Genomic DNA, 72,089 nt, shown 5'->3' with positions numbered 1-72,089 from the left:
CCACTCCTTTGATTCCTCTTCCGTCGAGACTACCGATATCCACTAATGATCTTCTTTTAATAGGCGAAGATCAATCTCCTTCTTACACCCCTCTTCTCCTTTTCGCGGGTTTAGGAGACAACCCTTACAAGCACTCACTCCTTCTTACATAATTCTAACACTTAGACTAGAGGAGGATTCTCACAAGAGATTTCTACAGCATTTATTCACTTTTAAACTCTCTATGCTTGTATATGTTAACCAGGGATGAGATGAGTATTTATAGGCTTCAAGTTAATTCAAACTTGGAGCCTAAAAACATCTCATCCCGGGTTTCCCGAGCACGGGCGGTACCATCGCCTACGCTGGCACTATTTGGGCCTCTCATTGGGCCCAACACAATCCTTACATGGGCCTAATCGGCCCCTAATTGGTTTGGCTTAAATCCAAACCCAATTATGTGCTAACTACGATTCCTAAGACATTTGCTAAATTAAATAAGTCCCTATGTCTTGGTTTCTTCCGGCGATCTTCCGGTGAACTTCCGATGATCTCTCGGCAATGTTCCGGCAGACTCTCGACAAGCTCCTAGACTTCACGACGATCTTCTTGGTGAGTTCCGATGAGCTTCTCTGGCAAACTTCGAGACTTCTCAACTAGTTCCGCCAAAACTTCCGACGAACGTCCGAACTTCTGACGAACTCTCGAACTCCCAACGAAATCGCGTCCTTGACTAAGGGACTTTATTTGGCTTTTGCCTTGCTATCATAGTTAATCCTGCAAATGTAAAAATATATTTCGATCTAGATAATTAATACTAAGTATTAATCATGTTGTCCGGCATGTCATTGGTCCCTCAATGCTTCGTCTGATTCTTCGACGTATCATACTCTCTTGCGGCCTATTGCCCAATCGGCCAGTTGACTCCGCAACTCTGATATCCTCGGTGCAATAACCGCTCTTCTTGGCCTGATGCCCGATCCATGGCCCGAAGCCTTCTGTCGATACGTCGACCGATCCTCCGGCCCGACGTCCAATCTTCTAACATATTTTCCCTCGGCACAACATGATTCCTCCTGCTTTAATTGTCTCATCCTGATCGAAACATCCTGCATCACTCAAAACACAGATTAAATCATAAATACTATCAATTGGTTTCATTATTAAAATATGAGATTCAACAATCTCCCCCTTTTTTATGATGACAACTAATTGATGACAGAGTTAACCTTAACTCCCAGAGTTTAAACAAACTCCTCCTTTCAATATGTCATATTGATAGAATATTGAATTCAAACATAATTCAAGTTATTATAATATTCATCATGAATATTTGCAACATGTCATTATGCATAACATGATCATACTTCTCCCCCTTTGTCATCAACAAAAAAGAGAAGTCTAACTATTCACGTGTTTGGAATACAAGTTCAATATATTGCATCATAAATCTCCAGTTTTATAATCATGCAAGCTAGCAAAATTTGAGTTTTGCAAGTTTGTAAATTTTGCTAGATATGCAAGTTCAGCATGTTTGTTTTGCAATGTTCAAGCCAGTAAGTGTTTGAAAAAGAAATCAAGTTTTGCAATATACAAGCTAGCAATAATTTAGAGTTGTGTAAGTTTGTAAATTTACTTTTCTTTGCGATGTGCAAGAAAGTATATTTTTGCATCTTCTTGAGATTTCAAGCTAGCAATTCTTGATGATGTTCAAGATATTAATTTCTTATCTTTTGAGAAGTACGATTATTTTTTCTTCCTTTGCAAAAACGTAAGCTAACAAAATGTTACATTATTTTACAACATAGAAGCTAATAATTTGATATGTTCAAGAAGCAAGTTCTTTCTTCTCTTTTGAGAAGTGTAATTTTTGCTTTCTTCTTGAATTGTATAAGCTAGCATATTTTATCTCCCCCTTTGTCATTATCAAAAAGAAGGGAATACCCTTTATATCAATTTTCATATTATGACAAAGGCAACCTTATTTCAATATGTTTGTGGATCATTATGGTTTCAACTTGAAATATGCATAATTTCAAAACCTTACATTTGTATCCTTACTTCATGAATGATACAAATAAATCAATCATCACTATGGACATATCATACATGATATTCAAGCATTCATGATATATCATTTTGGCAACATGATCATAGCTTTTCAAATGATGGTATCTAAATGTCAAAATTCATTTGTATTTCATGCATAATTTCATTTCATCACATTCAAAATATCAAGAGAATTTTGATGATGAGATAAACATTTCATAAATACAAGTAATTTTACATAACAAAATTTAAGTCATAAATTATCAAGATGTCAAGTAGCATATCATGGTTAATTTGAATACATCATTTTTAGTAAATCCCAAGAAGAATCATAGTATGAAAAAAATTTTGATTCATAGAAAAATTTCATGTATCGAATATCGAGAAATCAAGATGATGATTCATAAAAAATATCGTAAGTTATAATCAAGAGAAAAATATCATTCATTTTTAATTTATTTAATTTATCAAATCAATATTTCTTGGATATGCATGATATCAAAACATGGTTTCAAATCTCCAACATATAACATGCATAATTTCAAAATTTGAAAGGAAAAGAGAAGAATTCAAAGGTACAAAGATTTCAACTATCTCATAAACAAAAAAAAGATCAAGTCATGAATCCAAAATTTCATGAATCAAAATAATCAATATGATCATCAAAGGTAATCTCATGTTATTCCAAGAAATCAAGATCATGATTTTGTTAAAACTTATTTTAAATTTAACATTACTTTCAAGAGATTAAAAAAGACACAAACAACTTTATCAATTTTTTAGTGAAAATTTGATAAGATAGAGAAAAAGAATTTTTCAAAAAATACTTTTCTCTTTTTAGTTTGTTTCATACAAGCATATATTTATCTTTTTTATGCCAAATCAAAATATATATATCATCATTTAAAATGAAAGTGCAAGATTTATCATAAAAATCATTAAGATCAATAAATCATAAAAATCATCATGTATAACTTTGAAATCTCATGCATAAAATCGTGAATCATGGTATCAAAACATTTAATATTTTTATTATATCATTATGCATCATTAAATATACAATCGTTAACAATTACACTATTTCATATAAACATGTCTTTTTCATTTATGCGAAATCAAAACATGCATTATTTTTAAAACCGAAAAAGCCACTTTCATTATGGAAAAAATCGATAATCCATAAATCGTAAGAATCATCGTACATAATTTTGAAATATAAATTTATTAGGTATGATATCATCAAACATGATTTCATAAGGTATTTTTAATCAAAATCATTTTGTTTATTATAAACATGTAATTTTCATGATTATTTTTAAAATTATTAGAATGATAAGCATGATTCCTAATTTTTATATTTTTATTATTAAACATATAATTTTCAAGAAAATTAATTATAAACTAAACTAAAAATAACTTATGAAAATTATTATGTAATTTTAAAATAAATTAAGGGCATTTTGATAACCTCATCGTCGAAAGTCGTTAAGGCATAGTTTGTCATCTCACCTTTGTTGATTTTGTCATCGTCTTCGGAGGAGCTCGATTCGTCTTTTGGCAACTTTTTCTTGCATTCATAATAAGTAGTTTTATTCATTTTATTCTTTAATTTTTGTTTAATGAGCTTTTTAAATTTCATAACGATGAGTTTAAGTTCACCACTTGAGCTTATGCTCGAGTGATCTTCATGTGTTCTAAGTCTGAAATCATTCTTATTCTTTGGAAGGTGGTTTTGTTCATCATATTCATCATGTTCATCATATGCATTGTGCACTATTTCATATGTCATTAATGAATCGATAAGTTTTTTAAGTGAAAAAATATTTAAATCTTTTGTTTCTTGTATTACCGTTACTTTCGATTCCCAAGTTTTAGAAAGTGATATTAAGATCTTATTAATAAGTTCAAAATCCAAAAAACTTTTACCAAGTGCTTTTAAACTATTGACGACATCCGTATAATGGGTGTACATGCCAACAATGGTTTTGCTTAGCTTCATTCGAAAAAGTTTAAAATTATGCATTAAAAAGTTGATTTTTGAATCTTTAATTTTGCTAGTGTCTTTATATGTGATTTCGAGAGTGCCAAATTTCGAAAGTTGTTTTGCACATAGAAATTCGATTAAACTCGTTTTTGTCTAAGACGCAAAATAAGGCATTCATAGCCTTTGTATTTAAAGAAAATGTTTTCTTCTCCAAATCATTCTAATGATTCATTGGAAGAGAAGATATTTAAAACCAAATTCGACTATGTGCCATAAATCGAGATTTAATGAAAGCAAAAAAACTCTTATTCGAGTTTTCCAATAAGTGCAGTCCGTCCCATTGAAAAATGAAGGACGAATGAGAGAGTGACCCTCTTGAAAGCCAAAAAGAGTCATTTCTCTTTGAGTGTTAAACCAAATAAGAAAACGAGGCTTTGATACCAATTGTTAAGAACATGGTTGACACTAAGAGGTGGGTTGAATTAGTACAGCGGTAAAATCACATCTTTAAACACATTTCATTTTGATAAAACTGATTTCGTAATGATAGCTTGAAAGCATATGAAAAAGTACCGAAGGTAGTAAGCTATTAAATATTAAAGAGGTTTGTAGTAAGGATAAATTGCTCAAAGTAAAATGTAAACCGATTTATAATGGTTTGATCGTCGTGACCTATATCTACTCCTCTTATTCCTCTTTCATCGAGGTTACCGGTATCTACTAACAATCTTCCTTTAATAGGTAAAGATCAACCTTTTTCTTATACCCCTCTTCTCCTTTTCACGGGTTTAGGAGATAACCCTTACAAGCACTCACTCCTTACAAAATTCTTATAGAAGTCTGACACTAACACTAGGCGGTACCACCACCTAGTCTAGCAGTACTACCGCCTGGGGGGCTGTGCTGGGCGGTACCACCGCCTGACATAGTCTCGAAGACTGTGACACGATGGTACCACTTCTTGGGGTACTATTTGGGCCTCTCATTGGGCCCAACACAGTCCTTACATGGGCCTAACTGGCCCCTAATTGGGTTGGCTCAAATCCAAGCCCAATTACGTGCTAACTACGATTCCTAAAATATTTGCTAAGCTAAATAAGTCCCTATATCTTGGTTCCTTCCGGTGAGCTTCTGGTGATCTTCCAATGAACTTCCAATGATCTCTCGGTAATGTTCCGGCTAACTCTCGGCAAGCTCTTGGACTTCACGACGATCTTCTTAGTGAGTTCCGATGAGCTTCTCTGGCAAGCTCCTAGACTTCTCGGCTGATTCTGCCATAACTTCCGACGAAAGTCCGGACTTCCGACGAACTCTCGAACTCCCAACGAAATCGCATCCTTGACTCCAGGACTTTATTTTGCTTTATGCCTTGCTATCGTAGTTAATCCTGCATATGTAAAAACATACTTCGATCTAGACAATTAATACTAAGCATTAATCATGTTGTCCGGCATGTCATTGGTCCCTTGACGCTTCGTCTGATTCTTCGGTGCATCGTCCTCTCTTGCGACCTATTGCCCTATCGGTCAGTTGACTCCACAACTCCGATATCCTTGGCGCAACAACCGCTCTTCTTGGCTCGATGCCCGAATCCATAGCCCAAAACTTTCTGTCGATACATCGACCGATCCTCTGACCCAATGTCCAATCTTCTGACATGTTTTCCCCCAACACAACATGATTCTTCCTGCTTTAATTGTCTCATCCTGATCGAAGCATCCTGAGTCACTCAAAATATAAATTAAATCATAAATACTATCAATTGGTTTCATCATCAAAATACGAGATTCAATAACTTCGATGAAGGTCTCATCCCCGGGACAATCCTAAACATCGACAATCGATCTAAGCCATACAGGCTCCTCGACCACGGCATAAAGGTTCACTAACAACTGCTATATATATTCTTAGAGAAAAGTAATACCAAATGAGTTTTAGGTAAATACAGTGAGTACAGTAGTATATTTGTTAAACAGCCTTCCTAACCAAGGCAGTAAAAAAAAAAAAAAGGTTTTAGAATTTGTAATCCTATAACCAAGAAATTGATCATACGCCATCATATTATTTTTAACTTAGAAGAAGCTTGGAACTCTAAAGCAATTGAAATTTCAAATATTATAGGAGAATAAGTTGATAAGGCACGTGATACATTGTCTATTGTTAATACCTGAGTCGAATCTTCTCATATTTTGAATTATTCTAATTTAAGTAATTATATTGATACTGAAACCTCTCTAAGAAAATTTTGTAGTCATTCACAGATATAGCAGTTTTTGCTTTGGAACATACTTATTTTGAAGTTGCAACTTAGAATAAAGAATGGGTACGAGCAATGAATAGAAACCTAAGCTATTGAGAAAAAAAAAATCCCTTAGAAGTTGATAGATTTGCCTATAAAAAAAGAAGCAATTGGACTCAAATGGGTATAAAGTCAAAATTTAATGCTGATGACACGCTACTAAAATATAAAGCCCATTTAGTTGCCAAATGGTATGCTCAAATTTCATGTATCGGCTTTTCAAAAAAAAATTCTTCAATTGCTAAAATTGATATAATTATAATAGTATTAGCATTGGCAGGAAAAAAAATAAAGGTTTATCAATTTGAAGTTAAATTAGCCTTCTTGAAGATTGCAAGAGACTGTTTATATAAAGCAAGGACTAAAGATTAAAGGGCTAGAAGAAAAAGTGTACAAATTAAATAAAACATTATATGGCTTCAAAAAAGTACCGAGTGTATAGTATAGCAAAATTGACAAGTATTTTGTTTAACATATTTTTAAAAAATTTAAATGAGTCAATTTTATATATAAAAGCCTAAAATTATTATTGTTTGTTTATATGTGGACGATATGATTTATATTGAAATTTCATCACTTGCTAAATTTAAAAAATTATAATGTTAGAATTTGAAATGATTGATTTAGGAATAAAAACTATTCAAGATGCAATTGAAATATTTTTGTGTCAAAAAAAATATGCTAAAAATTTGTTTAAAAAATTTATATAACAACTTATAAGCCAGTGAATACTCGAATGAATACAAATGATAAATTTATATTAGATTATGGAGTTAAAAATAAAAATAAAAAATAATATAAAACTTTAATTGAAGGGTTAATTTATCTCACACATACAAGGTCAGATATTATGTGTGTAGTTAATTTGTTATACATGTTCATGCACTGTACTAGCAAGCATCACTTTCGAGTAGCTAAAAATATTCTTAGATATATCAAAAGAACTATCAATTATGATATCCATTATAAGTAGGTAAAATATTTTAAGTTGTATTCTAATAGTGATTGAGTTAGTTATGTAGATAATAGAAAAAACATTTCAGAATTTATATTCAGCCTTACCTTAGCTCATGAGTGATTTGATGGACAATAAAAAAATAAGAATGTATTTCTCTCGAAATATATGACGATTATAAATACGTCATATCAAACAATTTAGTTTCAAAGAATTCTAGTAGATCTTTAAGAAAAGAAAAATAAATCAACTAAAATCTACTGCAATAATAAATCTACTATTACAATATCGAAGAATTCTATCTTTACCAAACACATCGAAATTCAACATTATTTCATTCGTGAAGTGAACTGATTGAAAAAGAAAAAATTCAAATGAACTACTAAAAACCTACTTGCTGACATCTTTACAAAAGCCTTGATAATTTTTTTTATTTTTTATTTAAATAATTTTAAGTTACAACTATTTTGAATTAAGAATGTGTAATAAAATAAATTAAAATAGTTAAATTAAAATAAATAGATAAGAATAAAGAGATTTATTAGGTTATGATTAATTTCTTCATTACTTAAAAAAATTATATTTTATTTTTTTTAATTAATATAAATAGATTTTTTGGATGAATACAAAATATTATATATTAAAAATGCTTCTTGCTATTTATACTCTCTTCTCTACGATCTTCTTGAAATTCTACAGAAAACCAACTGTGTTTTTCATCCATTGACCACGATATACCCGCCCATGCTACGTCAATCAGTCGGCTCCTTTTTGCAAGGTGTCACGCCGGGTTCTCTCTCATTCTCCTTGCACCATCACCTTTGCGAGGAAGGTGGAAGCATGGATGTGATACCAGTGAAGAGTGAGACTAATGGCACTGGAAGGCGATTGCATGGTGCTGCAGTACTGGTTCCATCCAATGGGAATCAAGTGGTAAAGGTCATAAAGAGGAGAAAAAGGGAGCCTCCGTTACCACAGATCGGAAGTGATGCCAACAGGGAGATGATCGATCAATCTTCTACTTGCAGCACGATGAAAAGAAGTTCAAGGTTTCGAGGTGTTAGCAGGTACACGAATATTGTGGGAACATCTAGCGACCTTCATTTATATTCTCCATGTTGGATTTAGCTTGTCCGGATGATACCATAGGTGATCATATCATCGAAAAATAAATAAATAAATAAAATTCTCAATTTTAGCTCGAGTACATGCTAAAGTAAAATGATATTATGGCAAACTTGAATCTTAGGTTTAGAAAGTTGGATCATGCTTTCTTGCAATGAATTTAATGTAGAGAAGAGAGTCACCATCCAGTTTTTGATATGGAAAGACACCACAATCATTTCTTTCTGATTACCTACTTTCAATTATGCTCTCCACGTTGGATTCAACTAGCTTGGATCACAACTGCGATGATTAAATCACCAAAAACTATATAAAAAAAAAATCAAATAAAACAAAAGAACTTACCATGAAAAAAGGAAAAGAAAACTTCAGTTGTAAAGAGTATAGATAATCAAAATAAAATAAAAATGACAAGATATCATTCCTTATAAGAGCTTCCATGAAATGGTTTTATGACACAAATCATGTTTATTAGAAACCGAAGTTATCGATTGTGATGTGCCATCCAATAAGAATTTTTTTTTATGTGATTGAAATTATATCAGGTTATTAAGCACATTTTTTTGAAAGAGAAATACGATCTTGATTGGCTACGTTTTCAGAAATCCGCAACATTGTTTTCCTTTGGTATGTAGACCAGACATCACGTACATCACTCTCTTGCAATTGACCGTTTGCCCCCACAGGATGGGATATTTGGAAAGAAGAATAGGAAGGAAAAGCTTGTTTATTATGTAAGGACTACAAGGGACTCTTACTGTCAGTCTATCTATCATACGCGTGCATTTCCAATTGCTTGGCAACAAGTTGCATGACTCTGAGAATCTCATTTCATTAATGTCATCATTTCGTTTCATTTAAACATGAAAAGATTTGCTTGTAGATCTTTCCGTTTGGTTCGACATCATAGATTCATATATCTGTTGAACTTTCGGCATATCTAATCTTAAGTACCCACGAGATTTGTAGATAGAAGAGGGGAAGAAGCAAAAAAAGAAATGGACCGCGAACTGTTCGAGGCAGCAACCTCAGGAGACGTAAAGTATGTGCAAGATGCAAGGGGCACTCTTGTTAGCAAGGTCACGGTCAACGGGAATTCAGTGCTCCACATCGCAGCAAAGCTCGGTCTCTTGGAGCTTGCAGAAGCTGTATGCCGTAAGGAGTTCTCCCTCCTGAGGTTGTCCAACTCTCGAGGAGACACCCCCACTGCACCGTCCGACAGCAGCTGGCCGTGTAGACATTGTGAGACTCTTTGTGGATCACGCAAGGCTTTTTACCTTTGCAAGCGAACGACGAAGAGCTGGGAGCAGGCCTGCCGTGGATGGCGAATATATCCAGTGGGGCAACCACTCTGGGAGCTCATTGACGCCATGTGTGCATTGCAAATCCAGCTACTGACATATATAAATCTTGAAGCATTCAAACAAGAGTTCAAAATGGAAAGAGAAAATTGTTATTTTTGTACTTCATGCTTTTAACCTGACAGATATAACAAAAATGAACATGAAGATGCCACCAAAAGCACTCCTTTCCACTTTGCAGCGGCCCACGGTGATACGAGGATGGTACAGCTGCTACTTCGATCCAAACCCTCCGCCGCTTACGTCCAGGATGAAGATGGATTCTCAGCTATCCATGTTGCAGCAAGTGCAAGACATCCGAAAATAATTCAAGAACTACTGAAACACTATCCTGATTTCATGGAACACAAGCATAACAAAGGCCGGAACTTTCTACACGTGACAATCGAGAAGAAAAAGTTAGAGGTGGCAAAGTATGTGCTCAAATCCCTATCGCTCGGGGAACTTGTGAACGAACAAGATGATGAAGGAAACACACCCTTACATTTAGCAGCCACCTCACGGAACGAGGACATCATTCGATGTTTATTGTCCAGTGGAAGTGCAGACGCTAACGTCACCAATGACTTGGGATATACTCCTCTCGGCGTTGCTTCGTCCCGTATCACAACCGTGTCACAACACGCATCGGTTGAGCATTGGAACTACAAAGGAGTCGAATTAGCTATCGTTTGTGCATCTTATCAATGTTTGTATGGTTCGTATGTAGGATTTATGTTGAAAACAAGTTCAAATGCTCATTTACATATGTCAGTTTCTTTTGAGGAAGCATATCTACTCCATTTATATAGGTTATACTAACATATATATACATATATATATATATACATACATATATATATATATACATATATATATATATATATATATACATATATATATATATATATATATATATTATTTATCTTTTTCGGAGTCATTGTCTTCTTTAACTGTAAATAACCTTTCCGCACGTCAAATCCCGCAATGATGCAGGAATCAGATCCAAAACTCCAGCGGAGGTAATTCACAGAAAAGACCCTAAAAGAGCTGCTTCGCCCTTATTCTTAGTAATTTGTCCCTACGTAATCCATCTAATTAGCTGATACTAACATATTTCATCTTGTTCTTCGACTCTTCTTTTTTCTCTTCATTTTTCATCCTTTATTTTCCTCCTTTTTGAATGCTACCCAAAGCGTGTTGTCCATGATTTTTCATCTCTTCTTGATCATTTTTAAAGCCTACAAAGTGTACGTTGCAGGCAATATGAAATTGGAATGAGTTCTGATCAGGTTTGATTGAGCTACAAGTTATAGAACGTTAAGATTAACGTAGGTTAAGAATTAAGATGTTCAAATTTCCTTTGATCGATTTAACCTTGTGTTTCAGATATATTTTGGATTAGAAATGTTGGGTTAGTTTATAAGAGTATCTTGTCCAACATTAATAATAATAATAATAATAATAGTAATAATAATAATAATAATAAAGTAATAATAATAATAATAATAATAATAATAATAATAAAAATAAAATATGGTTTACTAATTTTGAGCCAAATTTGATTATCAAAAAAGGAATATAGATGTTAGGCTAAGTGGGGAAGACAGGATTCGAAAACAATAAAAATTGATCGTATTACATGTACATTAAAAATTGGATCGAACTGTTAAATTATTCTAAGCAAAATATGGAACCGTTAAATCAAGCCGAAGTATGAGACATGATTTGATTTAGTTTTATGATGCAACCTTATTTGTAATGTTTCAACAATAATCTGGTTGTATTTTACTTATAATCTTACAATCATTCTATGGTCCGCTTAATGAGTGTATCCTAAGTTAAATTCTGAAGTCGAGTACTTGTGGGATTTAGTTTGTCCTTGGAAAGCTTACTTGGCTGTCGATGAAATTAAATGTCCACTTCGTGAGACGTCACGTACCAAAACCAACCCCATAATTTTTTCGTACGATCCGAGTCTTTCTCACGTGCTACACAAATAAACGCTGAATGCGGAAGTTGAGGTGTGACGGGGAGTCTGCGAAGTCAGGCCGCTGCGCCCGTGAATCAGATGGCAGCGGACTTCAGAAAGTATTTCGAATTCTCGAAACAAAAAATCTTTCATAAATTTTCATAAAATAGTCTAATTTCAAAAAAATTCTGTAAAATATTTTTTTCATAAAGAACCTTTTTACCATGGTCTCTCGTCGAGCTTATCTTCGCTGTCGCTATGCACTATCTCCATCATCATATTTTTTTTTTTTTTATCTCGTTGAATATATTATGAAAAAATTATCATGATTATTGTCATGCCTTCTCTTTGTTATCGATGATGAACGTAATCGTACTAGTGAGACGAATAATAATAGATCTAATAGGATAGACATAATGTGAAGACGATGATGAATATGATGCAAGGATAGTGTCCAACAAATATAAAAGAAATAAAATATTTTTTATACGATGAAAAATACTCTATAATTTTAAAAAAAATTAAGACGTTACGTAAAAAATTATCTATGGGAGCTTTTTCTTTTCGAAAATTCGTCCTAACTTTTATTTGCCATCGATATTTTTTGAATTTGAACGTGGGCGCGTAATTACTACGTCGTACGTAACAATTGGCCTTCAGATGCCAGATAGCAGGAGCTCCCGCACATGCCATGTGCATTGGGATGCCCCCACCTCCCCTTACGTCCGTCCTCGCACGTAAAACGCATCACGACAGACGTAACATCTCGACAAGGTCCGCACCGACCGAAGCAGCACACTTGGTCTCGCCCTCTCCTTCCCTTCTCCTAAGTTTCACTGTCTCCTCTCGCTAACGTCGTGCCGATCAGAATACAGAATCACACGATGTTCTTTCTCTTTCTGTTGATCTGCTGGTCCTCTTTTAGCTCCGACTCTCGAGCTGCAGACTACGTCAAGCTCCCCGTCTTTCGCCAGTCTCCCTTCCCAACCGCCCGCGAAGCTCTGGCCTTCGACTCTGTCCGTCTCTCTTTCTTTTCCTCCTCTTCCTCCATCTCTAATGCTTCTGCCTCTCATCCTCCTCCTCCCGCGGCGCTCTCGGCTCCCGTGGTGTCCGGCGCGTCGTCCGGCGCCGGCCAGTACTTCGTGGACTTGCATCTCGGCACGCCGCCGCAACGCCTCCGCCTCGTTGCTGACACTGGCAGCGACCTCGTCTGGGCCCGCTGCTCCGCCTGCCGCGACTGCTCTCGCCACCCTCCCGTCACCGCCTTCTTCCCCCGCCACTCCTCGTCCTTCCGCCCGTACCACTGCTACCACCCGGCGTGCCGCCTCGTCCCCCACCCCCGCTCCTCTTCCCACGACGCTGCCCCTCCTTGCCGCCGTCAACCGCTCCACTCCCCCTGTCGCTACCGCTACTCATACGCCGACCGCTCCTCCTCGGCCGGCTTCTTCTCTCGCGACATCGCAACCCTCAACTCCACCTCTGCCGGGTTCCTCCGCCTCCACTCTCTTCCCTTCGGCTGCGCCTTCAACGTCACCTCTCCCGCCGGCTCCGAAGCACCGCGCGGCGTCCTGGGCCTCGGGCGCGGCCCCATCTCTTTCCCGTCCCGCGCTGCCCGCCGCTTCGGCGACGTCTTCTCCTACTGCCTCGTGGACTACACCCTCTCCCCGCCCCCAACCAGCTTCCTCCTCATCGGCGCCGCCGCTCACACCACGCTCGCGCCCAAGAACCTCACCTTCACCCCGCTCCTAACCAACCCGCTCTCACCTACCTTCTACTACGTCCGCGTCCTCGGCGTCTCCGTCGACAGCGAACCCCTCCGCGTCGACCCCTCCGTGTGGGCCCTCGACCACGCCACCGGCATCGGGGGCACCGTCGTGGACTCCGGCACCACGCTCTCCTTCGTACCCGAGGCGGCGTACCGCGAGATCGTGCGGGCGATGACGGGGCGCCTACCGCCAGCAGCGATAGTCCGGGGCCCACCAGAGTTCGACCTGTGCGTGAATGCGTCGGCGGAGGCGACTAAGCGCGTCCCGCGGCTGGCGTTCCGGCTGCTGGGCGGGACAGAGCTAGCACCGCCGGCGGGGAACTACTTCATCGACGCGGCGGACGGGGTGCGGTGCCTGGCGATGCAGCCGGTGAGTACAGCCGGGCCGGGCTTCGGGGTCATCGGCAACCTTATGCAGCAGGGCTTCCTCCTCGTCTTCGACCGTCGCGCCCACCGGCTCGGCTTCTCTCGCACCGGCTGTACCGACGCCTAATCAAATTATGATAAGCTGAACCGGTCCGGTTTATTTGGCCTCTTTCTGTGCGCACTTTTGAAGCTCTTTTTTCTCCGGCATCGGTTTTTTTACCCAATTTAAAATGGCGGAGTGCGGTGGAGAAGAGAACGACGGGATTCGGGAGAGGGTTTTGTTGTGAACTGCAGACCATAGCGAGTGGAGTCACGAGTATCTACAATATAAATCATCCGTCTGTCATGTTGTCCGAGATCTTTACCACTGTATCTACAATATAAATCATCATTGTTTTTCTCTCTTCAAGATGAAGCCGGGGAACATTTCGGGGTGGCGAGTGAATGCGATTCGACAGAGGAAACAGGAAGGTGGGCCTGCTCAGTGCGGATGAGTGGTTTGCCTGTCGATGGTCGATGGATAGATCTGCACTTGCCTGACGATGGTCGATGGATAGATTTGCACTTCGTGATGATTGCCTGTCAATAAAGGACGGTAACGCGGTGAGGAAGATGAGTTTCATGCTTAGTCGCTGTCCGCTATCTGTTTGCATTGTTGAAAGCTACTCGACTGCCATCATTTGCTTCGTTCGGCTTCTCTTTTGTTGGCATGTACACGCACCTGTGGGGCATACGTGTTGCTGTACTCTTTTTGTTCTCTGGGAGAGGTCGGTGACGGAACTCTTCTTGACGTGGTTGCGTATCGTTAGGTTAACGGATCAACGATGTATATATACTGACTAATCGGAAACTTATGCCGGCATCTTTAATGAAGCAAATTTAAACTCCACACTTCTTCCGTACATTCGTCTATCTATCTTACCTGACTGTGTACTCATCTCAGATCTGCTCAAAAGATGAGCCAGGGAGGAACCAAATCCCAACTTTAGCTCAAGCGTGTTTGACCGCGTAACTCACTTCCTACGAGATTCTATTCAAACATACTCAAACAGGAATTTATTTGCTTTACTTTGATAGTAACGAGATTCATCATAATTTATAGAATTAAATTAGATAAAAACAAATTCTTCCATTAGTACTCTTTCATTTTTTATGATAATATAGAAGATCGTAGAACCAAAATGACACACAGAAATAAAGTTTTAGCGATCATCCATATCTCTATTGCAAACCATTCAACGAAGGTTGTCAGCATTGGAATTTTGGAGCTATGCTTTTAATGTACGCTTTAAGATAGACCTAATTAAAAGAAGGTTGTCAGTATTGTTTCGCTGATTAACTCTAACGATATAGGAAAACACGGCCAAATGACGTATTGAGTAATTTAATGATCCAAAGACAGTGGGGAGAATATGCCTTCGCCTAATGCGCCCAAATTAACCCGACCCAATCTATCTGAACTCGACTACAAATTAAGCTTGCATTGGGTTCGGTCGGTTCATTTCACAATGTCATTTGCGTGTGCAGACCAACAATTAACTATACAATTTCTTCTTATCCTCTTTTATAAACCAAAACACTCTCATTTTGGTTTTGTTGAACAGTAAATTCTAATTGTCATGTTGACCGTCGTCGCCATTATCATTGATTCTCTTTGTCATGATCTCAGATTATGCTTTAGGCCCATAAAATGTTGAGATAGTGTGCCAACAGACGTAAAGCAAATCATGGGAAAGAATGAAAGAGAAATGCACAAAGAATTCAACTAAACCTTGATCACTCAATCTGTATTGACACCACTCGCAGAATACATACACAGAAAAAAAGTATCAAATGAACTTATCTTAACCTATCATAGATTACATCCCAAATACAGGATTCAGAGGTAATTTAAACTCCAGCATTTTTCTTGTCAATTTGAGTCGGCTTGATGTTTGAGCAATCGCCATGGTAGTGAACCTTCATAGCATATCTATCATCTTCCAGCCACTCGCGTACTTCTTCTTTGATTCAAGTTTAGAATGATTATTTAACTTGCTGGTTCTTTTTAAGCTTCGCTGAGATCTTGCTAAATCTAAAGAAGAACAAGGAAGTATACGGCGTATCTTTCTTGTCCTCAACATGGTCCAACTCCGTATAGGGTCCACGATCCGCTTCCCAGGAAGTGAACCCTCCACCCAAAGCTCCTCTGAATCATTTCCAGCTCATCTTCCTCATCGGAAGCTGTGTTCGAACAACCAAAAACTTCGTCTTTCACAAACTTTGTATTCCCTTTGTTATCTTCTTCAGCAAACTCATTATTTTATGCTGCTGCTGTCTCAAGCCGAGTGCACCCTCTGCTGTTCCGAGCTGTAAACCAGTGGCGTGGTCTCAACGAGGTTGCCTTTCTTCTTGGACTCCGGAGCAGCATGATAGGACGATGATTGACACTTGGCTCGGCACTGCCACTGCACTAAGCTCAATATATGCATCCAAAAGCCTCCCGTAGGATTCCGTCACTTTGCTTGGCTGAGACGGATTAGATTTCCAAGCCATCCGATTGGTCGACCGTACCGTGAGCACGTGGACTCGACTACTCTGAATCGGCGGGGTTGTTGATTAAGCACTATAAAAAGGTGCAAACTTGTCGGAATTAGAGTAATCAGGTTCTCGCTGTCAAGTGTTACTGCAAAGTCCGATGGTGCCATGATGTTTGCCTATGACCTGCTGCATATAAAATATGCATGGCATCCTTGGCCCTTCTTTTATATTGTCCTCCATGCTGTAAAGTTCCGCTGAGAAGTGAGCTCGACGAAGGTGTGCTACATATCACAAGGTTTCATTCATGTCTTCACGTTGCATGTAGCCAACTAGGGTTTTGACACGTAGAGAAACTTTAAGATCTTGGTTCGAATGAACAGCGTTTTGTTATATTTGTAGTTTGGAAGCACCATCTAACGATAGAAGCAATTAGACGTTGTATGTATTATGCTATGTTCTACCTTTCAGCGATATGATTGGTTTATTTTCTAAGCCAATGCAAAATTTAGCTCTTGATGTAACATTTTGGCAAGTGGTAATTCTCCGCCTGAAAGAGATCACATAATACGAACGTATTATTGTTCTGAATAAGGAAAACCCCTAATTATTATCGTTATCTTTCTGTAGCGACAATGTTTGATTTCTTATTCTTTTTGGTCAATAAACTAAATTGCTTTATTACCATTGAACTTTCCTACTTTGTGAACGTTCCTAGCTTTATTTAAAGTAACCTGTATGGACTAATCATTTGTCTTCACGATTCGATTGGCTCACTTCGTTGAGGCTTAAATTAGGATTTCTATTCTCAATAGGTTTTTGTATTATATTGATTGTATTTGAGAACATATTTTATTTTATTAATATGTATTTGATGAAAAGAGTATGAGTGAATTTAGAGTTATAAAATGCTTGAGTATTTAATAAATAGGATATAAATATGATATTTTAGATGTGCATTGATGTAAATATACATATATAAAATAAAATATTATATATATTAAAAAAATATATATGGTCCAAAGTAGGAAACTCGGCTAAGTAGATGGAGCAGGCGACCCGATGAAACAAATGGCATGGAGTCGACAATGATAGAAATCGAGAAAAGTGGAAAGAAAATAAGGGTTAGGATTTCTATTATCTAGTGACAATCTTGTGATTTCAGATAATTCCATAGAATATCTTAAAAATTTTCATTAGGATTCCACAAATGCTAAAATGCTAATGATACCCTAAGATAACTTCAACATTTGAGCATTTATAAAATAGTATCCAGATAAAATATAATTTCAAAAAAAAAATATATCAAACACCAATTCACATTCGAATATACATTATGCCCTTAATATACATTTTGAATATGTTTATAAAGGCAGCCAATATTAATGAGTAACTTAGCCAACTAGAGATAAAATTTGGAAAGTACATGTTATCACAGTATTTACGTTTTTATTTTGTTATCGATACTACCAAATGATTGCTCAAAAATGATAGGATTTTTAATTAATAGAGAAACTAGCTTATGTAGCTAATAAGTTGTGTAATTAGTTCATCATACCTTTCTACATTTTCTAAGATTTAATGCAAGTTAACATGATTCCAGTAAGAGTTGGCTGGCTTACACGAAAACAGCCAACAATACTTACGCAATTAGCAAAATCAAAGTTCATTTTGTCGGCCATCGCTATAATTTTATTATATATAAAGATGTAAAGTCAAGCATCGATTTATGTCAAATTCCTCATATAAAATGGACAGTTCAAGGCGTATCATATCTTTGTTTAGCAAAGCATAAGGAAAAAAATATTAGAATGCAATTCATCCACTTGAGTTATACGTGGGTTTTGACTAAGGAATCTAATCTTCCACCCAAATCTCATATGGTCAACTAATTGGCTAATTTTTTGGATTTGAAATCGCTAAATACAATTTTTGTCCAAAAATGAAGATTTTGATTCCAATCAAAAGATATTCCTTATAAAACATAAGTTTTCTAGTGAATTTTGAAGAACACTAGTAACATAAACTAGACTATAATGACTTGGTACATGTGAAATCTAACTAATTTATACATGTAATAATTCGATTAATCTTATAGTAGAAGTAGATAAGATTAAAATTGATTTATGAGGATTTGATGAGTATATCATTTTCAATTTTAACTTAGATATATATATTATATTTTTTCTTACTTCTTTATTTAACTAAGCTCAACGATTCTCTTCCAATAATACACGAGTTTTATGTCTTTGTCCACGCTTCTTAAGACAGAAACAAATCTTATATTTTATAGTCTAGTGATCCATCAACAGGTGATTGGTGAGCTGTAAACATCAGAGAATATATCTTTTATTATTTTATAGTCTTATATTTTCTTATCGAAGGAACCCCATCTCGGAACTTGTGCACCAAACCTTTGATGAGATGGTCGGTCCACTACTGAAATCGAGTATGCACAATTATATAATGGAATCTTAATCAGCACACGCAAAGATATACAAGATACAATCAAATTCCAAGGCTAATAATATAAGGGAGCATGCATTAATTACTTGACTCGTCCATACTTCTTGAAAAAGATGAGTGTCTACCCGATGATACTTCCGATACAATGCCATTTGTAACATTAATAATATATAAATTGGTATGGGTAAAAACTTCAGCTACCAAAACACCTGCCTAAAATGCTTTAAGTTTGCATGCCAAAATTCTCTTAACGACCAAGAAAAGATTAGGCGTCCGTCTCCGGGCCCGCGCGGGGCCCGCGAGCAATGCGGTCGCACCTTTTCTGCTTCCGCCTCCGGTTTTCTGACAAGAGAAGGGGAGCCGAAACCGCAGGAAATCAAATGCCGAGGCAAATGTGCTTCGATTCGACCCCCTGCGCACGATGGGATGCACGAACGAATCCGTCAAATCAGGCAATGGAGGGGTGGTTTGGTTTAAGCTTTCTCCTTCTCTTAGGGCTGGCCTTTTTGCATAAGATATAATGAGCAGAGAGACAGCGCTGACCTAAAAGGTCGCATCCCCACAAAATAAAGAGAGAGAGAGAGAGAGAGAGGGGTAATCAAGAGCTCCAGTTCAGTATTTTCCTCGTCCTCCTCTCCGGCTACAGGTTTGCATCCGTACAAGCGTCTCTTCCTCTTGTTTATAATCATCTCTTCCATCTCTGTTTTAACTGGTGATATGTTGTTGAGGTGGTCAGAGGGAGCAGGAATATGGGGAGAGGGAAGATCGTGATCCGCAGGATTGATAACTCCGCAAGTCGGCAGGTGACCTTCTCGAAGAGGAGGAACGGGTTACTGAAGAAGGCCAAGGAGCTTGCCATCCTTTGCGATGCTGAGGTCGGTGTGGTGGTGTTCTCCGGCACCGGCCGACTCTATGATTACGCCAGCACCAGGTTCTTTCTCCCTCTCTCTCTCTCTCTCTCTCTCTCTCCGCTTAAACTGATCTAAAGAGGTTCTGCTTATACTTGTCTTGGTAAAAAGGACGTTAGTGTTAGGGCTTGGTTGGGGAAAACGTGTACTTGCTTGTTATGCCACTACTAGACCCCTTTTAGTGGGTTTGGCGCCGAGATCTGAAGCGAGTTGAAGTCGGGGAAAGATAACAAATGTGGATCCGGATCTCTCAACACTGGTCGTTCTTCAACTACGACACAACTCCATGTGTTAGAGATATTTATACTCGATGTAGACTTCTTAGGCACTGTCTCAGACTTCACCACTATGGAGACGACGAAATGATCTTACCTTCATCTCTATAGTAACAATAACTAGGACAGTTCTTGTAACTTGGTGATCATTTGACGTAGATGATAGCGGAAGAATCCCCGGGATGCATATGAATAAAGAAGAGCCATAGTTCACGTAAAAGGGTTTGATTAAGCTGTTTGTGTCTGAGTGATTATAGCTCAGTTTTTTCCCTTCTCTCTTTGCCTTTATGCTGTCTAAATTGGTGCAAAAATCTGAAGGTTGTCAATTTTAGTCTCAGCCTCTCATCTTTAGTACATATGTAACCAACTAAATCAGATAATTAAATATGCAAAATGGTATGATGAAAGGCAAGGATTGTGTTGACAAAACTTGGAGATTGGATTCTCGATATGATAATGAGGAAAAGTAGGTTAGCAGGCAATATTTCTTTGTGTTTGAATTGCTTTTTCCTACCTCTGAGGAAAGATAGACGTTTAAGTTGGATGATACAAGAATAGATCGATCATGCTGTAGTTTCACGATCTAGTAATTTGAACTAGTTAAACAAATAAGCTCTCACTCAAATTGGTTCGTTACTTTGGCAAACATGTTGTATACCTTAAGATGTGTATATACTGCTGTGTTAGCTGAAACTTAAATTTCTTTACCTCATTCAGATCTGCTAGTTATCAGCATGATATTTTGTGGACATAGAAGAACTGTTGGATCTTTTGGGCGAGTTAATTAATCTACAGCAATGTTTGCTAGATCGATTGCTTCTGTCGAATCTTAAATTGGAGTAGTTGTCTTGTTATATCACACAACTATAAGCTGATGAGTTGTCTAGTTCTGTATCTCGAGTTGATTCCTATCTCGCTTGTTTTCAGTGTCATGAATGCTCCTTTACTTCAGTCACATAGTCAAAATACTAAAGACTAATGTAAACATTTAAGAGAAATATTTAATCACTTTGAACATTATGTCACTTTGAAATCTCATGTTTCATTAGCATATATGTTTGCTCTTTGTTTCCCATTAATCTCACCATTCTACAGTTTAATAGTCTGTCAAAAACAATTTAAACTTCATTGAATTAAAAGATGTAACACCTTAATGACAATCCACCCTGGAGTTTGTTGTCCTATCTAATATTCACATTCGGAATAAGCATGTACATAAACATAGTGGTTTTAGGACATTCAGAATAAAATATTGGTTATCAACATATAGGAGAAGAAACCATTTTGGCTGTATTCCGAAAAGGAGATACATTTTCTCAAGTCATGAACACTTCCACAGATATTGATGATCACTTTTAAAGCATGACCTTCGTTTTCACGTCTATCTTAATCATAAATTTGTGGTATCCTTTGCCTTCTTTATGGCAAAAGTACATGCAGGGAGGAATACGGTGTAATAACATATTCGTACATAGATGGACATTATATTTTTGTGTCGTGTGCTTGTAGATCTCTTCTATATCTCAAAAATAAATTCTCTTATTATTACTATAGAAAAAAATGAATGTGTTTTTGTGTTCAAGTAGTTTTTTTTTTTTTTTCACAATCTTTGAGTGGTTGAATAAAACCATTTATTTTGCATTTGAGTGAAGGGAGGACCTCTTAATTATAAATTCGAACAATACAAAAACAAAATCGTAAAGCCCTAACTATTTGGTATCTACTACATAAAATGAATATGAAAACTTAAATAGTTTCACATACAAACTAAAAGGAAGAAAATTTCTTTTTTTTTCTTGTGTATGTATGTATGTATATGTGTACTTGTGTATGTGTGTTATACGTATATATGTATTTATGTATGCTTTTAGTTTTAAAATTGTGAATTATATAGGTAAAATCAGTGAGAAAAATTATATAGGTAAAATCTGTGAGAGGAAACTGGATGATTATAATCAACGCTGTTCAGTGAAAGGAAATGTCTAATTGATGAACTTTATTAAGTTGTACATTCCCTCCTTTAGTTTTAAAATTGTCAATTATATAGGTAAAATCTGTGAGAGGAAACTTGATATGGATGATTATAATCAATGCTGTTCAGTGAATGGAAATGTCTAATTGATGAACTTTATTAAGCTGGACATTCCCTAAAGTCAAATTTTGATGTCAATAAACAAATGCTTGCTACACCCGTCAATGGTCTTGCAATAAACCATTTCATTGGCCTGACCAATTTATAGACCTCGATTAAAGAGGTTTAGAACCCTAGATCGTTAAATGTTTATGCATTTATGTCTGCTGTTGTGATAGGATTGTAAATTATCATGAAATCGAGATAAATTAGATTTTATTGTTTTAGTATACTGCTATGTCTACAATGTATTTAACTGCATTGTTAATATTGTGGGAGTGGATTGGAAAGGTGAGGCTTCCTTCATTTGATTTCAATTCAAGTATACACTGAGAAGCCAACTGCGACTCTACCAAATGCATGATTCCAGAAACAATATTGTGTGTATAATTAGCAATTAGAGGGGAGTGTGTAAGTGGGAGTTCCAGTTGTTAGAATCCTTCGCCTGTCATTGTATATGTATTCAGATCATTAAAAAAGTAAAATGTGAGCATAAGTTAGTAATCTTTATGTTATGTAATTTATTTATATTTATGACAATAAGCTTTTCTTTTTTTTTCTCTATTTGGTGACAGAAAACTTCTTTACCTTAGTTTGATTGATCCTCTGTCTTCTCAATATGCAAGCTAGTTACAACTAATCTTATTTTACACTCATCATATACAATGCATATGTTTCTCATGTGTAACAATTTATAAAATGTCAAAATTAAAGCTAATATAAGGTACTTGTGCAGCATGAAGTCTGTCATAGAAAGGTATACTAGGGCAAAGGCAGAGAACCATCTGATTGTGGACACAGCTTCAGAAATAAAGGTATGTTTTATCCTCAATCATAACAAGTATTCTTTTACTATAGATTTGTATGTTTGTAACCTTCTTGGTTAATTAACTCTGCTTATTTCATCATCATGTTATCCTATTAGGGTACAACCAAAATAACTTTTCCATGAAAGGTAATACGCAAGCAGTCTACAAATATATTTTATAGTTCTATTAACCTTTTTTCTTTTTTTCGAAAAAAAGAATTCTTTGCTTTTTGGGTCATAGAAAGGTTTGGTAACCCTTTAGTTAGATTATTTCAAGGAATATGTGTTTAAGCTATCTTAAGAAAGTCATTTTTTACAGAAAAAAGAAAGTATGCTTAACTAATGTGGAAAGTACATCTAATTTTACTTCGAGTAATATCACATGAGAGGAAATAAATTTTCTTGAATAAACAAATCACGTTACATTAGCGAGAAAAAAGCTGTATAAATACCTCTTCACGCCTTCTCTTAAGGTTGTGGAGGTGATATTTATGCATGGGATTCACCCCACTGTTAAAGGACTTCTCTAAATCATCCTTTCGCCCTCTTGTTAAGCAGAAACTTCTCTCTTTTACAGCTAAATTGGTTGAAGATGTAGAATGGTTAAAAGTTCAAGGATTTCACAATTCAAAACAATAGTTAGATTCTTGAAACAACCACTTTTGACACTCTTAGATACCATGCTCAATATCCTGATGAGGTAATTATGGATGCCCTAGGTCTTCCTTCCGGCTGAGAAATAGTGTACCAACAAGATTTTTGCCATGAGAGACGGTACAGTAGCTTTTTGGCAGTGCCACCATCAGATAGATAGTTGTTGAAAATCAATGGTGCCACAACCTACAATGATGACTTCTGCCCTACTTAGGTGGTGCTACTAGCAACCTGGGCAATGAGTTTGGCAAGCAAGTAGGATAGTTTTAGGCGGTGATACCATATCAACAATTCCATCTGTCTCCCATTATCCATCGCGTGGTTGAATTCATTGAACATCTTCCGATGCCTCTTTATTCTTTAGAGTTCTTTTGGAATCAAACAGTTATTAAAGTAGAAAGGGTATCTAAGTTTTTACGATCAACATCCTCTTTGATTAAAAAAATAGCATATAAAATAACCATACGGTCAATTAGATTGAGGGTTAAAAATTAGAAACTATATGCACAAAAGAATATTGAGATGAATAAAATCACTAGATAGAATAAGAAGTTTTTTCATTTAAGATGGAGAGGAAAAAAACATAAAAAAAAGATTATTTCAAATGATATGGATATACTCGAAGGAGACCATTGACTTCACGATGTAAGAAAGAGTGGAGGTAAAGATTGATTGAGAAAAGATTTTACCAGAACCAATAAAAATTGATCTGAATGCTCTTGATTTAACTAGTGATATCACATATTTTATAACTAATGTGAGAAAAGATCCATATAACCAATTTTGATAACTTATTGTTATACGCTAAAAGGCAATGATTGTAACTATATGAAACCTGCTAAACTCAACTTACAATGATTGTTGAATATTAGGACGCCTATAATTAGATGGCTACTAAACTTCAACCACAAATATGAAAATAAATTGCAATGTTTTCTCTCATTGAACACTGCTTCAGATTTATGATCTATTGCAATGAGTCAATTGGTTGGTAATTCAAAATATTCCAGATTAAGATATTATAGAATTAACAAAAAATAACCACTTGGTTTGTCTTTGATAAGCTCCCTTAGTAATATCCTTCTCCAAGTCACAAAGTTCAAGAAGAATATTAACAAATATGTAGCACAAACTAATGTTACAGATAACGAACATTATCTGCTACCACTAAATATGTATGTTTCACAAGATTATGCCTATTGTAATAGTTAGTTATAATCCCAGCATATGAAATACAACCTGCCAGAATTAGAAGGCAAAGTCGGACCAAATATTTTGTTGATAAAAAACAATCTATCTTGGTACTCTGGTTCGAGCTAGATACAGAATGACAGTGAATATGACAGACATGAACAAACAATAGAACCAAGCATGAGCAGTTTAGAAAACCAAAAACAAAAAAAAACAAACAAAGAAATGAATGTATAATACAAGTTGATATCACAGTTATATGAGTACTGCTTATTCAGTAATTAATAGCAAGGTCCAGGGCTTCGTGAATCTTTTATTACCATTGATCACTGATTAGAGCAATATCTCTACTTAAATCAAGAGAATTCAAAATCTCTTTCTATTGTTTATGGTGAAGTTACCACTTATTTCGTAATAAAGAATCAAACCAGCAGGAGCTACCAAAGACAGCATATCTCATTCCATATTACATATATGTCACATCTCAACCACAGCGAACACAATGAAGTGCAGGGACTGTGGCTACATCATTCCAGTTGGGAAGCAGTTGCCAATACTTAAATACAAAGTTGGCAATGCATAATAATCAAGGGTATGTTATAATAGGTGGTCAACATCTGTAGCTCATTCAGGAAGCTCTTGCAAGGCCACTGAGGGTTAGGCAAAAGAAGGTATCGGCCTCCATTGTGCTATCATAATCCATCTTGCAAAGATACCAGAATAGCAGCTTCAGTCCGTCTCTCAACTCAGTCATCAAAGCCATTTCATTTAGGTCAGTGCCCATTGACTCATTCAGTTCATTCTAAACAGACATTTAAATCTTCATGCCCATGAGATCGCATCTAATCCCAGAGAATGCAAAAGTAAAATGCTCATTTAGACCCTATGGCTAGCTTTGACAGAAATGCTTGCTGCTCCACTCAGTAAAAGATGTGTTGTCAAAAGGCTAGGTGCTTTGCTGACAAACTATAAATTGCTCTTTACAATTTGAAAAAGCCAAACTTATACAATCCAAACCTGCTCCTCATAAAATCCAGACTTGCTGGAAAAAGTAACAAATGAAACAAAAGAAAATATTTTATGGCATTAAACTTTCAAAAGAAACAACACTACCATTTTCTTGCTGCTGATGTTGACTTCTATGATCCTTAGAACTTACATATAAGCAATTGAATTGATCAATCTGTGTCTTAAATCACTGCCTATGTGGTTTCTTGTCATATTTAGACAGATAAATATTGGCTTCTTGTTCTCACAAGACCTCGAAGGAGAGAACCAGCCACAACAACATTTTGCTTACAGTCATAGTCTCCTTTCAAGATACCTATACCATGATGGCAGTTCAACAGACCAATATGGTTGAACGGTCCCACATGGCAAAGAAAATTTTGACAGAAAGAGAGACGAAGACAAGAGGTAAATAGGGAAAGGATCATAAAGCTGTGCCAACAGAAATATAGAGAAATCAACATATATTGATGGTGCTTTAGGAAATAAACAGCAAATTGTAGGAAATAGTTTTGTAAGAACTAGATAATAGAATTTCAAAGATAATAATACAAGGCTTTTAAAATGTAGGATGAAGAAAGAAGACGATCGGAATCTGACTGGGAGTAACTTCAATAACCACTAAGATTAAGAGTGTGGTAAAGGAGATTGTTGAAGAATCTAAAGGTAGAAATGATGATCCAGGAAAAGCGTTGGTGGGATTAAAAAAATTCAGAAGGCCATTAATACAAAACATGCATTAAAGATTGGTAAAATCATAGAAACGAGAAGAATTTTAGAAGACATATAGTAGCTAAAAAGAGAAAAACTATATGGTTGGAAAAATAAAAAACACGAAAGTTTTTGCAGCAAGCTAAGTTCTAAGGATGGGGAAAAAGAAATTTATTAGATTGTAAAGCTACAGATCATTTCCTTAAAACCTTACTTCAATAGGCTTGAAAAACTGCATAATGTTTAATGATCTAAAATAAGCTTATATTTATCCCTCAAATCAAAATTTCTGTCACGAGCAATAAATTCTTTAGAAAATTTGTACATATTTATTGTAGTTTTGTGTATTGACTTACCTTACGATCCTCCAATGTGTTAAGATATAATGTCATTTACCATTAAGTGTCTCTAGATTGCGTGAAAATATTTAACTGATTTTTTCCTTTTTTTGGATATTGAAAAGTTATGTATATTTTAAACAATAACTCATAGGTGTCCTTGCATATACACCAGCATACTGCATATGCAATATATGATGACATAACTACCCGCACAGTGCTTTGCATTTCAAAAGCATGCTTTCATCAATGAAAATTAGAAGTAAACAAAATACATCATGAACGTTCAGCCTGAAAATTATGAATTCAACAATTGTAAAGACAAAAAACCCATAATTGAGTCATAATGTGAAATTACAGTGATCAGACAATTGCTAACATTCCATTTGCAACTAATGCTAATAGCAATTCTCATACAATGTTAAAAACCAATCAAACTCGTAATTTAGATTTGTATGGACAGGTGTAACCATGAACCAATATATGGCTCCATGGAAACCAATCAATACTGGTTCATGCCTGGCATTTCACTGATTTGAACCAGCATACTAGTTGTACCAAGTGGTAGGTTGTTCCCAAACTATGCCAATTCTATTTCTTCAACTAGCAGCCCCCCTCGTTTTTATCAAACCAAAAGAACCCTTTTCCTTTCATTTATTCATTCTCTTGGTTTATCATCAAAAGATTGGATTTCAAGCCAGAGTTGGCATTGTTCTTGAATCAAGGTAAATTTGAAGATATTTCTATAATTTCATTGCTTATTTTTCTTTTGAATCGAATTTTTACTTAAATTTTTATTCATCTATACGTAATCTTACCATGTTTTGCTTGAAGATGCTTTCTTCATTCAATTGAAGCTTGATCTACACATAATTAACATTTTTCCAACATAGATTACTTGAACATACATAGGATCTGGTCTACATCAGTGTCAGACTATGCTAGATTTTCATGTTTGACCTAAGTTCATGCAAATTCGATCTAGATACATACAGATCTAGGCTACTTCCATCAGGACCGACCTATATATATACAAATTGATGCTAGACTTGTGTGGATCTGGTTTATCTCCTCGTAGATGACCAAAAAAATTGAGGCAGATCTGGCCTGCACCCACAACAATCCAAGTGTATGCTAAATTTGTTGTTCATGTAGTATATAGGAATGTGTCAGAAAAGGTTTAGTAAAATACTGATCTAACATGGCAACACATTGATCACTTAGTGCACACCACAAGAATTAACATTTGGTATGAACTACTATGACTTTGTTGCTCATGGTCGAGGAATAAGAAGGCTGAAGTAACATTTGCCTGATGGACATCTTGACATGGCCAAACGCACACCAATCCCTTAAGAAATCAGAAAGACTTTCTAGGTAGAGTGGGAATAGAAAAAATCTCGAGCAGAACAAACATTTGCAGAGGAGCTTGATAGGCAGGCATCTAAGCAGCATGCCTATGATCAGTATGAGTTAACGATGATGTTGTTAATGACCCTGAGATTGCTGTCAACATTTGTAATCTATGAAGCACTATTAAATGTATGAGCACACGAAGAGGCACAGACATACTTTGCGACCATTCCAATGAGCATAACAGTGGCAATGGTCGCAATTACGTTATTGGACCTTAAATATGGTGCCCATCAGTTTATCAGGATAACCAATACGGGGAGTGCTAGTGACGATGATGCAACTGGTCGTGCTCCACATTCAAGAACAGTATATGATGAGGTCAATCACATTCCAATCCCTAGCAGGGGGTCCCTTTAAACAAGACATCAATACCATATATGGTTGATATTGACCCCATAGTATCAATTCTCAGTGTCAAAACCACTAAGATCAATGATATACCCACGAGAACAAGAATGATAGACAGGCACTCTCATAGTGATTCAATTTTAATTCTCAACCCTCCTTTTGCATCTTCCAACACATTATATATCTATAATGTCCATCTAGAAATACAATTGATAAACAAAGCCTCCAAATCAATATTGCAGAAAGATATCTTGCTGATCAAGTTGGTGAATTCTGCATATGGATAAAATCCTTCAAGATAGCCCTGACCCCGATTACAAAACGAGGAGTTTTGGTTTCCCAAAACCAAGAACCAAACCAAACTGGGCTGTTTTCTGGAATCAGAACTGGAACAGCTGGTTTCGGTTTGAACCGCTAATTTTTTTTAATATTTTTAATATTTTTTATATTTTAATTACGAAATAACCAAAATACCCCTAGAAAATAGCAATTATATGTCTATTGGAAGGGACAAACTGGTCATTTGCCCCTCTATCCAAACGGTGGAGCATTGGGCCGACCGTTTGAGCCCCAATGATCAATCAAGCCCAACATCGATCGGGCCTTTTTTATTTTCTTTTTGAACCATCAGTTCCGGTTTCCCAACCCAAAATTTGAAACTGAACTGCTCGGTACCGATTTCGACTCCATTTGGAGCCAGTGAACTGTTGGGCCAGTTCGGTTCCGGTTCCAGATCAATTTAAACCGAGCCGTGGTCAAGGTTACTTCAAGATGCAACAAGATCTCTATGGTATGATTCTTACATGTGGTAGCTAATCAAAACCCACTAGGGTAATAATCATCAACTTCCTAGCCATGATAGGAAGTCGTGTACCATAAGTCCATTGATTAATCACATCATTGACCCATCAGAGACTATTGTAGATGATAGTGGAAATCACACTAAATACTCCAGGTGGCAATGGATAATGGCACCAATTAAGAAATCGATGAATTGATAAATACACATCTAAATCAATTTAGGCCATGTACCATATATCATATCGACCTTATGATCGACATTGATGACATCCCACGTGAAGAAAACAATGGACAAGGCACAAGAAATAATTTGTTTTATCAACAACCATCAACGAGTGCATGCCTCAACAAAAAGATTCATAGAAGGGAGATCCTATGAACGAGGGTCACTAAATTTGATCAAGCAAAGAAAGATTGAATCGAATGTTATGTTTATTTCTAGTGATTGGACATGTTCTTGTTATGCTCTCTAAAATGAGCGAAAGTCAATTGAAAAGTGTATATAATCCTCCATATATGTGGTTGAGATTGTTATGACTATTGAGCCTATATAACTGGAAGAGTTGAAATGAAAAAAGGATGAAGATTGGCTATGCTTCCCGCCAAATACACAATCTCACAAGTCACAACAATAAAACATTCAAGTGGCTTTTCCAACAAATGAAATAATCTTTACCTTCATATCATTTTTGGAGATGGGATAATCAAATTTCAAGCGATCTTAATTGTTTTAATCTCTTTATCCATAAAATTATAACATTTTCAATATCAAATGGTGGCTTATTGTCTCTTTTTTTTTTTTTTTTTTGGGGGGTCAAAGTGGCCTATTGTCTGGCAAAAGAAAAGTGGCCTAATGTAGCTTACTACCTAAATTTAACATACCAAAATTGATATGACCCTGTCTTGGTGACTTGTTCACTCTTTGCAGGGTCATCATCAGATAGAACCTTAGAACAAAATATAGAAAGTGCAACAGCTACTATTAGTGAGGTGAAGTATCTGATCATGTTAATTTTTATCTCACAGAGATAGTATCAATTGACTTACCCTATTTTTTACCTTTAGGGGCGTCTATTTTGATTAGCCTACAACAATCTCAATAAGAATTCAACACAATTTCATATTTATATGACATGGATCCCATAACAACATGACATTTCACATAATAAATAGTAAACAAAATGTGTTCCTATAATATGTTTTATAATTGTAATTGTGTAGATGAGTAATGAATTCACATGAAGGATCTGCACCTCAAAGAAAATTGTCCGTTAATTCTTATCACAAACTACGTCATCCAATGGTTGCGAGTATACTTAACCACTTTCTACTTCATACATATTGCAACCACCTTTTATATTGACACTTGGAAAAGAAAGATTTTGGGCACTATTACATGCATAAATGGCTGCATCATATAACCAAGGATAGGACAACGATGAGGCCAAATAAAAACCATTTGACTCATAGTTTGTCACCAATGATTTATATCAAAGTTTCCGATACCCACCCAATACAGTACGGTTCGATACAAGTGGTGAATACCAGTCTAATTGATTATTGACACACACAGGTAAATCGAGCATTATCCCCATACCCAACTTGTACCCACACATACCAAATGGTACAGGACCAGTACTTTTCTTTTACTATGCAGTCTTTTTAAGTTTTTTTTATTTCTGAAACTCAGCACATACTGTACGCGAAATTGGAACCCTAGACTTATACCCTTTGATGCATTGAATATGTAGAGCTGAGAAACCAGATTATTATTTGATGAGATGGCAGATTTGACCACACCCATCAAAGCTCATTTCTGAACAATTTATAGAGAGAACCAATAAGACGAGATGGCCCAATACGTGAACAATAATAGAATATCTGAACTCAAATTGTAGGGCATGGTTAAGCCTCAAAAATCTCTTCCATAGGTCATGCTATTGGAAGCTAGTTATAATCATCTATGTACTATTGGAAACTAGTTTTAATCATATACAAGGCACAGCAAAGCTAGAGGCAAAGCTAAGGAAAAAAAAGGATGGTAGACTTCTCCCCAAGTTCTAATTGTGAGATCCAAAATGACAATGGCGAACAGATGCAATAATGGTGACCAAAGATCCTATGTTTTTGCTGACAATAGATTGAGCAATCATTTACTCATACCACCCAGGATGAAAAACATGATGATAGTGAATTGTGAGGATAGCAAGACTTCGCTCCATGGTTCCAACCAAGGATTGAAATATCGTACCGTACCGAAGTTTCGACATTCGCTCAGTACGATACTATATACTGAGCGGTATATCGTTCGATATATATATATATATATATATATATATATATATATATATATATATATATATTCCGTCCGGTAATGGGCAATTCGTGTACCGATCAACTGACGGACCGATACATATCGTTCGGTACGGGCGGTATTATTCGAAACTGTATACCTTGGTTCCAACTGTGAGGTCCAAATTTGTGATAACAAACAGCAGCAATAATGGTGACCAAAGATCCTATGATTTTGTTGTCCAAAGAGGTTGATAATATATTGAGCAATCATTTATTTGTATGATCCGGGACGAAAAACATGATGCCATATCTACCATTATTATATTAGATAGGAAAGGAAAGTCGAGAAGAAGACAGTTCGTATGGTTAATCACAAAAACACCAGAATCCTTGCCAAGATCTCGTAAAGGAAAAATGAGCCAAGCTAAGTTGGTTTGGAACTGCGAATCAATGAAGAGAACCTAAGGCTTCTCCAAAGAATCTCTAGGTTTTAGTAATGTATAGATTGCAACTTGAGCTCTTTTACTTGTTTGTAATTGCTACTTCAGATCATATTTGTATTTGTTCCATGTATAGAAATTATTTATCTCTCAAAGTTTCTACCTTCTTGAGTCAAATGAATATCCAAGTTATACTACATGTCTACCACTCAAGCCATATAACATTTTCAAATGTCATGATCATACTCCTAAATCGAGATTACTCCACTTATTAGCTATCAGAAAAAATCCAAGTTTGCTGCATATCCAGATTGGTGGTTAATTTTACATGATAAACAAACCACCAATAAGTGGCAACAATTGAATCACAATCAAAGGTCCAAAACATTGACATAAGACAACAAACTGATTAGAAAAACAAAATCATATTATTATAGGAATCTGAAATAACTTAACATGTTTTTAGGAGCTTTAACAAATAGATTCTTCAGTGTTTGATGCCATACCTCACAATTGAATTTCAGAATTCAGATTATAGTTCACCACTTCACCTTATAGGATGATTATTTTCGAAGCCTAGTTAACTGTGAAAATATAAATCTAGCAATACCAAGAAATATCTAGTGTGGCTAAACCTGGGCTTTGTACTTACAGTTTTGGCAAAGGGAGGCAACAAGCTTGAGGCAGCAATTGCATAAATTGCAAGAAACTCATAGGTATGCTCACTTCACCCTACATGACAAGAAACATTAGCACTTAAAAGTCATCATTCTGTAACTTAGCCAATAACATGTAGCATCAAAAATATAATTGCAATCACATACAAAATAGTATCATTAGTAGACTTCAACAAAAATCATCAGTAATATGAACCATGAACCACAGATTATTATATATCTGTTACATATATGTTCCACGTCAATCGCTGCCCATAACTAGATAATATCATTAGGTACAAGCAACCAACATCTTTGCACAGTACAGGCTAATTAGTCAGTATTATGAACAAATAGAAGCCAAATGGCATCCTTTTTTAAGTATTAATAAAAAAAATATTAAATGTACTGAATGGAGTTCATCATTCATGTTCTTTTGATAAGGGGAAAAAGATCTGAAATCTCATGAAGATAGTTCAAGATAATATGAAAATACATAGGATGTATGAGTACAAGATAGACATTTTACAACATTTTTAACAATCAAACATGAAAAGTATAGTAAATACTAATTAGTAATCATGTTTTCAAAGTGATATATGAGATCATATCAACAAAAGCAACAGTCCATGACTGGCAGTACATACTTTCAAATTATCTGATGCCAAAATGTAAACGAAAGATAATTATCATATCATTTCATAATTTTATTCTCCCCGCTAGGTAAGTACTCCTCTGCTTGCTTCCAAGTGTGCTAGAGACATAGATAGTATCTATGCAAAATACAAACACACAGTGAGCAAATGCAATCTAATATTATTACCATGATAATAGTAGTAATAGTCAAGGACTGCTGTACCACCTGAAACAGTATGAAACGATCACCTGGTCCAGTTCAGTAAAAATAATTAAAAAATCAGAAAATAGCAGTGGGGCCCATCCATCTAGGCATTAGAAAAAAAAATAAAATCCTATAATAAACAAATTAGGGCTCGCAAACACAAACCCTCTTCTCGCATTCAATGCTGCTGCCACTACCATTGCTTTGCAATCCTGCTGCCATCGTCGTTAAGTGACACCACTGCCAACTTCATTGCCGCCGCATTTCTTCTTCTTCCCAGATACGCACCTACCTCTTCTCCTCCTCTTCTTTCTTTGTCTTCCTTCTCCTCCACCATTTCCTCTTCTTCCTTCTGCCTTCGTCCTCCTTCCTATTCTATTCCTCCACCGCCTCTTCCTCTCTTCTTTTCCTCTCAAAAACACCAGTACATACCTATGTACCAACACATGGTACACCAGTACTAACTGGTATGTACCAGTAACAGATCACCGAAATTGGTCTGATACCTGAAACGGCGATCTTTGGTAATAGTAACCATAAAAAGATATGGTCAATGGCTTACCGGTATCCTAACTGCATGTGTGACGTCTATACTTGCAGAAGTGATACTGGGTGGCTATTCATATGTGTTATATCAGCCATATAAAAACTTGAGAACTTATATAAAAGAGCAACTTTTTCAACACTTGTAGGCAGTTGATGGGAGAAGAATTTTCTGGTCTAAGTGTCAAGGATCTAGAAAATCTAGAGAACCAACTGGAGATGAGACTCCGTGGTGTTCGAAAGACGAAGGTCATATTTACATTTGCCTTAATGCTGCTTAATGTTACTATTTATCTCATGTATACTTGACTGTGTTGTTCATTTTACAGGAACAACTTCTAATTAATGAAATTCAAAAATTGAATCAGAAGGTACGGCAACCTACTGTCTCTATGATACTCATTGTGTTTGAAGTAATGCAATTTCTACTGTTCTCATTGCAGGGGAGCCTTATTCACCAAGAAAATATGGAGCTTTACTGGAAAATAAACATAATGCATCAAGAAAACAGAGAGTTACACAAGAAGGTATACTAATATCCTAAGAAAATTTGCAATCAAATTGTTTAAACTAGTGATAAACTATAGCACAAAACTAAACATGTGCCTCCTCAGGTTTATGCACCAACGGAGGAAAATGACCCTAATAGAAATTCAGTTATCCCACATGGTTTTCATATAACAAAGGAAGTAAATGCACTCATTCATCTTGGACTACGCCAACAACATCAGCATGGAGAAGAGTTAAAACTTGGAGCTCCAAAACTAGGGTAATGTTTTTCTTCTAGTATGGATATTTGACATATATCAACTATTAGTTCAATAATACAATGTCTAAAATACCATGCAGCATATTTCAAGTGAAATAAGGAGAGAGATAACAGATCAAGAATCAGCGTTCATGGTCTTCATCATATTATCCCAAGGTTATAACAGTGTTGTAATTATCCTAAGCTATGGTGACAGCACCATACTACTGCTGGTGTGATACCATACTCCTAAGTATGAATTAGAGCTGTAGTAGCATTTTCCTCTTTTCATCATCCTAATCACCAATGATTTCTCTTTAATCATGACGAAATGCGACAAGTCTGTTCCCTTTAAACTCAATCAAACTGCACTTGGCTTGATCAGTCCTAGAGTCTAGAGATCCTTCTGTTAATCAAAACAGATCAAACCAAACTGATTTAACATATCAAAGGGATCAGTTGATCCAATTGAAACTCTCATAAGTTTCACCAATTCCAGTAGATGCTAGTGGGTTTCGAATATGATTTGGTGGCAAAACTGTAATAAGACTAGAATATGAAGTGAATCATGTCAGACTTTAAATTTACAAACTTTGCTCTTGATGTTTCAAGGCAGCACCTCTTTATCTTCCATTTATATTTCCTCTTTTTTTTTGGCAAGGAATTCAATCTAGTAAGATCAACCACTCCGTGGCCAAGGTAAATTCATAGTAAGTTTCAAGGCACGCACAAGGACATAAATAGCAGATAAACTAGTGAATAACCTGGTAATCAAAGTAAAAGTATCAATTTCTGTGAATATAGTTCTGAGCCTTGGGATTTTATAAAATTTTATTATTACTTAATCTTCACGATAGTATTGCTCATCACTAGTTTTTTTTTAGTTATCTGATTCCATTTGCAGCTAGTTTGAAAACTGAAATAAACATTAAATTATTCACTGGTAGCTATGTTCCATGAAAACACCTAGGTCAATGAAATTACTTCATGACAATAAGTATATCCAACAACTCTTCTCCACAAAAGGTGGTGGAACCATGTAAAGAACAAACAATAATGGCCATAACTTTAGATCATATTTTTCTTGAGCCCATTCTCTCTTCAAATTTAATCCCCTATTTCATTTTCTAGTTTGTCCTTCCTATCGTTCTAACTTGCTATTAAGGTTAACGAAATTGTCGTGCACAATTTACGAATTTGAAATCCAGTTAATACAAGAACATGATAGGGGCATGGATGTGCCAAAAGTCTTTTCTTTTGATTCATAATATTCTGTTTCTACTAGTCCTATTCGGTTCACAATTATCTGTACCTATGTATAACAGAAAGCCTAACAAAAGCTACAATGATGTAGAATTCTTGTAGCTATGATAATTGACCATACTCTACAGGCACAACCTGCTAACCGTGTATAAACAGAACCATAGTGATTTTTGCATAAAACAGAGATACAGTCTTCCAGATTTTCAGGGTCACAAACCAAGATACTATTGGCACAACTTACAAATATTATCAACAAGTCTTAAAAGAATATTAATATACCACAGAACTTCTTGCAGATTATGCAGCTACTACCTCAAGCTTGTTGCCTCCTTCTGCAATAACTAGTGAAACAAACCACAAATCAGATACATGTGAAATACAAATAAAACTTGATCGATATTTGACTTGGTTAAGAGTTAAGGCAACAAAAGAATCAAAGCTACTTACTAATTGATGTGTGGCCTATGATTGTTGAACACACTATAACAATACAACTAAACAAGAAAATATATTACAATCACAGGCATTTGTGACAACTGTCAGCAACAACAGCAAGTCACACGACAAGACATAAAGCCCCAACAACAGCAAACAACCCATAATGTACCAAAATTTGTGAGAATTAAGAAATACCAAAATCTTATTGCTATTTGGATCTCCGATGTGCCCTCAATCTATGCCTTCCCAAATTTTGCATACCGCTCGGTGTTTACCAGCCCAAGCAAGGATCAGTACCAAACCATATGATCAGGCACTGACCAGTACTACTTTTTAATATTTGCTTTAGCTGATATTGATGGCACGAGTTGATATTCCGCCCAGTATACTGATATCTTTCTGGTCCATTAGATTATTGAAATTGGTATCAGAATAATTATTAAAATAACTATAAACCAAAATTCGATGCATATTATAAAGTATTTTTAATTTAGCAAATGAAAGGCTAAATATTTTTCTACCTGAAACTGTGAAGACAGTGATGAACCATATTATAACCCCAATTATTCTCTAATCATCATAAGGGAAAAGTCCTAGGTAATGTGTTGAGAAGCAAAGAAAACCTTTATTTGAAATGAGTCCACAGAGATTGTGATTAATTATGAATCAACCCTATAGTCAAGGATTAAAAACAGATCTAACTAGATGGTACTGATTAATATTTAGTGGTCCAACCACGTTTTGACACCGAGCCAAATTGCCTAGTCCAGTTCAAAACCAGGCTTGCAATTTGATTTTAATGATTAAAACCATGGCAGCCGGGTGGCAGCCAGGCAGCAGACTATATTTTTTTAATTAGTCCTCCTCTTTGTCATCTCAGTGTCGCCAAACAGCTACATTATCATCACCACCACTGGTTCCACCTTGGCCTCTGGTATTTATCATCCTTCTCACCTCTTCCTCTACCTGTCCTCCTCTTCTGCCGTCTCCTCCTCTACCTCCCTTTTCTCCTCCATCTTTTCCTCCCCCTCCATCAGTCCTTGTCTCTCTCCCCCCTCAGCCTCCTCTGTACTCTCCACTTTTCTCTTGGTACGTGTAACACCGGCCCATATCGAGTTTCGATAAATCGATCCATTCAGGTTCCATCATCAACCAGTATCTTCAATCACCAATGAGAATTTAAAGATCTAGGATGATCAAAAGAGAAGTGATAAAATGAAAAGCTTTTCAAAAATATACATGAAATATATTCCAATACATATTTATACATGTACACAAGCAAGACCATTCTATATTGCTCAAAATCCTAAAATGAATTTATTTTAAAAATGTAGAATGTTTAGTGCAAAAGTCAAGATGTTTCCTAAGTTACCTTTCAAATTCAAATAGATTTTAAAGTTCACTTATTTTCTTTGTTTCATGGTAAATCTGAATTATCAACTCCAATAATTACTCACATTTACAAAAATAAAGAAATCTAATATGATTCATCAATCAATCATAAATATGGGAATTTAAAAGGGTCCTTCAGCATTTCATCAAAAGAGATCATTTGGTAACAAAAAAAAGAAAGCCCTATATGCAATTATATTTTCCCAAATTATGGTCTCCATTATAAGTCTTATCTATTTATCAATTTCACTAAATTGCTTAATTTGATCAACTTATATTGATTATTTGGACATAAAGCAAAAAAATGAGCCTTATGCTTAGGAGGTTAACTTATATTGGACAGGAACTAGATATGTTAAAACATGTTCTGTAATAATACTCTTTTAGTACTATACATATAACATAGATTAAGTAAAGCTCAAGAAGAAAACTGTACCTTCTATATTCTACTATATAAGAACAATAGCAATAAGATGCACCTTTAAAAGTCTATCTTTCACTTGTTATTGAAAATTATATTCCAAAATTCAAGACATACTCTAAAAGATTATCGACAAGTAGAGCATGAAACCAAAAGTTTTTGTTTCAAAGAATTCAAATAACAAGTCCTACAACAGTTTGTTGAGTGGGGGGTCTGTCACATTTTTAGAGAAGGGAACCAAAGTGTGCACTGGGTTGCATCTTTTACCAAGCTCTCCAAATCTGATTTGATCTGGAGGGGAAACTGGCATCCTAATCTGGTATCAATTTTATTCTGAGGAGCAAGGTTTACATTGTACTAGAATTTTGAAGTAATAAATATCTCTTTTCCTTTCGAAAAAGAAAAAACAAATCATCGTTAATTTATAATGGTAATTATACAGATTAAGCAAAATCGACTGCCCATATTTATGGATCTTTTTTTTTTCCTCCAAGAATGATGTACTATGGTTTCTCAACCTTCGGCCAGCATCCTCTACTGTCATGACCCAACTAAACCAGAATAGCAACCCTACTTACGAGGATATCTGACCCATTTTTTGTGGAGTATAGCCCAAAAATGCTTTATCTCAAATTAACCAGAGTTCATCCACCAAGCACTTATATATCAATTCAAGTGTTTATCCACTTTGGATATAGGACTAAATTCTGAGATGTTATAGTCTCCCACTTGAGGTCTTTATGTCATCTTTTAATGACCAACATGACCTATAATCAAGCCCTAACATAGTGCACATGCGAACCAACCTAGTAGCTCCACGTTGTGATGTGCCCTCTAATTCTGTCCACGTGTAGCCCTTTGCTATTAGAAACTCTTATCATGCCCAATACTAGACTAGATCTAAGACCAATTGTCACGACCCATTAACCCATTTACTTTGTTGAGTTTAAACGTTTGGCCCAAAATGCTTTAACTCCACCCATTGACGGAAGACCCATCAAGCCCTTATAAAAAATTCAAGTTTTTAGCCACTACTAATGTGGGACTAAATTCTAGGGTATTACCTCTACTCTGGGAGTTAAGAAATACCTTATAAGGATAATTAAAGTAAGAAAAGAGTTTTCTATACAAATAGAATAGCTAGAAGCTTGACAGACTATAAAGGCTTAATGATCTAGGCAATGATTTAAAAAGGCGCTCGGGCGCTCGCCTAGGCGCTTAGGCGAGGCGAGGCTCGAGCGCCTCGTTTAAGGGCCAGGTGACGTGCTTCAAAGATGCTTCGCCTGGAAGCTCGCCCAAGCCCAAGTGTCGAGCGCTTCGGGCAAGCACTTAGTTCAATTAAGCGAACCGAACCAGACTTTTAAGTTTGGCTTGGTTAAATAACGTAGTTTGTTACCTCAAAAGCCACCCTTCACACTAGCGCGACCTCAAGGAACCCTAGCACTACTTCTGCCTCCGTCGTCGATGCTTTCTGTCGCTGCCTCCGCTGCAAACGGAACTGACCGGGCCTTCCTCTGTCACCGACGGACGAGTTCGACGACCCCCATAGCTTCCTTCCGCTATCACTCCGTGTGCAGTTCCTTCCACTATCGAGGGAGTGGACCGTAAGTTCCTTTGCCACTGACGGCACCCTCTGGAGCTTTCACCGCTGCCACTACTACTTTCCGTAACTTTCGTCGTTGTCATCCGCAACTTTCGTCGTTGTTGCTGCTGCTGTCCACAGCTTTTGCTGTTGTCACTATTGTTGTTCGCAGTTTCTGCCGCTACCACTGCTACTATTCACAGCTTCCGCCACTGTTGCTGCCATCGTTCGCAGCGCTGCCACAACAATCTTAAACTAATCCTTTGTTACTGTTAACATTTTTTCTCCCCTCTAACTACTTTAACAGTAAATAATATATTGTTAACAGTATATTTTTAATTTAATATCATATTTTTATTTAAATAATTATATTTTTATTTAAATAATTATATTTTTTATTGTATTATATATATTTTATATTTTAATATTTCAGAGTGCCTCGCTTCGCTCGGGCAAGCGCCTACTGCCTCAAGCGTTTTGGGACCTTGGCGCCTAGCGCTTTTAAAATCACTGGATCTAGATATTTAAGCTCGCAGCCTCGCAAAAGGTGAACTTTACAGGACAAGACTTGGCACCATAGTACGTGGTAAGGTTGCTTCTTTACAATCTATGCGACAAAGGTGCAAGTGCTAGAAACAAGTTTCTTGTTTGCTAGGATAACCAAATCCCACATTAGTGCATGAACTCGAAAAAGGAGAAATTTGTGCACTGGGCCACTCTATTTTCGTAGTCAGCAAATAACTTTCAAAGATTCTGTTTCAGCTGGAAAGTGTTCAATAAAATGGCAAAGCAAGACAAGCTGCAAATAACATTCCATGAGGAACATACGATCTCTGGTTATGATGTTCATTCCTCATCAACTAACAATTAGAAGCAATTCATAACACAAAATTGTTGGTATAAAACGCATTAGGCATTCTATTATGAGATAACATATGAAGTAGTCGTTTCCAACATAAAATTTCTGACTAGAGCATTAACCTTGTTCTGCCTACAACAGACTAACTTCTAACCAAGCAATAAAAGTGTATTTCTAACATATAAACTAAAAACATAAGATCATCACAGACACTTCAACTACAAAAGGATGCATGCTTGCGATACCATCCACATTTCAAGAACACCAATCTAATACCAATGAAAATCTAAGGTACACTATGTTTCCAAATCATCAAAGTTGAGATTTTATTAATGACAAATACACTAACTCGGTAATAAAAGCTGATATCAGAAGCAACCTATAGTTCCGTTATATAATGCTTAAAAAATAGCAGTAAGTCATTGATATGTGTCCCCGAAAGGCCATCATGACCATTTGAAATCTGTGTCACACTAACAAAAGTGGCAGTTGGTACACCCCAAGTACAACAATTGCATGCTTTGAAGACGCAGACATATTCTACATCAAAATCAGTAATAATCGAACCCCATACTCCAAAGTTAAACTTAAAATAAATTATTGATTCAAATAGCCCGTACAAGTATGTAAAAACAGGTACTCCTAACTAACCAACACCAAACTACCTGTGTGCCCAAATCCTATGGTTCATTACCAAGAATGATCATCCGCAGTTTCTTAACCTACCATTATCACCCTTGTGCTTGGGACAAAAGAACATCCTATGAACAAAAGTGAAGCAAGAAAAAAGTCGTGTTAAAGCAGAAAAGCTAGTTGCTTGAACCAGCTTTGCAAAATTCAGTTGCGGCCAGAAAGAGTGTGGAAAAGTGTCATAGGAAAACAAGTTGTGAAGAACTTAAGATGTGTTTGTTTTTTTTCCTCAACAAATTATGATCTATTACAAATATATTGGCTCAAAATCCATCAAACAACATGTTATGTGTAACCATATTCAAAAGCTGTTTGCAAGACAAACAAGTTCAAGTAATGCAGCACTCCTTAACACAGAAAACAAATACTTGACAAAGTGACAGACCCCTCGACCAAGAAAACGGAAACACCCAGATTATAACCCTCATTTTCACGAAAGCCAATCTCTAATGCCCACGGGAACCTAAACACTGGCACATTTGTGAATGACCAAGGTTGGGATCTCCGTCAACTCTAAATCTTTGCAGATACCGAAACAAAACTCAAAAATAAAAGAGGAAACCTTATCAAGATCGATCCGTGGGGAACCTTCGATTTAGCAAATCGAACCGAACGAGAAAAAAGAATCAATGTTCGGATCAATCGGATCAAGCAAAACAGAACTTACGTTGGTGAATTACCTGATATCCTATCGTCGCTCCGAGTTAGGGCAACGCTCGCTCTCGCACTCTCGGGGGCGAAGTCAGGGAGCGGAATAAATATACTTGGAGATGTGCAATAAAGTTTCCCTAGAAATAAACAAAGGGGCCGTAGCTCAATAAATGGGCCATTGTCCCTTTTCATACGTGGGGGATTCGATCCCCAGCCGCGTCGGTACATATATTCTATGTATGACAATAGCGGTTTGGTTTGGTCCACGTCGCTGTCTAGGATCCCCACTTGCTGTTTAGAGTCTTAAAGCCTTAATTTATTGGCCACTGCGTACGGTGGAGCACCAAAAACCATGCTCGCCAAGCGAACGTGAGCAGGCACTTGCGGTTTTCGGACGCCATCCGTCTTGGTGGGCAACAGCCAACGCACCTGCCTTCTGATTGGAGAGATCATCGTCGCACGACGGGGTCCCACGTGGTCTCCACCTCCACGTCGATCGCGAGGCGTCGGCACCACTCATCACTCCGTTGCCGCTACATCTCCGTTGGCGCCTACCTTTCCGCTGCGGGTTATTTGAACTTAGCAGCACAATGCGGAGGTGCGAATGACTCTGCTGTTTAGCTTAGATTACCAAGTTTTGACTTGGAAGCGTTTCATTTTATATATTGGATTTTTATTTTATTTTATTATGATGCTTACTTCGTGATTCGAAGGGCTGTTGGATTTTAAGTCCACTGTCGGAAACTATCGTGTTACTACTTCGGTAACACTACCCAACGCAGCGATAGTGTATAGCATCGAGAGACGGTGCACTGATGGATACGTGATACTTCCAGTTCTTTATGCCTCGAATTCTGACACCTTTAATGGAATAGACACTATAATATGTGCTCATTGCCAAATGACGTATCTCTTATCATGTATGAGAAACTCTGATCCACAACATCAATCTAGAGTGATCCAATGATAAAAATTCTTTATGCTTGCACATGGATCTTAAATTTTATATTACGTCGCCCGGTGCCTCATTCTGTTCTTGTATTGTTCCATAAAAGAACACGAAGGCAACTTACGGTTGTGAATCGGACTCGACATGATTAATGGTCGCCGAGATTGCAAAATATCGCAACCGGATCCGATCGGATGATATAAATATACTGCATAAAAGTTGGCTCGCTCACGACTCGACAAGCCGAGGTGTAAGAGAGACCGGAGACTGCTAGAGCATTCTCGAAAGGAGATGATGGCATAGCACATGTCGACTAGAATAAGAGAGACTACTCCCACTTGGGAGAAGAGTGGATCAAAGATTAACGGTGACAGCGGCACATAATGCGGTTGTGTACAGCAGCATATCTGGAAAAGGTGGCCACTCTGGCAAATCATTATTAGTACGTACATACAAAAAAGCCCAAGTGGATCCAAATTATTGTGCATGCTGGGAAGGAGAACACGTGATAGCAGTGTCGATCACGTGGTTCCGCGTCTTCGGCCTTTATTCTTCGAGCATTTTATTAACAAAAACGCTCCTTTTTATCGGGAGTTATTAAAAAAATATAATCTTTATTTTTTTACTAAAATAATTTGTTCTCATATATTATTTAAAAAAATCTGTAATTTTAATAATTAATTATTATAAATTTTTAAAAAATATTAAAAAATGATACTAATCATCTTAGAATCACTTCAAATTATTTTAGTTAAGGTTTGAGGGTATTTCCGTTTAAAAAAAAAAAAAAAAACACATTCCCCGATAAAAATGAATATGAGAGACATCAATCATTCGATAAAAAAGCAACGATAATAAATTTTTTTTGATAAAACGCCCTCCCGGCTGATTGAAACAAACTGCATCGATGTCACAAGACAAAATAGAAATAAAGAAAAGTGTTTAGACCATAAGATTTTAGCTGAGACTTTCGGTGATCAAAACATCTTTCGGTTAACCAAGGGAAAGTTTTTATTTCAGACAAATGGACAGTTGTAGACAGGGTTTGTTTAGTCAACGAACAAAGTGTAAACTCATTGATCGGGGAAAGTGTCTGAAGGTGGTGCCTCGAAAGGCAAAAATTAAAAGCAAGAAGAAAACACAGCAAGTGTCGTGTATGGACTACATAATAAAGTATACACAACATTTATACAATTCGAGCCAAGCCTAATCTAGCTCAACTACATGAAAGCTCCAGCATCATACTAATTCCGAATTCAGACTCAGCATACTTACATTTCTGTTGATCGCGTTTGAGCTGGGAACCGGGCCAACCTCGCCCTGTTTACAAATAACTTTGATTCATTTATCCGCCCCCGTGTATCAGGAAGATGGCCAAACACTCAATTTCCTTGGATCAAACGAATCCCTGCCCCCAGCATGCTCTCGTATGGAGCACGACCAAGTAAGCCCATCAAAATTCACATGCACGAGCATTTGACAAAAATGAAACAAATATCAGCAAATATGAGACGCAATTTCAAAAAGAATCAACCACATAAATCTATCGTCGCGCGAAGCGCTGCTCCCGGTGCGATGATCGATTTACGGTGATGGTGGTTGAGGTGGTGGCAGCGGTTGAGGCGGAGTTCACGGTAGAGGAAGATTCACCGGAAGAGTAGACGGAGCCGCGGGTTCCATCGAATCTTGGATAACTGAATGCAGGGGTCCCAGGCCTGGTGGGCTCCTCGAGTGTTCTTGGCTTCTTGGAGAGAACGATCACGACACGCTTCATGTCTGGCCGCTGCTTGGGGTCAGACTGGACGCAGAGCAGCCCGAGCTGAACACACAATGCGACTTGCTCTGCGTCCGCCGTCGATTTCAGAGCAGGATCCAGCAGCTCCAGACTCCGTCCCTCGTTGTAAAGCTTCCAAGCCTGAGAATGTAAGCATTTGATACAAGTCAACGGGACAACATCCTACTCTTAAGTGTAGGATAAATTAAAATAGGTTAAATATGTAGAATGTAAGCATTTGATACAAGTCAACGGGACAACATCCTACTCTTAAGTGTATTCTTTGACCTAGTGTAAATATCTTACACTGTCTTAAGCGTATTCTTTGACCTAGTGTAAGTATCATCGAGGAGTTATCCAAGATATAACCAAATGAATCTTCGATGAGTGCGATCATGAAAAATCTAAAGACTTTTCACATCAAAGAAATAAAAAGAACCAAAAAAATTGAGTAAAAATGAGAAAACTTCTCCTCTTTTTTTCGTTCATATCTTTATCTAATTTTTTTTCTTCTGAATTTTAGTATTTTTTGACAAATAATATTAGCTGAAAAGTGGATTATTAATAGCCAAACTCAATCAAAGGTATTAATGAACTTATTTTTAATAGCCAGCACTGCGACGGTACGCTCTCGCATGATGCACACCCGCGCTGTGCGTGGGCATGCGTCGCGTGGGCGCACGTGAACGTCACGCTCACACATGACGCACACAACACGTGAGCAGTAACTGTGCAACGACGATTAATTAATATAGTTGGGATAAATAGCTAATTTTATAATTATTTAACATGTTACAAAATAAATTAAATATGCTTTGAAGAGAGAGAGTAAGGGAATTGAGAGAGAAGTCTCCCAATTGTCCATGTAATCCCTGAACATGAAAAGGTATTCGGGTTTTTTTTCTTTTTAAAGTTCCAACAGCAAGGAGACAGTGGACGTACCCATTCAAGAAGGCTGCTCGCTTCCGGGTCGGAGATTCGAGCAAACGCGGAGTTCTTCAGGCCCGAGATGAGCTCGAGGACCACGACGCCGAAGCTGAAGACGTCGACCTTGGTGGAGAGCGAGCCGCGCATGACGTACTCCGGCGCCATGTAGCCGTTGGTGCCGACGACGCGGGTCTTGACATCACTCTGGTCCTCGGGGAAGAGCCGGGCCAATCCGAAGTCGGCGATCTTGGGGACCCACCCGCCGTCCAACAGGATGTTGCTGGCCTTGATGTCGCGGTGTATGATGGTGGTGTGCGCGTCTTCGTGCAGGTACAGCAGCCCCCGGGCCACCCCAGCTATCACCTGGAACCTTCGCCTCCAGTCCAACTGCATCCTCTTCCAGTTACCCTCTTCTTCTGCGATCCCATCGAGAAGCAAATGTTTACGCAAACAGCAACACCAAAAAATTGTTAGCTATCATCGTAAACAAGATGCTCTGCAATATAGTAACAAGATTTATTCCACTGAACACTTGTATTCTAGATCGACCCGGCATTCAGATACTGTCAGATGTGATGCATGATGCATACGCGGAAGAAAGATCCCTTGTTGCCGGTCTACGCTACAGAGACATCTGGACTCTGATGTTTCCGACCATAATGAGGTTGATGGTAAGAAACCATAGATTATAATTGACTATCAGATGGCAGAGGTGGTAGTCAAATCTGACGAGTGCTACTTTTCCTTAGGACTCTTCCATTGACCGCATGGACACAAGACGAATCCAACTTTTCTTCTTATCTGACCAAGTAAATGTTAATCATTCCATAACATAGAAAACGAAAAGGTTTGGATACATTTCGATCGGTCCTTTCAATCACATATTCTAGTTCTAATATGGACCAGGAAGCATCGCAGAAGATCCACTGGCGTTGTGTGGGAATGCAACAAACAACGGATTAGATTATTACGACTTGATCCGCTTGCCTGACAGGAACCTTTCACTTAGAAACGTCTCTTCCGAAGGGAGGGGGGCGACGAGGTCAAGTACCCATTGGCCAAATAAAACTCCCATCACATCAATGCCATTAGGCAAATGTTACCTTTTGCCTACTTCTGTTTATACAAATTATACATTGAGAAAAAAGGACTCCCGTCAAAATCGACGCCGTCGTTTTGTGTTGCCGATCAGATCCAGCGGGGATAACATAGTTTCCAGAATGTCCAACATCCGTGTCTAAATGTACAGTTTCCTTTTCCCCAGCTACGAACTTTGCGATGACAAGAAAACAGGCGTCGGGGCACCTATGGTATCTGGCCGAACCTTAAATGACCCATTTAAAGAATTATACTTATCAAAAATACCTATCTTTACCAGACTAAACTTTTATGGGTATCGTAACACCATTTTTAAATGGTGGAAAATTGGATCACTCAAGAAGCATTTTAAAATTTGACCACAATTATTGGAAACTGACACTCCTAAAAGGGCTCCGATGATTGGCTGCACCCAGCGTGGTTGTCCTGTTGAGATGGATTTGTGCTTCTCTTCGTGGAACCTCAACGTGAAGGAAAATTCCAAGATCTTTTGGGGCTCACCGTATGCGAGTCGCAACAATAAGCACCAGCAGTAATGGATGGAGCTAGCAAATGTGTGGTGTTGAGCCATGGGAGGAACTAAGATGTGAAGTGTAAGCGACCTTGAGACTTCTAACCTACCTCGAAGGCACACGGGAAGTTAAGGTCTTAATGAATCACAAAAATAAATTAAATGTATATTAAGGTAAAATAACAAATATATTGGTCGTTCAATACCATCTAAATAGTGGGAACCCTATCAGCTGTCCTGCCTTTAGATTTTTGCTATCGAATTTTTTTATGATTTTCCTGGAATTATTAACTTGAATTGCAAAATGACCCAAATTTAATTCTTTTCTTCTGAAATCCCTAATCCCAAGTGCAAAAGGCAAAAAGATACGGAATCGGAGAGAAACAGAGAGGGGCAGTGCTTACCCAAGAACAGGAGCTTGTCGAGACTCTCGTTGGGGACGTACTCGTAGACGAGGAGCTTCTCGTTGGCGTGGGCGCAGTATCCATGGAGGTTCACCAAGTTCTTGTGTTGCACCCTCGATAGCAGCAACGCCTCATTCATGAACTCCCTCGCCCCCTGCCGTGACCCCCACCCCAGCCGCTTCACCGCCACTTCCCGCCCGTCCTCCAGTCGCCCCTGCAGGTGTGGGTGCTTCCTGTCAATCGATCTTTCGAAACCGCCCGCTCCTCCCCGATCGAAATCGCATACCAAAACCCTCGTTATAATTTCTTACTCACCTTGAATACGGAGCCGAACCCGCCTTCGCCTAGCTTCTGCTTGGGATCGAAATTGCGGGTGGCCGCCGCCAGCGCCTCGTACCGGAACGCCTTCTGCTCCTTGGCCGCGATCGCCTCCAGTTCCTTCTCCTCTCTCCCCTCTAAATCCATGACAAATGATCAATCGAGCCGAAAAAAGAAGTCAGATTGAAATAGCAGCGGCAAGGTATACCTTTTTTACGGCCGGCGACAAAGGGCTTGAAGAGGCGCTCTAGGAATTTCTTAGGTTTCGTCATCAGCGACGATGACGAATCGAGGGGCTGGGAAGGCGTTGGCGATCCACCATCCGACGCGAGGTGGTTTCGGAATGCCAAACAATCAGGCAATTAGCTAATCCATCGATCACAATTTTTCTTTGCCTTGTCTTCTTCAGTTTCCTTTTTTCTTTTCTTCTTCGTTTTATCTTAAATTTTGGTCTTTTGACACATCACTAGAAGGGAGGACGCGTCCCGTGGACGAAGAGACGCCGTCGGCCAATTAGAGTCTCAGTGACGGCGTGAGGGAAAGGACGGAGCGGGAGACCAAGAAACCTTCTACTACTTAGCCCAAACACCACCCTACTAATGACGACGTACCAAAATGGGACCCTTGAAGTTTTCTCCCGGTAACAATTGAGTGTGTTGAGGGGTTGGCGGTTGATCCCTGCTTGTGCTGCGATGCTCGATACAAGGGTCACGCAAGTTACTTAATAATCGAGAATATCTCAAAATAACAACAATAATAATAAATTCTAATAAAAAGGACAATAATGACGAGGCTGATGAAGTCATGACCTCTGAGTCGCTGGCCGCCACAAGTACATTGTGAAGCAAGTGAGAGATTAACTTTTAACAGATTCCAAAGATGAGACTTCGATTTGGGTCTCATCAAAAAGCAGGATGTAGGTGTTCTATAATGACCTTTTCCCTTTACAATATTTAATAAATATATATATGCTGTTTTTGAATAAATTAGTAATCATATCAAAGAGATATATAGTGTTGTTTAAAAGATATATATATATATATATATATATATATATATATATATATATATATATATCTTGTGGTAAGGTTGATAAGTATTTTGGAACGTTAATGAAAATCAAATTGCTTGAAGAACTAAATTATTTTTATGATAAATATTTTGAGTATGAAAAGCGATTGAACAAATCAATTTGAGCAAATTCATTCCGAATTAGCCTCATAATCAAAATCCGTTAAGAATTTGCTTTAAATTTGTTAGTGCAACATTAAAAATATGCAACAATCTATTACAACAAATAATAACAAATATTTTAAAATTACAAGTTGCAACTATGATTTATTTTTATACTAATAATATTATTTATGATAGTATATTAATGTTTACCTTATAACACTTGTCCTCGAGAAAATTATCAAGATTGGATCATACTAATAAGACTGCTCCATTTTTCCTGATGTAGTCGTCCCACTGCTTCAAGTCACCCAGACAGAAAGTACTGTTACCTGGACTTGATGAACAAAAATGTCATCATTGAGTTTGTACTGTGACCTGAATTTGACTTGAAGAATACCTGCTTAAAATTCTAAAGAATAAAATTGCACTAACCATTATAAAAGCACTCTTGATTTCAAGTTCTCATTTGGTACAGCCAAATTCTCATGCAAGCTGTTGTTTACTTAAACCCAAGCTGACAAACAAGTTCAGCTCCTACATGTTTTGCAGTGCATATAGTTCAAGCTCATATTTAGCTAATGCTCTTGTCATCTTCTAAACACAAAGTGTAGGCAACCAAACCCAGAACAGGAATAAATCTTAGATTACTCACGATGCTCACACTGCTTTTCTTCACGTTGTGGAGGTTGTCACCTATCAGCCAAGGCTGAAACATCGTGTAAAGGCCAATATCCCATATAAAGGCATAAGCAAGCCTCTCTGATCCAACATATCGCAGCAAAAAGTCCCACCGGTCTGCAATGCCACCGAACGCAGCATCAGGACGGCCAAAGAAAGTCCAAAGCGCTGATGCTACACAGACTGTTCCACCAATTGCACCAACGATTGATGAACCCTTGGTCATCAATGAACCTAATTGAGACAACTTATTGTAGGAGTGCTTCACATCCATGTCATTGAGGCGGATCGCCATGTAAGGTATCAAAAAAGCTAATAATAAGCAAAAAGCAAAAGCAAAGGCTGTTAGCAGCAGTATGGTTTATAGAAAAGCATCATAACATAAAGTTTTCATTTATCATAATTGATTATCAAGTCTGACATACTGTTTGTGAGGAACATCTGAAAGCCCCATAAGACATCTAGGGATCCACTGTATCTGTCTCTCCGGTGATCCGTATATAGCACTGGGGCAAACAAAAGTGTCCACCCAATGACAAAGTTGAACAAACCTTCAGCGGCCTAGAAAATAAGTTACTTGTTAAGGAACCAAGAGATGAAGTTTAGCATATGGTATCCGAACAAGGAAGAAGGAGAAGCTTATCAACTAGTGTTGAGTTCCTTACAGGATGCAGCACTGGTGCTTCAAGTACATGAATGCCAACTATACTGCCAACAAATGCAGATGAATTAGTAAATCAAGGCATTAACACCTGTGCATCAAGTATCAAGTTACAAGCACAAGAATAGCTTCATTGCCATTAGCATATGTGACTGAGTTTAGGAATGATAGAAGTGACCCTAATTAATGGGATAAATCTTGGACACAATAGAGTTATGCTTTTAGTTTGACTTTAGCTTTTGCTATTCGTTCGATGTGTTTCTTCTTCTCTCTCTTTTACAGTCTATTTTTCCTATTCATCTTCTTTTAGCTTCTTTGTTTTCGTCTTTCACCGATTCATGTAAATTCCTTGGGAAAAATGCTCGCAATAGTGATCAAGCTGTTCCGTCAGCTATACTGACAAAAGTTCCTCTAATCTTTTAGCAAGTGACCTACCATACACTTGCAAGACATTGGAATTTTTCTCAAGTCTAGTTAATTAAAGAAATTATAAAAGAATACTCTTTTATGGAAAAAATGAAAAGCAAGGTTTATGTTTTACAGTAAAAAAAACTCGAGGCATTTGCTCTCAGAGAATTATAAGAAAAACATTAATACTTGACATAACAAATAGATCAGAGTTACCAGCATTCATCCATGGCAGAAAAAAGAAGAAGTTGAGAGACAGTCCCACAAGGTCATTTATTGTTGTGGATTTAATCGCCCATATTGGGTCACCCTACAAGAAGATATTAGTCAAATACCATACATGAAATTAGATGTTCTCTTTCTCCAAACAACTCAACTATGAGATTCCAAACATCAAACAAATAACATATGTTCATATAATATGCACCAAGTAACAATTCATAAGAGCATTAAAGCATCAGCAAACGACAAGTAACTCATTCGAGAACAGAGCCACAGATTTATATAAGATTATGTTGAATCCAGTGGAAACAGCTTACATCCATTCCTATTCGTGCTTCCCCATGTGACAGACAGTATAGCTTGATTTTGAATCACCAGATCGTCCACAGTCATTACCAGCAACAACATACACAAGTAATTTTGATTAAGACTTTGGGTTCTAATTTCCTAAATTTCCACACATCACTACAAGCAATCAAAAGATGCCCAGCAAAACCACAAACATCTTGCTTGCATGCACTATAATGGAGTCAGTAGAATGGTGAATCCTGCCCATCTACAACATCCGCAACTAGGGCATCTTCTTGGTGGATTAAAAGGCAAACTTGAATCGATCGGAGATCCCTAAGAAAACCTAAGCAGAATGTAAACATATATATGAAGGAGAAGTGATCAAAATGTCAAACGCAAATTACACTATTCGGCTGCCGCTATCGGGAACGCATCGGATGAGAAGCGTCTCTCGTATGTTGTAATATGAAACTATGAGACTTTGATCACATCTAACTGCAGCTAAAAGACGCAAAATGCCAGAGAACAAGCAGAACAAACATACCGGAGCATAAGGGAGAAGGAAAAGCCAGAGAATATAAGCTGCCTCGGCGGCCCACAAGGCCGCCTGCTGCACCTGCCGCAGGGGCCGGCCATCTTCCCACGCTTGCTGCTCATCCTCAACCATGCCACTTCTTTTCTTGGCTCGGCATGCAATTAGGCAAGCAGATCGTCGATGGTGGCTTCTTCCGGACACCTTTAGCCCATCTCGACCCTCTCTTTCCCTGGCTGACGCTGCTGGTCTCGGTAAAGAATGCGAGTATAGCAGTGCAGGAGGATAAATCCAGCTGTTGCTGCTTCTACTACATAGAATAAGTCTCCATGCCATCTTCCTTCCTCTACACCCTTTCGACGCCAAGCGGCTGATAAATTGGTCACCCTATGTCAAATGCTGGAGTGGTAGGCAGACGCAATGGCCACGACACTTAACCCAATCCACCCCTCAATACGGCATGCCCATATCTTGTCGAGACTTGGCCTTATGAGTGTGATAATATTTTAACTATTTGGCACCTGATTTGTTCCTAATATCAATTCTATTCGGTAGGAAAGAACCCAAAAGCCATTTTGGACGAGATATTTGGAAGAAAAAAAAAAAAGGTCAAAGTCTTTATAAATAAAATTTTGAATGTCTATATAACGAAAATTCGGATCAAACAATGATCCACTTTTGAACCAATAATATGGAATAGTGTTGATAAGATGATTGGAGGGATGATCATATAAAAATTATATCCTTATGCGATAAAAAAATCCTTTCATGCTTTAGTCAGGATTAAAAATTAAGAGAGTTATTATTTTTTTTATGAGTCCCTTAATGCACCCAGGAGACTTTTCACAATATATCAGTTAAGTCAAGATCAAGAATATTTATTTAAGTTATCCTATTATTATTGATCATGAAGTGTTTATTGAATCCATATTATAATCGTGAAGTAGTTGTTTGTGTTAATATTAGGGGACACTAATTACCATAACTAATAACATTCTACTCCTAGTTCTACTCATATTACATATACATAACTAAAGTAAAATATCTTATTTCAATTTTCTTTAATACTATCCATATGAGTGTAACGAAAAGTAAATAATATTAAAATTAAAATGTGCTAACTTAGTAAACAAAATGATAAGGTTTTCCCTATACATAGTATTTTTAATACTTGTATATAATTATATCTAACCAAATGAAAACACAAACATTAAATGTTCAAAATTTATACACGTAAAATGCCCACATATCATCATTTATATTTGTGTTGGCATGCAAGCACGTGCTCACTGTTGAATCTCGGATTTTGATGATGAAGTCAATTGTAATTTGTTATCTAATCTATGTGTTGAGATAAGTGTGCAGGATTAACTACGATGAGAGTAAGACAAGCAGCAGGAGTTGCGCCGGAGTCAAGATCATGATCACGTTGGGAGTTCGAGAGTTCGACGGAAGTTCGGACGGTCGTCGGAGGTTCAGAGAGAACAGATCCGAGAAGTCCAGAAGCTTGCCAAGCGAAGCTCGTCGGAACTCGCCAAGTGGATCGTCGCAAAGTCCAGGAGTATGCCGGATGTCCGCAGAAGGATCACCGAGGGTTATCGGTTGATCGACGGAAGTTGGCCGGAAACTCGCCGGAAGAAGCGATTGACGCATCGGAGCAAGCTGCAGAAGTTGTCTTAGAGATAATCGTAGTTAGCACGATGATTAAGCATGAAAATGGGAGGTGATCCCATTAGCTTAATCTTGGGGCAATTGGGCCCCTGAAAAGATTCAAAGTGGGTCGAATGGAGTGAGCCATTCGGACCCTGATTGCACCAGGAGGTGCAACCGCCCCAGCCAGGAGGTGCAACCGCCTGGGCTGTGGGGTTGAGAGGTGCAACCGCCCCAGCCAGGAGGTGCAACCGCCTGGGCTGTGGGGTTGAGAGGTGCAACCGCCCCAGCCAGGAGGTGCAACCGCCTGGGCTGTGGGGCTGGGAGGTGCAACCGCCCCAGCCAGGAGGTGCAACCGCCAGGGCTGCACGGCTGGGAGGTGCAACCGCCCCAGCCAAGAGGTTGCACCGCCAGAGCTCAAGTTCCGAGCTCTGCCAGGCGATGCAACCACCAAGCTCAGTCTTCGAGCTTTGGCAGAGAGGTGCATCAGCCTGAGCTCAGTCTCGAGCTCTGCCAGGTGATGCATTCACCAAGCTCAGTCTTCGAGCTCTGGCAGAGAGGTGGATCAGCCTGAGCTCAGCTTGGAGCTCTGCCAGGTGATGCAACCACCGAGCTCTGTTTCGAGCTCTGCCAGGTGATGCAATCACCAAGCTCAGTCTTCGAGCTCTGCCAGGTGATGCAACCATCGAGCTCAGTCTTCGAGCTCTGGCAGAGAGAAGCAATCGGCAGAGCTCAGTCTTCGAGCTCTGCCAGGCGGTGCCACCTCTCCAGTCGAGAGGTGCAACCGCCTGATCCCAGAATTCTGGGATTTGATCGATTTGATCGTTTTGAGCTCGAATTTTGAATTGGGTTGGGGCCTATAAATACCCCACCCATTCAGCACTGAAAAGATACAGACCCATACCGAAATTGTGATCTTTTCTGTGATTCTAAAGAGCTCAAAAGTGTTGTAAAGCCTTTAAGTCTCCTCCTTCTGTTCTTCAAGTTTTCAATTGTAAAGTGAGGAGAGAAAGGTCTGTAAAGGTTGTCTCCTAAGCCTGTCAAAAGGAGAGAAACTGTAAGAGGGAAGTTTGGCCTTCGCCCATTGAAGGAAGGCACCTAGTTGACGTCGGCAACCTCATCGGTGGAGGAAGCCAAAAGTGGAGTAGGTCAAGGCTGACCGAACCACTCTAAATCTCTGGTTTGCGTTTACTTTCGAGCACTTTATCATTACTGCAAACCTCCCTCATCACTACTGCTCTCTGCGCTTTCACGAACAAGTTCTAAGTGCTGTTCTTCCAAATCTGCATTCAGACGTAAATCGACTTTCTTCGCTCAATCATCAGATTTCAGTTTACGTTTACGTCTTGATTTCAACTGCATACTGCCTTCTGCGAATATACAAACGAGTTTCAAAGTTTAGACGTAAATCTGCGTCTAGACGTAAAACTGCGTTTAGACGTAAATCTGCGTTTAGACGTAAAACTGCGTTTAGACGTAAAACTGTGTTTAGACGTAAATCTGCGTTTAGACATAAAACTGCGTTTAGACGTAAAACTGCGTTTAGACGTAAATCTGCATTTAGACGTAAAACTGCGTTTAGACGTAAATCTGCGTTTAGACGTAAATCTGCATTTAGACGTAAAACTGCGCTTAGACGCAAAACTGCGCTTAGACGCAATCTGCGCTTAGACGCAATCTGCGCTTAGACGCAAAACTGCGCTTAGACGCAATCTGCGCTTAGACGCAAACTGCACTTAGATACAAACTGAGAATTTGCTTTTGCATCATAATAGTTTTTGAACAAACGCAGCTTTTGGTTTTTTAAATTATTGTAAGATTTCCGCTGCACTAATTCACCCCCCCCCCTCTTAGTGCTCTCGATCCTAACAATTGGTATCAGAGCAAGGTTAACTCTCTAAAGGATTAAAACCCAAGAGAGATGGCATACGCCGGAAACCAAGAGGGGCATTCAATTACACGTCCACCCATGTTCAGTGGAACGGACTACACTTACTGGAAGACCCGAATGAGGATCTTTCTTATTTCTATGGATTTAGAACTGTGGAACCTTGTTGAAAATGGATTTTCAAAATCTTCTCTTCCAATGATCGATTGGAACGATTTGGAGAAGAAGGCTTTCGCTCTTAATGCAAAGGCTATGAATGCCTTATTTTGCGCTCTTGATAAAAACGAGTTTAATCGTGTTTCAACTTGCGAAACTGCTTTTGATATTTGGCACACACTTGAAGTGACCCACGAGGGCACAAGTAGAGTGAAAGAGTCAAAAATCAATCTGTTGCTGCATTCTTTTGAACTTTTCCGAATGAAACCGAGTGAAACCATTGGCGACATGTTTACCCGTTTCACGGATGTCGTCAACGGTCTAAAAGGACTCGGAAAGAGCTTTTCGAATTTTGAGCTTGTTAATAAGATACTAAGATCCCTTCCTAAGAGTTGGGATCCTAAAGTCACCGCCATTCAAGAGGCAAAAGATCTGCAAAATTTCCCTCTTGAAGAACTAATCGGGTCATTAATGACCTACGAAATGACCTGCAAAGCTCATGAAGAGCAAGAAGACATCCTTCCAAAGAACAGGAAGGATATGGCACTTAAAACTTCTGAATGCCACTTGAGAGAAAACTCAAGTGATGAGGATTGTGACGATGACTTGGCACTTTTGACAAGAAAGTTTAAAAAATTCTTCAAAAGAAACAAGTTTAAAAACGATGTGAAAAATAAACTTGAACCTAAGAAGGACCAAGTGATCTGCTATGAATGTAAAAAGCCGGGACATTACAAAAGTGATTGTCCCCAAGTCAAGAAAAGAACAACAAAGAAGAAGGCGCTCCAAGCAACATGGGATGATTCGAGCGCATCCGAGGAAGAAGAATCCAACACCGAGCAAGTTGTTCATTACGCCTTTATGGCCATCGAAGAGGAGGTAACGGATTTATTAGATGCTGATTTATCTTTCGATGAATTATTAAATGCCTTCCATGATTTATTTGATGAATGCAAAGTTATAAATAGAAAATACAAGTTGCTAAAAAGAGTACATGATAATCTTACTTGTGAGTTTGATAAGTTAAAAGTCGAACATCATGATAGTTTAAACTCATGTATCAAATGTCATGATTTAGAAACTATACAAAAAGAAAACTTGCTGCTTAAGGACACCTTGAAGAAATTCGAGGTTGGTAGCAAGTCATTAAACATGATCCTTACAAACAAGGGTCATGCTCCCAAAAGAAGTGGGATTGGATTTGTGAGGAGTCCTCACCGAAATCCAACTACCTTTGTAAAAGGCCCCATCTTACACGTTCAACACCAAACCAAGTGCAACTTTTGTTGCAAATCTGGACACAAGACACATTGTTGTCCATTCAAGAAAATAAGTCCAAACAAATTGATTTGGGTTCCTAAAGGAACCATGATAAACTCTATGCAACATAATAGATCTATTTATGAGGCACCCAAAAGCAAATGGGTACCTAAACGTCATCCTTTCTTGTAGAAAACTAAACAATCGCAAGCTAGGAGCAAGAAATGGTACCTTGATAGTGGATGCTCAAGGCATATGACCGGAGATCCATCTCAATTCTCTAAGCTCTCTAGCATAGACGAAGGATATGTCACCTTCGGAGACAACAACAAGGGTAAAATCATTGGCAAAGGAACCATAGGTAACAAATCCAACCTCTCTATTGAAGATGTTTTACTCGTTGATGGTTTAAAACATAACCTCTTGAGCATTAGTCAATTATGTGATAAAGGATATATTATAAGATTTGAATCTAATGCCTGCATCATTGAAAAACCACACAAAAATATATCTATGATTGCAGTAAAACAAAACAACGTATACACTATTGACATCAATGACTTATGTGATGAAATGTGCTTTGCCGTTATGAATGAGGATGCTTGGCTATGGCATAGAAGATTAGGTCATGCTAGCATGAAACTAATCAATCAAGTATCATCTAGAGAACTTGTAAGAGGAATTCCTCATATCAAGTTCATCAAAGATAATGTATGTGATGCTTGCCAATTAGGTAAGCAAATAAGGGGTAGCTTCAAAGCTAAGAATCAAATAAGCACCTCTAGGCCCTTACAATTGATCCATATGGACTTGTTCGGACCAATCTCTACATCGAGTCTAGGAGGTAGCAAATACGCCTTTGTCATTATTGATGACTACAGCAGATATACATGGACCTACTTCTTAAAACAAAAAAATGAATGCTTTAGACATTTTACCAAGTTTTGTAAACTTGTTCAAAATGAGAAGGAATCTATGATTTCGTCAATTAGAAGTGATCACGGTGGAGAATTTCAAAACCATGACTTCCAAGAATTCTGTGAACTCAACGGATACAACCATAACTTCTCTACTCCAAGAAATCCTCAACAAAATGGGGTAGTAGAAAGAAAAAATCGAAATTTGCAAGAAATGGCAAGAACCATGTTGAATGAACATAGCCTACCCAAATATTTTTGGGCCGAAGCTGTAAACACTGCATGTTATATTTTAAATAGAGTCCTAGTAAGACCCTTACTCACCAAAACTCCTTATGAGTTATGGAATAACAAAAAACCCAATGTCTCATATTTTAAAGTCTTTGGGTGTAAGTGTTTTATCTTGAATGAAAAAGATAACTTAGGAAAATTCGATGCTAAATCTGATGAAGGAATCTTTCTTGGTTATTCTTCGGTTTCTAAAGCTTTTCGCATCTTCAATAAAAGAACCTTAATTATTGAAGAATCCATCCATGTTGTTTTCAATGAGATTTCAGAAATTAAGAAAAATGATCTTGATGATGATATTAATTTAAACGAAACCCCGTCTCCAACTAGCAACTTGGTTGCATCCACTTCCAAAACATCCTTACCCAAGGATTGGAAGTATATAGATGCTCATCCTAAGGAGCTAATCCTAGGAGACACATCAAAGGGGGTTCAAACACGATCTTCTTTTAAAAACTTTTGTGCCAACGCCGCTTTTCTCTCTCAAATTAAACCCAAATGTGTTGATGAAGCCATGAAAGATGATTCATGGATTATCGCAATGCAAGATGAATTAAATCAATTTGAGAGAAATGAGGTGTGGACGCTTGTTCCTAGGCCAAATGACCATTTAGTAATTGGTACTAAATGGGTCTTTAGAAACAAGCAAGATGAAAATGGTATCGTGGTTAGAAACAAGGCTAGATTAGTGGCCAAAGGTTTCAACCAAGAAGAAGGTATCGATTACGAAGAAACCTTCGCACCTGTGGCTCGATTGGAAGCCATAAGGATGCTCCTTGCCTACGCTAGTTGCAATAATTTTAAGTTATTTCAAATGGATGTTAAAAGCGCTTTTCTAAATGGTTTCATTTCCGAAGAAGTTTATGTTGAACAACCTCCTGGATTTGAAAATAATGGCTACCCTAATCATGTGTTTAGATTAACTAAAGCTCTCTATGGTTTAAAACAAGCCCCAAGGGCTTGGTATGAGAGACTTAGCTCTTTTCTCATTGAAAATAATTTCATAAAAGGCAAGGTTGATACTACATTGTTTATCAAGAATTTTGAAAATGATTTTCTCATTGTTCAGATTTATGTTGATGACATTATCTTTGGTTCTACAAATGAATCTCTTTGTAAATCCTTTGCGAAAACTATGAGTCATGAATTCGAAATGAGTCTAATGGGAGAGTTAACATTCTTCTTAGGCCTACAAATCAAACAACTAAGCAATGGCATCTTTATTAGTCAAACCAAATATGCTGTGAGTTTGCTAAAGAAGTTCAAAATGAATAACTCAAAAGCCATTGACACCCCTATGAGCACCTCCACTAAGTTAGAAATTGATGAGAATGGAGAAAGCTTCGATCAAAAAACCTATAGGGGTATGATAGGAAGTTTACTTTACCTCACTGCCACCAGACCAGACATCATGTTCAGTGTAGGACTTTGTGCTAGATTTCAATCAGACCCTAAGATATCTCATCTCAAAGCAGTCAAAAGAATACTCAGATATCTTAATGGAACTACCAATCTAGGATTATGGTACCCAAAATCAGAAAATTTTGAATTAACAGCCTATGCTGATGCGGACTTCGCTGGCTGTAAACTAGACAGAAAAAGCACATCAGGATCATGTCAATTTTTAGGACATGCCCTTGTATCCTGGTCATCTAAGAAACAAAACTCGGTTGCCCTATCAACAACCGAAGCTGAATACATTGCAGCAAGTGCATGCTGTGCACAAGTTGTATGGATGAAAAACACTTTAGAAGATTACAAAGTGAATCTTAAAGATATTCCCATTAAATGTGATAACACGAGTGCAATATGCTTAACTAAAAATCCTATACAACACTCAAGAACAAAACACATTGATATTAGACATCACTTTATACGAGACCATGTCACTAATCATGATGTAACCATAGAGTTTATTGATACCAAACATCAACTAGCTGATATCTTCACAAAACCCCTATGTGAAGAACAATTTGATTACATAAGAAGAGAATTAGGAATGTTGATGTGTCCGAATACTTAAATTTATTTTTCGAATGTTATTACTATTACATGCCTTGACAACGCTTGATCAAATAACATGTTGAAAATTATGTGACAAATATTTTTAACCAAATGCATGTAAGAAGTTCATTTTTCGGGTTGTATGCTAAAAATGGGATATTCCCGTACACTCTTATGAAAACTCCTTGGAAAATGACTTTCCTCCGTCAAGCAAAAACAATAAAGTGATATATGTGTCATGACTTCCTTTATATGCTTGATAATGCTATCATGCTTTTTGTTGATGACAAAGGGGGAGAAAAATATGAATTGATAAACACTATGTCATAGCTGAACTGCCATAATCATATCTATGTCATAGTTGCAAATACTTGAGTGATGCTATAAACAATGTTATGCCATCCTTGCATCACCAAGAGATATGTGAACATGTACTATAGTTTGCATCATATCTTGATTTGATATTGTGAAGAAAATGCAAACTTACTAGAAAATCTCAAATGTGAGCATCATGTAAAAAGTCCTTCGTAGCTTTATATGATTACATGATGAATGGTTACAAACACAATCATACAAACTTGATGATGTATGTCATGCCTTGACATAATTCTTGAAGAGATACATCATGATAGGCATCATGATGGGAGCATTGATAAGTTTAACTGATCTAACTTATCAATACGTCACTTGAATTCTTAGGTCTTGAATTCAAGGTTGACTTATCTCAACTATGGCATATAGATAGGGGGAGTTAAGGATAACTCCTTTATCAATTGATTGTCATCATCAAAAAGGGGGAGATTGTTGAATCTCGGATTTTGATGATGAAGTCAATTGTAATTTGTTATCTAATCTATGTGTTGAGATAAGTGTGCAAGATTAACTACGATGAGAGTAAGACAAGCAGCAGGAGTTGCGCCGGAGTCAAGATCATGATCACGTTGGGAGTTCGAGAGTTCGACGGAAGTTCGGACGGTCGTCGGAGGTTCAGAGAGAACAGATCCGAGAAGTCCAGAAGCTTGCCAAGCGAAGCTCGTCGGAACTCGCCAAGTGGATCGTCGCAAAGTCCAGGAGTATGCCGGATGTCCGCAGAAGGATCACCGAGGGTTATCGGTTGATCGACGGAAGTTGGCCGGAAACTCGCCGGAAGAAGCGATTGACGCATCGGAGCAAGCTGCAGAAGTTGTCTTAGAGATAATCGTAGTTAGCACGATGATTAAGCATGAAAATGGGAGGTGATCCCATTAGCTTAATCTTGGGGCAATTGGGCCCCTGAAAAGATTCAAAGTGGGTCGAATGGAGTGAGCCATTCGGACCCTGATTGCACCAGGAGGTGCAACCGCCCCAGCCAGGAGGTGCAACCGCCTTGGCTGTGGGGTTGAGAGGTGCAACCGCCCCAGCCAGGAGGTGCAACCGCCTGGGCTGTGGGGCTGGGAGGTGCAACCGCCCCAGCCAGGAGGTGCAACCGCCAGGGCTGCACGGCTGGGAGGTGCAACCGCCCCAGCCAAGAGGTTGCACCGCCAGAGCTCAAGTTCCGAGCTCTGCCAGGCGATGCAACCACCAAGCTCAGTCTTCGAGCTTTGGCAGAGAGGTGCATCAGCCTGAGCTCAGTCTCGAGCTCTGCCAGGTGATGCATTCACCAAGCTCAGTCTTCGAGCTCTGCCAGGTGATGCAACCATCGAGCTCAGTCTTCGAGCTCTGGCAGAGAGGTGGATCAGCCTGAGCTCAGCTTGGAGCTTTGCCAGGTGATGCAACCACCGAGCTCTGTTTCGAGCTCTGCCAGGTGATGCAATCACCAAGCTCAGTCTTCGAGCTCTGCCAGGTGATGCAACCATCGAGCTCAGTCTTCGAGCTCTGGCAGAGAGAAGCAATCGGCAGAGCTCAGTCTTCGAGCTCTGCCAGGCGGTGCCACCTCTCCAGTCGAGAGGTGCAACCGCCTGATCCCAGAATTCTGGGATTTGATCGATTTGATCGTTTTGAGCTCGAATTTTGAATTGGGTTAGGGCCTATAAATACCCCACCCATTCAGCACTGAAAAGATACAGACCCATACCGAAATTGTGATCTTTTCTGTGATTCTAAAGAGCTCAAAAGTGTTGTAAAGCCTTTAAGTCTCCTCCTTCTGTTCTTCAAGTTTTCAATTGTAAAGTGAGGAGAGAAAGGTCTGTAAAGGTTGTCTCCTAAGCCTGTCAAAAGGAGAGAAACTGTAAGAGGGAAGTTTGGCCTTCGCCCATTGAAGGAAGGCACCTAGTTGACGTCGGCAACCTCATCGGTGGAGGAAGCGAAAAGTGGAGTAGGTCAAGGCTGACCGAACCACTCTAAATCTCTGGTTTGTGTTTACTTTCGAGCACTTTATCATTACTGCAAACCTCCCTCATCACTACTGCTCTCTGCGCTTTCACGAACAAGTTCTAAGTGCTGTTCTTCCAAATCTACATTCAGACGTAAATCGGCTTTCTTCGCTCAATCATCAGATTTCAGTTTACGTTTACGTCTTGATTTCAACTGCATACTGCCTTCTGCGAATATACAAACGAGTTTCAAAGTTTAGACGTAAATCTGCGTCTAGACGTAAAACTGCGTTTAGACGTAAATCTGCGTTTAGACGTAAAACTGCGTTTAGACGTAAAACTGCGTTTAGACGTAAATCTGCGTTTAGACGTAAAACTGCGTTTAGATGTAAAACTGCGTTTAGACGTAAATCTGCGTTTAGACGTAAAACTGCGTTTAGACGTAAATCTACGTTTAGACGTAAATCTGCATTTAGACGTAAAACTGCGCTTAGACGCAAAACTGCGCTTAGACGCAATCTGCGCTTAGACGCAATCTGCGCTTAGACGCAAAACTGCGCTTAGACGCAATCTGCGCTTAGACGCAAACTGCACTTAGATACAAACTGAGAATTTGCTTTTGCATCATAATAGTTTTTGAACAAACGCAGCTTTTGGTTTTTTAAATTATTGTAAGATTTCCGCTGCACTAATTCACCCCCCCCCCTCTTAGTGCTCTCGATCCTAACACTCACTTCCCTACCCAATCACTTAGGTATGATACTAGTATCCTTACCAATAAAATAAGGTCTATAATGAGTAATCACTCAATAAAAATAAGTCTTTATAACTTTATTCAAATAAGTATGCATTATGTCATATATACAATATTTTAAAATTATGAGCATAAGACATTTAATGGTAAATACTTTATCATATAATTTCTTTAATAAACATAATCCTATATCATAGCATATACAAAATAAAGAGATAAATTCTACGTCAAAAAATTGAAAATACTTATCTTCTATTTCTCTACATGCACCTCAGGTCAAAATATATGCATGTATACAAGATATTTTATCATAATTTATATAATTTATACTTATAAAATATATACATTCATATTAGCTCGTGCCTAGCTTATGACAATCATAGAAATATGCTTTCTAAAATATATTATAAATATGATAACATATATGACCACTATTTTACAACGAATAAAACTTAAACTTATCTATCTGAACTTAAAAATGAAGATGTTAATGAAAGATCACATTCCTTAATGATCGAGTTACACCGGAGTGTTGGGTCATTTGATGTTTTAATTAAGAACCCTGTCTTTTGAATTATTGATTCATAATAAGCAATGATTCATACAAAATGTTTGATAAAATCCATAATAAATTAGACTATATTCAACCAAAAAAATTATCTAAATTTCATCATTAAGAATTAATCAAATCATCACATAAATTTGTGAAGAAAATTTCTTTCACTATTTTAGCTAATTAAATGATCTTGAATTATCATAAAATTTTATAAAAAAACTATCAGACATATAAAACTAAATACACGTCAAATTTTAGCTTAAGATAAAATCATTTAGACGCTAAACCACTCTCCTGATCCATTACCAATACCTATTTTATTCTAGTAGAACTAGGTTGGGACTATTTAAATTTATAAGCCTCATATCTTAGTGCACAAAAGAGGTATTCAATAGGACACTAAGAGAAACTTTTAAAATATATCACAGGGATAGAGCTTAATCATATCCATAAGGGGATCAATTCAACTCAAATAATACTCCTTAAAGAATAAGTGATTCTGAATATCTTAGATTAGGATAGTAATAACTCTATACATTGATCTCAAATTAAAGTTATACCAAAGGCCTTAGAACCATAATAGATTTATATAAAATATATCTTAAAATTAAATATTAATTTAAAGTTTAGGCTACTCAAAAGTAGTTACAAAAATTAGTCTATAATATGTAAAACTAAAATTTTACATATAACAAGGTAAGAATTGGGTTTTTCTTACCTTAATCTTTCTTAGAGCTGGTTTCTTAGTTTCTATGAGAAAATCTAAGAGAATGACTTAAGATCTAGGATTCAATCCCATTATAATTTATTTTATTTTTATTTTTATTTTTATAATATAATTCTAATAATATAGTAACTTCAATTGAGTCAAATTTAGTTTAGTAAATATGTTTTTTTTTATAAACTCATTTTCCTTCAATCTCACTTATGTATATCAATATTTTTAGTATAACGCTCCTATTTGATTTATATTTATATTTATATTTTTATTTTTATTACTTTATTCATGCCTAAATAGCTTATTATTTTTCATATATATGAGGTCTAGAATTTAAACTTCGTTACTTTAATCATATCCAAACTCATTTAGGCTTTGAGATTCACTTGAGATATATTACTTTGATTTTGTATGATGCTTAAAGTAAATAATAATATTTATGCATCTTCAACCAATATTTTATATAATACTAAGAAAAATATTTTTTGAAAGCATATACTTTAGTTTTAAAAGTTAAAAGCATGAGTATGTCATTTATCATATTTATAAAGCATATATATCACAACTTATATTATTAAATGAGGATTATATATATATATATATATATATATATATATATATATATATATATTATTTGTGCTTCTCTTACTATACTAGTTATAGTTAAATGTGCTGGTCATTGGTATCCTGCAAACCAATCATGTGAGTGATGACATATGTAATATGATATGCACTCTTTTTACTTATTATTATTATGTCATTTTATCACTTTATATTGTTTGATGCATAAGTATGTTGTGATGTCCATAGATCTATGCAATGAGAATCGAATCATGATGAGATTATGATAATGAGATAAATTCATCTTTAAACACATACCCTAAATAATCCTAGTCATATGTTACTCGAGAGGGATATCGAGATAATCGGACAAACTGATGTGTTGTATATCCATCCATATGATGAAGGCGGCTGATATCATAGCTGCTCGTGTAGGGACACTAAGGCTATAATGTATGTACTCATTGGAGAATAAGTTCACTAATTAATCTGCTCACGGAATACTGGATGGTTGATGATACCTCATTGTCAGACAACGATTCCGTCGTCCCAATGGTGTACTTGGTCCTTAGACTTGAGACATTAATGATGTCATGTATGAGTACTTCATTCTTTGATACCAGACTTATAGGTTTAGAAGTTCCAAATCTAGCGCAATCGATCATCGAGAGTGATAGCCAATCTTACGAGGGTTATTGAGTGTCGATAGAGAATTATTCACTCTCGGTATCATAAAATAATATCTCATATATTTTTGCTCAGATAAATCCTTGGACAATGTCATTCGGATTGAAAAAGAAATAGTTATTCAGGAGAATTCGATTAGAGCGAGACTTGAAGAGAAATTGTATAGGTTTGATCGCAACATGCCCAATATATGGTCTCTTTGATATTAAATAGATGAAGTGTTGGGAAATCATGGGGGCGACATCACATGCGCAGCGGAAGAACAAGAAAACAAAATCCCCGATTCCCAAAAAGATGTTCGTCGTCGTGCGAAGATTGGTGCGAAAAAATCCACGAAACATAAAATTGCGTATAGAGTATATTGTGTTACCTAGGGAGATAGTATATCCCTATTTTCTTGCAGATCCTTAGGAGAGGGTGAAGGAGGTCAACCGTCCTCCTCTCTAACGGTGATCCACACAGCAGGGTTGCGACGACGCTCCTCAAAAACTCCAGGCCTGATCTGAGGTGGAGAGGAAGAGGAGAATATGAAAGGCAAGCAAAGACTCTAGCCTATGAGGCTGTGAATCCCTCTTATTTATAGAGATCCCGTGTCAAACCCTAATGGGTCCTTCCCTAATGGGTATTGGATATACATTCAATAAGACAAGGGCTCCGTCGGATATCTCATATCCGAACCTCTACTCATCGCAATGCCTACCATATGTGTGTGACCCTCTAGGCCGAATATCGAGCTGGCCGTGAGTCATACCTGTCAGAACTCCTTCTAACTCAGTGAATTATTATCTCTGTAATAATTCACTCGACTCATCGACTACGAACGTACTAGGCCACTACGCCGTAGTCCCCAGACGATACAAGGGAATCCAATCCATTGGACCTGTCTGTCCTCAGTTACCATGTGCCTATAGTCCCTCATCCATCTAATATCCTAGAGACCGTATATCGAGCATGGTGCTGTCAGACCTATACGGTTTCTACTCAAGTCTCGCTCTAATCGGATTCTCCCGGAGAACTCTTTCTCTCTCAACCCGAATGACCCTGGCCAGGGATTTGTCTGAGCAAGAACACATGGGATATTCCTCTCATGACGCCGAGAGTGGATGATCCTATGTCGACACTCAATAGCCCTCGTAAGGTCGACTACCACTCCCAATGACCAGCTGTACTAGATCTAGGACAGCCAAACCTATAAGTCTGGTATCAAAGAGTGGAGCACTCATACAGAACATCCTTGGTGTCTCAAGTCTAAGGACCAAATACACCACTAGGACTACGGAATCGCTGTCTGACAATAAGTCATCATCAACCATCCAGCATTCCGTAGGCGAATCAATCAGTGAACTCATTCTCCAATGAGCACCTGTACTGTATCCCTAGTGTCCCTACACGAGCAGCAATGAGACCAGCTGCATCCATCATATGGACGGGTATACAGCACACCAGTCTATCCGGTTGTCACGATGTCCCTCTCGAGTAACCTATGACCGGGATTATTTAGGATATGTGTTTAAAGGTGAATCGATCTCATTATCGTGATCTCATCACGATCTGATTCCCATTGCACAAATCCAAGGACATCACAATATATATATGCATCTATGCAATAGTTATAAAGTGATATACGCCAAAATATAATAAGCAAAAAGATTCTGTATCAAGTCACACGTGCCATCACATACGTGATTGGCTTGCTGGGCACCTATGAGTAGCAATCTCCTACTTGACCTAAAGCCAATCACCTGTGTGTCTGATCCCCATCAGACTCCTGTGACGCTCAAAGACCATCTGAGACAACGACTTTGTTAGTGGATCTGCAATGTTATCTTCGGATGAAACTCTTTCCACTGCTACATCTCCTCGGGTTACGATCTCTCTGATAAGTTGGAACCTCCTCAGAACACTTCTGATGAGACTCGGGTTCCCTTATTTGAGTAATCGCCCCATAGTTGTCGCAATATAAGGAAGTCGACTTCTCACTATTCGGAACGACTCCCAAATCTGTGATGAACATCTTCACCCAGACTCCCTCCTTTACTGCATCTGATGCAGCAATGTACTCCGCCTCTGTGGTCGAGTCAGCAGTGGTATCTTGCTTGGAACTTTTCCAGCACACTGCTCCTCCATTCAAGGTGTACACATACCCTGAATTTGACTTGCTATCATCGACATCAGACTGAAAACTTGAGTCAGTGTAGCCTTCAACCTTAAGGCTATTACCTCCATATACTAGTAAAAGATCCTTAGTCCTTCTCAAGTACTTAAGGATACACTTTACTTCTTTCCAGTGCTTCAAGCCTGGATCCGCCTGATACCTGCTCGTGACACTCAGAGCATGCGCCATATCAGGCCTAGTACATAGCATGACATACATGATAGACCCTATTGCTGAGGCATAAGGTATCATATCCATGTTCGCCCTTTCTTCTGGAGTCTTTGGGGACATACTCGTAGAAAGCGATATCCCATGTCTCATCGGTATGAGACCTCTCTTGGAATTTTCTATGCCAAACCTTTTGATAATGGTTTCTATGTACCTGGACTGAGACAAGCCAAGCATCCTCTTGGATCTATCTCTATAGATTCTAATCCCCAAAATATAGGATGCTTCCCCTAAGTCCTTCATGGAGAAGTGTCTAGATAACCAAGCCTTTACTATGGATAGCATTCCTACATCATTCCCAATGATGAGTATGTCATCCAAACACCAAAAAGGTGATAGCGCTCTCACTTACCTTTCTGTATACACAAGGCTCATCTTCGTTCTTAACGAAGTCATAAGATCTGATTGCCTCATCAAATCTTATGTTCCAACTTCGGGAAGCTTGCTTTAATCCATAAATGGATCTAAGCAACCTACACACCTTATCTGGGCAGTTCTTGGACATGAATCCCTCAGGTTGCATCATATACACCTCATCCTCAAGGTTCCCGTTGAGGAATGCGATTTTCACATCCATCTGCCAGATCTCATAATCATAGTGTGCTGCAATAGCCAATAGAATTCTGATGGATTTTAGCATTGCTACGGGTGAGAAAGTTTCGTCGTAGTCAACACCTTGCCTTTGACGATACCCCTTAGCCACTAGCCTTGCTTTATAGATCTCTATCTTTCCATCTACTCCGATCTTTTTCTTAAAGATCCATTTGCAACCGATGGGTACAATACCTTCGGGCGCATCAACTAGGTTCCAAACCTTATTGGAGTACATAGAATCCATCTCAGAATTCATGGCTTCTTTCCACTTCCCGGAGTCTATACTCATAATAGCCTCCTCGTAGGTCTGAGGATCAATATCCTCTACATCCTCTGCTCTAATATGTCCCACATATCTCTCAGGAGGATGAGATACTCTATCAGACCTGCGTAAAGTTGATACTTGTGTATTAGGTACCTGAACAGACTCGGGCTGTAGAGTGGTGCTTGAGCTTGGTTCTCCAACCTCGCTCAATTCTATCATTCTCCCACTGTCTCCGTCAAGAATGTATTCCTTCTCAAGGAACACTGCTCTCTTAGCTACAATGACCTTTTGGTCCTCGAGATGATAGAAATAATACCCACAAGTTTCCTTGGGGTATCCCACAAATTTGCATCGCTCTGTCCTTGATTCTAACTTATCGGGGTTGTGTCTTCTAACATGGGCAGGGCAGCCCCAAATCTTAACAACCTTAAGATCATGCTTCTTCCCTTTCCATATCTCATATGGTGTAGACACTACCGACTTAGTTGGAACTCTGTTCAGAAGGTAAGCTGCGGTTTCTAGGGCATATCCCTAGAATGAGATGGGTAGGTCAGCGAAACTCATCATGGACCGTACCATATCTAATAATGTACGATTTCTCCTTTCAGAGACACCATTGAGCTGAGGTGTATAAGGAGGTGTCCATTGGGATAATATCCCATGGTCCTTGAGGAACTGAGTAAACTCTGTACTTAAGTATTCACCTCCTCGATCTGATCGAAGAGTTTTGATACTCTTTCCAGTCTGGTTCTCCACCTCATTCTTATACTCTTTGAATTTCTCAAAGGCCTCGGACTTGTACTTCATTAAGTACACATATCTATACCTTGAGAAATCATCAGTAAATGTAATGAAGTAGGAATAACCTCCAATGGCATGAGTTGACATGGGTCCACATACATCACTATGTATGAGTTCCAACAACTCATTGGCTCTCTCTCCAGTTCTACTAAATAGAGATTTGGTCAGTTTTCCACGAATGCAAGGCTCACAAGTTGCATATGACACATAGTCGAATGGATCTAGATATCCATCATCTAGCAACTTTTGAATCATTCTTTCATGGATGTGACCTAGCCTACAATGCCATAGGTATGCACTGTTCAACTCATCTCGTTTCCTTTTGGACACATTTGCATTCATGATATGTGGAGTGGTGTCTAACATAAATAAACCATTATGCAATGTTCCTTTCGTGATGATCTTATCATCTAATAATATCGAACGACCATTGTTCTGAAAAACAAATTTATATCCACTAACTGTTAAACATGAAATGGAGATAATGTTTTTGATAATAGAAGGAACAAATTAACATGCATCTAATGCAATAAAAGCTCCACTAGGCAGATGTAGGGCGACCTCGCCAACAGCTAATATAACAACTTTTGCTCCATTACCCATCTTGAGGTCCATCTCGCCTCTCTCTAGTCTCCTAGGCCTTGCCAGAACCTGCAACGAATTGCATATATGATAAGCACTACCGGTATCCAATACCCATGTGTTATCATAAGAGTCCGACAAATGGAGACTGATCATGAATGTACCTGAAGCTTCATCAAGCTTTTGTTTCGCCCTTTCTGCAAGGTACTCTTTGTAGTTTCTCTTCCAATGCCCATCTTTACCACAGTGGAAGCACTGGCCTTTGTCCTTTGCTGGGTCTTTCTTAGCAACCTTTGCTTTACCTTGTTTGCCCTTGCCCTTTCCCTTCTTAAGGGACCTTTCTGCTTTCCTTTTCTTTCTGGTCTCACCAGTGTAGAGAACTGGCTTCTCTTTCTTAATAGTACTCTCTGCCTCCCTCAACATATTGAGGAGCTCTGGGAGAGTCACCTCAAGCTTGTTCATATTAAAATTCATTATGAACTGTGAAAAGGAATCTGGTAGGGACCGAAGCACAATGTCTACACACAAGTTATCCTCTAGGACCATTCCTAGACCTGTGAGTTTCTCTATCCACTCAATCATCTTTAGGACATGGTTCTGAACCGGTGTCCCCTCAGTCATCCTAGCGCGGAAAAGGCTCTTAGATATCTCATATCGTTGAGTCCTTCCCTGTTCCTCAAACAATTTGCGGACATGTAGGAGAATGGATCTGGCATCCATCTTTTCATGTTGTCTCTGTAACTCTGGAGTCATAGAGCCCAACATATAGCACTGAGCAAGAGTGGAGTCATCGATGTACTTCACGTAGCGAGCGATCTCATCCTCGCTTGCCCCTTCTTCGGGCGTAGGCGTCACTGTATCAAGGACGTACATGATTTTCTCCGCTGTGAGAACAATTCTCAAGTTACGGAGCCAATCCGTATAATTTGGACCAGTGAGGCGGTTGACATCAAGTATGCCACGTAAGGGATTTGAAAGCGACATTTTCTAAAAATAAAGATGTAGCAGAAATGAATAACATGCATATTTTGCAAAAAATAAACTATCAAGATATGGACTTCTATCTTAATATGCTCCCACTATTTTACTAACGAGTCACGCGACACCCTCATCATGTGAAACGGAAGTCTCCAGCAGACTTCTAGTGGGGATCAGGATCCAATCAGCGTCTTAGTGTAACCTCGAGGGACTCGACCAATCACACTAAGCCTAAAAGGTAGGCAACTCTTGCCGATCACAACTCCTTATGATTCCCGTCCTGTTCGGCCTCCGAATCACCATGGCCTCGAGGGACTCGACCAACCATGATGCTCGGTTAAGTCAACACCTTCGTTACAAGATGAGTCTGATTTGATGATATACCCTCGAGGGACTCGACCAAGCATACCATGCCCTCAGGTCACCGGTGACATCTCTATGTCGTAAGCAAGATAGCGAATCACGATATAGGTGAGTCTCGAGGGACTCGACCAACTCAACCTACACCGGGAATCGGTTCCTACTCATAACGATGGAAGGCCACGTGGGTCAATCTAATTGCCTCACGTTTACCGACTTAAT

The 72,089-nt window shown here is 38.0% G+C and overlaps 4 protein-coding genes and 1 long non-coding RNA gene across 6 annotated transcripts; 2 read left to right on the top strand and 3 right to left on the bottom strand.

Moving 5' to 3' along the window:
- The first annotated feature begins 12,457 nt into the window (after window positions 1-12,457).
- Window positions 12,458-14,594, top strand: LOC103991508 (aspartyl protease family protein 2). The gene has a single exon (XM_009410994.3). The coding sequence runs from the start codon at window positions 12,588-12,590 to the stop codon at window positions 13,959-13,961; it is 1,374 nt and encodes a 457-aa protein (XP_009409269.2). The 5' UTR covers window positions 12,458-12,587; the 3' UTR covers window positions 13,962-14,594.
- Window positions 14,595-19,212: 4,618 nt separating this feature from the next.
- Window positions 19,213-35,584, top strand: LOC135678706 (MADS-box transcription factor 23-like). Its single transcript, XM_065191805.1, has 9 exons — window positions 19,213-19,463; window positions 19,554-19,748; window positions 22,868-22,946; window positions 32,796-32,857; window positions 34,331-34,430; window positions 34,511-34,552; window positions 34,625-34,708; window positions 34,796-34,950; window positions 35,031-35,584. The coding sequence occupies exons 2-9, from the start codon at window positions 19,567-19,569 to the stop codon at window positions 35,047-35,049; spliced, it is 723 nt and encodes a 240-aa protein (XP_065047877.1). The 5' UTR covers window positions 19,213-19,463; window positions 19,554-19,566; the 3' UTR covers window positions 35,050-35,584.
- Window positions 25,223-42,373, bottom strand: LOC103991507 (uncharacterized). The gene is made up of 4 exons (XR_001979146.2): window positions 42,255-42,373; window positions 36,472-36,533; window positions 32,648-32,873; window positions 25,223-25,626 (listed from the first exon to the last, which is right to left on the bottom strand). It is a non-coding gene; the product is annotated as an uncharacterized LOC103991507 (long non-coding RNA).
- Window positions 42,374-44,268: 1,895 nt separating this feature from the next.
- Window positions 44,269-48,759, bottom strand: LOC135583389 (cysteine-rich receptor-like protein kinase 43). The gene is made up of 5 exons (XM_065191804.1): window positions 48,415-48,759; window positions 48,204-48,343; window positions 47,889-48,102; window positions 45,891-46,291; window positions 44,269-45,089 (listed from the first exon to the last, which is right to left on the bottom strand). The coding sequence occupies exons 1-5, from the start codon at window positions 48,476-48,478 to the stop codon at window positions 44,718-44,720; spliced, it is 1,191 nt and encodes a 396-aa protein (XP_065047876.1). The 5' UTR covers window positions 48,479-48,759; the 3' UTR covers window positions 44,269-44,717.
- A 1,057-nt stretch (window positions 48,760-49,816) lies between these two features.
- On the bottom strand, window positions 49,817-52,615 carry LOC103991504 (uncharacterized). Of its 2 annotated transcripts, XM_009410988.2 has the most exons (5): window positions 52,187-52,615; window positions 51,346-51,439; window positions 50,726-50,763; window positions 50,486-50,621; window positions 49,817-50,372 (listed from the first exon to the last, which is right to left on the bottom strand). In XM_009410988.2, exons 1-5 carry the CDS (start codon window positions 52,508-52,510, stop codon window positions 49,954-49,956), a joined length of 1,011 nt encoding a protein of 336 aa, XP_009409263.2. In that variant the 5' UTR covers window positions 52,511-52,615; the 3' UTR covers window positions 49,817-49,953. The 2 variants fall into 2 exon arrangements, with proteins under 2 accessions (XP_009409263.2, XP_065047875.1); XM_065191803.1 differs by lacking the exon at window positions 51,346-51,439 and having other exon boundaries at window positions 50,726-50,768; window positions 52,187-52,314.
- Between the last annotated feature and the right edge of the window lie 19,474 nt (window positions 52,616-72,089).

The sequence above is a fragment of the Musa acuminata genome, chromosome BXJ1-7 (assembly GCF_036884655.1).
Source record: "Musa acuminata AAA Group cultivar baxijiao chromosome BXJ1-7, Cavendish_Baxijiao_AAA, whole genome shotgun sequence".
NCBI lineage: Eukaryota > Viridiplantae > Streptophyta > Magnoliopsida > Zingiberales > Musaceae > Musa > Musa acuminata.
The sequence above is the reverse complement of the archived record's forward strand: the minus strand, read 5'-3'. Positions and strand labels throughout refer to the sequence as shown.

Coding starts and splice junctions, on each gene's coding strand:
- LOC103991508 (XM_009410994.3), top strand. CDS start 12,588: ATGTTCTTTCTCTTTCTGTTGATCTGCTGGTCCTCTTTTAGCTCCGAC.
- LOC135678706 (XM_065191805.1), top strand. CDS start 19,567: ATGGGGAGAGGGAAGATCGTGATCCGCAGGATTGATAACTCCGCAAGT. Junction 19,749..22,867: donor TATGATTACGCCAGCACCAG/GTTCTTTCTCCC, acceptor GTACTTGTGCAG/CATGAAGTCTGTCATAGAAA. Junction 22,947..32,795: donor ACACAGCTTCAGAAATAAAG/GTATGTTTTATC, acceptor TTGTACTTACAG/TTTTGGCAAAGGGAGGCAAC.
- LOC135583389 (XM_065191804.1), bottom strand. CDS start 48,478: ATGACGAAACCTAAGAAATTCCTAGAGCGCCTCTTCAAGCCCTTTGTC. Junction 48,103..48,203: donor GGTTCGGCTCCGTATTCAAG/GTGAGTAAGAAA, acceptor CCACACCTGCAG/GGGCGACTGGAGGACGGGCG. Junction 46,292..47,888: donor CGACAAGCTCCTGTTCTTGG/GTAAGCACTGCC, acceptor ATGGGATCGCAG/AAGAAGAGGGTAACTGGAAG.
- LOC103991504 (XM_009410988.2), bottom strand. CDS start 52,510: ATGGCATGGAGACTTATTCTATGTAGTAGAAGCAGCAACAGCTGGATT. Junction 50,764..51,345: donor TCTGCCATGGATGAATGCTG/GTAACTCTGATC, acceptor TTGGCAGTATAG/TTGGCATTCATGTACTTGAA. Junction 50,622..50,725: donor AAGCACCAGTGCTGCATCCT/GTAAGGAACTCA, acceptor CTTATTTTCTAG/GCCGCTGAAGGTTTGTTCAA.